The 72089-nt window shown below is 38.5% G+C and overlaps 1 protein-coding gene across 1 annotated transcript; it reads left to right on the top strand.

The window, feature by feature from the left end:
* Positions 1-37603: 37603 nt before the first annotated feature.
* Positions 37604-71881, top strand: LOC128660229 (cytokine receptor common subunit gamma-like). The gene is made up of 6 exons (XM_053713971.1): positions 37604-37852; positions 65622-65712; positions 66792-66976; positions 68694-68842; positions 69575-69737; positions 71826-71881. Exons 1-6 carry the CDS (start codon positions 37765-37767, stop codon positions 71879-71881), a joined length of 732 nt encoding a protein of 243 aa, XP_053569946.1. The 5' UTR covers positions 37604-37764.
* Positions 71882-72089: the final 208 nt, after the last annotated feature.

The raw sequence follows: 72089 nt of genomic DNA, 5'->3' as shown, positions 1-72089 counted from the left end.
ACTATGGAGAGGGAGGCAAGGCCACCCCATCGTATAGGGTTTTGTAAAATTTTATGTGCTACTCTAGGGGGTTTATTTCACCAGATGTACTTAGTGAACTCTCTTTGGAATTGTAGAAGTAGATGTTTTGGTTTATTGGGAGGCATCTAAAGAGATAAGTAATTTTGGGTAGAAATTACATTTTTAGAGCTGTTATTTGACCTGTCCAGGATATGGAGTTGTAATTCCATGTGTTTTTAAGGCTCGTAGTTCAGTTAATAATGGGAGAAAATTATCCCTAATTAATTGGGGTAAGTTGTTGGAAAGTTTTATGCCAAGGTTTGTAATGTGTGTATCAGTCCAAGTGACTTGATATTTAGTATGTAGAGCCTGTATCAACACTATCCGGTTAAAACAAACAAATGCTACAACCGTGAAGCCGTATGACGTCACTGACGTGTTTCGGGTTTCCCAGAAACGCATCAGTGACGTCAACTTTTTTTGCTGGCCGCTGTGCTATGTTGTGTGTTTTTTGTTACTGTGCTGTGGATATGTTTTAAGCCGACTTAATAAAGTTTCCTATGTTTTTAACCTACTGATTGGAGCCGGGCTGGATTTTGTGATACTGCTGAGTTTGGACTTTTCATTGATTATTTCCATAGGGCTCTCGTAGGTTTGTAGGAAGTTCCTGTTCCGCCAATGGGACGGATCTATGTCCTGGAGGAGTGGGTCTGGCGAGATTCAACCCTGGTGAGTACCTGATTACAGGAGGAATGGAAGGTGGCGGTCTTACGGGACGACATTTGAAAAACGTGAGTCTTGTATATTATTCAAATCCCCTTGCTAATATGTCATGTCTATAATGTTATGGACCCACCCTATATAATTGGATTTACTACCAGATATATCTATGATGAATGATACAATCTCCTCCACTTTAATACCACGAAAAGCTTGTGCACCTGTGTACTTTTATCTTTATAATATATTGTGTTGATCGGGTCTGCTGAAAATGCTGTCACATCATAGGCGAAGAGGAAGACCTTGTGAGTCGTACCAAATAAAGTGACTCCATCTATCAGTTTATCAGACCAAATTTGTTCTGCAAGGGGCTCGATTGCTAATGCGAACAAGAGGGGTGAAAGAGGACAGCCCTGTCTCGTACCGTTGGAAATCATGAAGGGAGGGGGATGATAACCTAGTAATTTAACCGTAGCCGTGGGTGTGGAATATAGGGCTTGAATGGCTAATATTATCTCTGTAGGGAAACCATAATTTTGGGATATATTTAACATCTAAAGGTTGAATCTTAAATATAAATTTAATTTTAATTTGAAGTTGTTTGATACTTTGGATGGAAATAAATAAGAAATAGAATGAGTTTGTAAATCCAACCTTCCAGTTGATAACCGGAAGATGGATAATGAATGCTTTGTATTTAAACAGCCTAAGTTGCAGTTAGGAACAGAGTACTTTTCACTGATTTTAAAAGCTCTTGAGAAAGATGACTGTGGGCGAGGTTACATATATGGCATAGCTGAAACGAATGTCCCCAGTAAGTTTACCTTGCACATCAGGGGAATCACATATACGGCGCCAGCAGATCATATACTGCCATAAGTCGGATAAACTGGCAAGGTAAAGAAATGTGCGGAAATAGACATTTCTGGAGTCGCTAGTAAATTAAGGCAGTATACGATCTGCTGGGAACCTAAGTAAAACACAAAAAAATGTTTAAACACCAGTAAAAATCTAATCCGCCTCCAAAAAATTTACCTGGCACGTCAAAACCCCTATATCCGTCATCCCCCCTCATCGCAACTAATAATAAAATGTATTAACCTCTAAACCGCCATCCCCCACAATGCAATCTACCTATTTAAACTATTAACACCTAATCCACCAACCCCCACATCACAAACTAGCTAATAAAAATATCAACCCCTAATCCGCCATCCCCCCACAATGCAAAGTACATAGCAACACTATTAACCCCTAAACCGCCAACCCCCACAACGCAAAGTACCTAATTACACTATTAACCCCTAATCCGCCAACCCCCACATCGCAAACTACCTAATACAACTATTAACCCCTAATCCGCCAATCCCCCACAAGGCAATCTACCTAATTAACCTATTAACCCCTAAACCACCATCCTCCCACAACCCAAAATATTAATCTAATCACTAAGCCCCCTAACCTAACATCCCCTAAATTAACCCCATTAACTACAATTACATAAAATAAAAAAGACCTTTAAAAATTAATAAAAATGACCAAAAATAAAAAATCCTATCTTTATATAAAAAAAACAAAACCTCAGTTTACATTAAAAAAAACATCCTAAGATTAACCCCATAAGGACAGGGTACGTCCTACAAAACATGTCCCTTACGGACCAAGGACGTACCCTGTATATCCTCAGGGTTTTCAAGCACTGGAAGCAATCGTTATCACTTTCAGCTGCTTTCATGTTATTGCAGTGATGCCTCGATATTGAGGCATCCTGCAATAACATTTTTTTAAGCATCCGATGCACTCTGTGGCCCTCTCTGCATCGGCCAGCGATGGTGCCAATCGTTGGTGGGTGGGAGCCATAGCAGGGAGGCAGGAGCCAATCGTGTGGGGGGTGGGAGGTGGGGCTCACACGTACACATTTACAGTGTGTAAGGAGGGAGTGGGGAGAGGGAAAGGGAGAGGGAGGGTGAATTAAACATTTGTAAAGGGATCAGGGAGGGGGAGAGGTAGTGTATTGAGGGGGGGCACTACACTACAGAAAACGGGGTGTTTTAGGGAAAAAAGGCAATTTTTTTAGTTAACTGGGTACTGGCAGGCAGCTGCCAGTACCTAAGATGGCGGCCATTAGGTCGAGGGGGGAGGCTGAGAGAGCTGTTTTGGGAGGGATCAGGGAGGTTGGGGGGGTAATGGGGGATCCTACACTTATAATATATATATATATATATATATATATATATATATATATATATATATATATATATAAATAATAATTAAAAAAAGCACCTTTATTTTTATACTGGCAGACTTTCTGCCATTACTTAAGATGGCAGTGACAATTTTGGGGTGGAGGAGGGAAGGGAGCTGTTTGAGGGGGCTCAGGGGGTGTTATGTGTCAGGTGGGAGGCTGATCTCTACACTAAAGCTAAAATTAACCCTACAAGCTACCTAATTAACCCCTTAACTGCTGGGCATAATACACGTGTGGTGCGCAGCAGCATTTTGCAGCCTTCTAATTACCAAAAAGCAATGCCAAAGTCATATATATATGCTATTTCTGAACAAAAGGGATCCTAGAGAAGAATTTACACCCACTTGTGCCATGATTGCACTAACTGTTTGCAAATTATTTCAGTGAGAAACCTAAAATTGTGAAAAGTTACCTTTTTTTTTTTTTTATTTGATCGCATTTTGCGGTGAAATGGTGGCATGAAATATACCAAAATGGGCCTAGATCAATACTTTGGGTTGTCTCCTACACTAAAGCTAAAATTAACCCTACAAGCTCCCTACAAGCTCCCTAATTAACCCCTTCACTGCTGGGCATAATACATGTGTGGTGCCCAGCTGTATTTAGCGGCCTTCTAATTACCAAAAAAGTAACGCCAAAGCCATATATGTCTGCTATTTCTGAACAAAGGGGATCCCAGAGAAGCATTTACAACTATTTGTGCCATAATTGCACAAGCTGTTTGTAAATATTTTCAGTGAGAAACCTAAAGTTTGTGAAAAAATTTGTGAAAAAGCTAACGATTTTTTTATTTAAACGCATTTGGCGGTGAAATGGTGGCATGAAATATACCAAAATGTACCTAGATCCATACTTTGGGTTGTCTACTATATATATATATATATATATATATATATATATATATATATATATATATATATATATATATATATATATATATATACATGTACAGGGATATTCAGGGATTCCTGACAGATATCAGTGTTCCAATGTAACTATCGCTAATTTAAAAAAAAAAAAATGTAAACATTGGGTATTTCTAAACTCAGGACAAAATTTAGAAACTATTTAGCATGGTTGTTTTTTTGGTGGTTGTAGATGTGCAACAGATTTTGGGGGTCAAAGACATCAGTGTTTTTGGGGGTCAAAGTGTTTTTGGGGGTCAAAGTGTTTTTGGGGGTCAAAGTTTTTGGGGGTCAAAGACATCAGTGTTCAAATGTAACTATCGCTTATTTAAAAAAAAAAAATGTGTTGAAAAAAGCAAAGTGGTACTTGTATTTATTGCCCTATAACTTGCAAAAAAAGCAAAGAACATGTAAACTTTGGGTATTTCTAAACTCAGGACAAAATTTAGAAACTATTTAGCATGGTTGTTTTTTGGTGGTTGTAGATGTGCAACAGATTTTGGGGGTCAAAGTTAAAAAAAGTGTGTTTTTTTACCCATTTTTTCCTCATATTTTATAAAAAACATTATAGTAAATTATAAGATATGATGAAAATAATGGCATCTTTAGAAAATCCATTTATTGGCGAGAAAAACTGTATATTATATGTGTGGGTACAGTAAATTAGTAAGAAGAAAATTACAGCTAAACACAAACACCACAGAATTGTAAAAATAGCCCTGTTTCCAAATGTTCAACAAATGGAAAAGTGGCCTGGTCACTAAAAGGTTAAATTAAAATAAAAAATCTTATTAAGATTACAGGAAAACATTTTTTTTTATCCAAAATAAAAAAATTAAACCTAATCTTATAGCCACCCCAAAATAAAAACACCCTCTAAGATAACACTAAACTACCAATAGCCCTTAAAACGGTCTTTTGTAAGGCATTGCCCTGAAGAAATCAGCTCTTTTACATTAACAAAATACAAATTAACCCCTAACAGTAAAACCCTCCACCCACCCAACCCCCTAAAATAATTAAAAACTAACTCTAGGGGCATTTGTATGGGCATTGCCCTTAAAAGGACAATCAGCTCTTTTGCTCCCCATTAAAAAATAAAAAAGCCCTAATCTAAAAAAAAAACAACTTACAATAACCCCAAAAAATGTACTCACCATTCCTGAAGTCCGGACACCTATCTTCTTCCAGGTGGAGCAAAGTCTTCATCCAGGCAGCAAAGATCTTCTTCTAGGCCAGCTACTTACTGTTAAAATCAGCCAATAGGATTTAAGTAGCTCTCATTCTATTGGCTGATTTGAAATTTTCAGCCAATAGGAATGCAAGGTACCCCAATATAACATGGGTAACTTGCATGAAATTTTCAGTGTGCGGCAGACGATCGCATTAAGAGGATCCTCCACACCGGATAGGATGAAGATAGAAGATGGTGCCGCCCTGGAAGAAGATCCTATCTGCCTGGATAAAAACGTTGCTCTGCCTGTAAGAAGATAGATGTCTGGACTTCAGGAATGGTGAGTGAGTACATTTTTTGGGGGTTAGTGTTAGTATTTTGGGGTGTTTTTTTTTTAGATTAAGGCTTTTTTATTTTTTTATGAGCAGCAATAGAGCTTTTTCGGAAGTGACTCCCAGTGAGTATTTTGAATTTCTGCATAGTTTGGCTTGCACATGCATGTGAAATTTTATTTCATGCCAAACAGAGGCTATTCCAAATTTGAAGATACCACTGCGAGCAGTTTGATTGAATACAACAGAAACCCAGCACCTGCGCCTCCTTTACCGATACAAACATTTGAAACATTTCTTTTGGGAGAGACTGTGGGACGGCAGCGGTTCATCAATAGAGGGGAGTATTGTTCTAACCTATTTTCATACATTTTTGAAATAACATCTATACAGAGTATTTGTGTATATTTTGATCTAAAAGTATTTATTAATGTTGTATACATACGTGACTTTGTAGGCTTTAATATTGTTTAGTTATCTTTCAGTATATTATTAAAAAAACATGAGGAAAATGAGGAAACAAAAATGAGATTTATTGTTCATTTGTCAAACTGATATTCAAGTTAAAGGTAGGAAAAACAAAAATAATTAGAAAGATGAGAAGAAACGAATAGTAGAAAAAGATGAGAATGGGAGACTCATAAAGAGGACGTGATAAAGAGATGAAGAGGACGTGATAAAGAGATGAAGAGGACGTGATAAAGAGATGAAGAGGACGTGATAAAGAGATGACGAGGAAGTGATAAAGAGATGACGAGGACGTGATAAAGAGATGAAGAGGACGTGATAAAGAGATGACAAGGAAGTGATAAAGAGATGACGAGGACGTGATAAAGAGATGAAGTGGACGTGATAAAGAGATGAAGAGGGCGTGATAAAGAGATGAAGAGGACGTGATAAAGAGATGAAGAAGACGTGATAAAGAGATGAAGAGGACGTGATAAAGAGATGACGAGGAAGTGATAAAGAGATGAAGAGGACGTGATAAAGAGATGAAGAGGACGTGATAAAGAGATGACAAGGAAGTGATAAAGAGATGACGAGGACGTGATAAAGAGATGAAGAGGACGTGATAAAGAGATGACAAGGAAGTGATAAAGAGATGAAGAGGACGTGATAAAGAAATGAAGGGGAGTTGATAAAGAGATGAAGAGGACGTGATAAAGAGATAAAGTGAACATGATAAAGAGATGACGAGGAGGTGATAAAGAGATGACGAGGACGTGATAAAGAGATGAAGAGGACGTGATAAAGAGATGAAGAGGATGTGATAAAGAGATGAAGAGGGCGTGATAAAGAGATGAAGAGGACGTGATAAAGAGATGACGAGGACGTAATAAAGAGATGAAGAGGACGTGATAAAGAGATGAAGAGGACGTGATAAAGAGATGACGAGGACGTGATAAAGAGATGAAGAGGACGTGATAAAGAGATGAAGAGGATGTGATAAAGAGATGAAGAAGACGTGATAAAGAAATGAAGGGGACGTGATAAAGAGATGAAGGGGAATGATTAATATTGGGAAAGGAATAAGAAACATGAATGTGGAGTGATCAAGTAACATAGATAAGGAGAGGGTGCAAAAGAGGACGTACTGATATTTTATCCAAGGAGCTGTGTTCTCAGTCTCACACTAAAAAACTAAAATAATTCTAATACTGTTTATTTAACATTAAAGTTTATCTCTAATGTATCCAGTTAGCATGACAAAGGCCTACAGAATGGCACAGAAGGATATGATAGTTTTGAGTTTGTAAAATATATTACTTAAAGGGACAGTCTAGTTAAAATTAAACTTTCATGATTCAGACAGGGCATGCAATTTTAAACAACTTTCCAGTTTACTTTTATCAACACATTTTCTTTGTTTTTGTTGAAAGCTAAACCTGGGTAGGCTCATATGCTAATTTCTAAGCCCTTGAAGGCTTATCTTAGTGTCTTTTGATGATTTTTCACAGCTAGAGATCGATAGTTCATGGGTGCCATATAGATAACATTGTGCTCACTCCAGTGGAGTTTTTTTTTATGAGTCAGCACTGATTGGCTAACATACAAGTCTGTCAAAAGAACTGAAATAAGGGGCAGTCTGCAGAGGCTTATATACAAGATAATGATAAAGAGATGATTTAAAACTTACGGCTAGATTTAGAGTTCTGCGGCCAAAGGGGTGCGTTAGCTACGCATGCTTTTTTTCCCCTGCACCTTTTAAATACCGCTGGTATTTAGAGTTCACAGAATGGCTGCGTTAGGCTCAAAAAAAGGGAGCGTAGAGCATATTTACCGCCACTGCAACTCTCGATACCAGCGTTGCTTACGGACGCGGCCAGCTTAAAAAACGTGCTCGTGCACGTTTCCCCCATAGAAAACAATGGGGCAGTTTGAGCTGAAAAAAACCCTAACACCTGCAAAAAAGCGCAGCCCCATTGTTTCCTATGGGGTAACACTTTCTAAGTCTGAACCTAACACCCTAACATGAACCCCGAGTCTAAACACCCCTAACCTTACACTTATTAACCCTTAATCTGCCGCCCCCACTATCGCTGACCCCTGCATATTATTATTAACCCCTAATCTGCCGCTCCGTACACCGCCGCAACCTACATTATACCTATGTACCCCTAATCTGCTGCCCCTAACACCGCCGACCCCTATATTATATTTATTAACCCCTAATCTGCCGTCCCCAACGTCGCCTCCACCTACCTACAATAATTAACCCCTAATCTGCCGACCGGATCTCACCGCTACTCTAATAAATGTATTAACCCCTAAAGCTAAGTCTAACCCTAACACTAACACCCCCCTAAGTTAAATATAATTTAAATCTAACGAAATAAATTAACTCTTATTAAATAAATTATTCCTATTTAAAGCTAAATACTTACCTGTAAAATAAACTCTAATATAGCTACAATATAAATTATAATTATATTGTAGCTATTTTAGGATTAATATTTATTTTACAGGCAACTTAATTATTTTAACCAGGTACAATAGCTATTAAATATTTAATAACTATTTAATAGCTACCTAGTTAAAATAATTACAAAATTACCTGTAAAATAAATCCTAACCTAAGTTACAATTAAACCTAACACTACACTATCAATAAATAAATTAAATAAACTACCTACAATTATCTACAATTAAACCTAACACTACACTATCAATAAATTAATTAAATACAATACCTACAAATAAATACAATGAAATAAACTAATTAAAGTACAAAAAATAAAAAAGAACTAAGTTACAAAAAATAAAAAAATATTTACAAACATTAGAAAAATATTACAACAATTTTAAACTAATTACACCTACTCTAAGCCCCCTAATAAAATAACAAAGACCCCCAAAAAAAAAAATGCCCTACCCTATTCTAAAATTAAAATATAAAAGCTCTTTAACCTTACCAGCCCTGAAAAGGGCCCTTTGCGGGGTATGCCCCAAAGAATTCAGCTGTTTTGCCTGTAAAAAAAACATACAATACCCCCCCAACATTACAACCCACCACCCACATACCCCTAATCTAACCCAAACCCCCCTTAAATAAACCTAACACTAAGCCCCTGAAGATCTCCCTACCTTGTCTTGACCACGCCGGGTTCACCGATCGATCCAGAAGAGCCTCCAATGTCTTGATCCAAGCCCAAGCGGGGGGCTGAAGATGTCCATGATTCGGCTGAAGTCTTCATCCAAGCGGGAGCTGAAGAGGTCCATGATCCGACTGAAGTCTTCTACCAAGCGGCATCTTCCATCTTCTTTCTTCCGGATCCATGTAGTTCATCCCGCCGACGCGGAACATCCATCTTCACCGACGACTTCCCGACGAATGACGGTTCCTTTAAGGGACGTCATCCAAGATGGCGTCCCTCGAATTCCGATTGGCTTATAGGATTCTATCAGCCAATCGGAATTAAGGTAGGAAAATTCTGATTGGCTGATGGAATCAGCCAATCAGATTCAAGTTCAATCCGATTGGCTGATCCGATCAGCCAATCAGATTGAGCTTGCATTCTATTGGTTGATCGTAACAGCCAATAGAATGCAATCTCAATCTGATTGGCTGATTGGATCAGCCAATCAGATTGAACTTGAATCTGATTGGCTGATTCCATCAGCCAATCAGAATTTTCCTACCTTAATTCCGATTGGCTGATAGAATCCTATCAGCCATTCGGAATTCGAGGGACGCCATCTTGGATGACGTCCCTTAAAGGAACCGTCATTCATCAGGAAGTCGTCGGTGAAGATGGATGGATTCGCGCTGGAGGTCTTGAAGATCAGCCGGTCGTCATCGGATGGAAGAACATAGAAGATGCGGCTTGGATGAAGATGTTTGCCGGTCCGGATGTCCTCTTCTGCCCGCTTGGATCAAGACTTCAGCCGGAGGATGGATGTCTTCAGCCCCCCGCTTGGGCTTGGATCAAGACATCAGAGCCTGGACAGATCGCTGATACCCAGTGTAGTGAAGATAAGGTAGGAAGATCTTCAGGGGCTTAGTGTTAGGTTTATTTAAGGGGGGTTTGGGTTAGATTAGGGGTATGTGGATGGTGGGTTGTAATGTTGGGGGGGTATTGTATGTTTTTTTTCCAGGCAAAAGAGCTGAATTCTTTGGGGCATGCCCCGAAAATGGCCCTTTTAAGGGCTGGTAAGGTAAAAGAGCTTTTCTATTTTAATTTTAGAATAGGGTAGGGCATTTTTTTATTTTGGGGGTCTTTGTTATTTTATTAGGGGGCTTAGAGTAGGTGTAATTAGTTTAAAATTGTTGTAATATTTTTCTAATGTTTGTAAATATTTTTTTATTTTTTGTAACTTAGTTCTTTTTTATTTTTTGTACTTTAGTTAGTTTATTTAATTGTATTTAATTGTAGGTATTTTATTTAATTAATTTATTGATAGTGTAGTGTTAGGTTTAATTGTAGATAATTGTAGGTATTTTATTTAATTAATTTATTGCTAGTGTAGTGTTAGGTTTAATTGTAACTTAGGTTAGGATTTATTTTACAGGTAATTTTGTAATTATTTTAACTAGGTAGCTATTAAATAGTTATTGACTATTTAATAGCTATTGTACCTGGTTAAATAATTACAAAGTTGCCTGTAAAATAAATATTAATCCTAAAATAGCTACAATATAATTATAATTTATATTGTAGCTATATTAGGGTTTATTTTACAGGTAAGTATTTAGCTTTAAATAGGATTAATTTATTTAATAAGAGTTAATTTATTTCGTTAGATTTAAATTATATTTAACTTAGGGGGGGTGTTAGTGTTAGGGTTAGAGTTAGCTTTAGGGGTTAATACATTTATTAGAGTAGCGGTCGGCAGATTAGGGGTTCATTATTGTAGGTAGGTGGAGGCGACGTTGGGGGCGGCAGATTAGGGGTTAATAAATATAATATAGGGGTCGGTGGTGTTAGGGGCAGCAGATTAGGGGTACATAGGGATAATGTAGGTTGCGGCGGTGTGCGGCCTGCAGATTAGGGGTTAATAATTGTAGGTAGGTGGCGGCGACGTTGGGGGCGGCAGATTAGGGGTTAATAAATATTATGTAGGTGTCGGCGATGTTAGGGGCAGCAGATTAGGGGTACATAGGGATAACGTAGGTGGCGGCGGTGTGCGGTCAGCAGATTAGGGGTTAAAAAATTTTAATAGAGTTGCGGCGATGTGGGGGGACCTCGGTTTAGGGGTACATAGGTAGTTTATGGGTGTTAGTGTACTTTAGAGCACAGTAGTTAAGAGCTTTATAAACCGGCGTTAGCCCAGAAAGCTCTTAACTACTGACTTTTTTCTGCGGCTGGAGTTTTGTCGTTAGATTTCTAACGCTCATTTCAGCCAAGACTCTAAATACCAGCGTTAGAAAGATCCCATTGAAAAGATAGGATACGCAAATGACGTAAGGGGATCTGCGGTATGGAAAAGTCGCGGCTGCAAAGTGAGCGTTAGAACCTTTCCTAACTGACTCTAAATACCAGCGGTAGCCCAAAACCAGCGTTAGGAGCCTCTAACGCTGGTTTTGACGGCTACCGCCAAACTCTAAATCTAGCCGTTAGTAAACAATGTAGTAATGCAGCGAGTAAGGCTAGCAGAATGTTTGGATGTCTTGGTAGAGGTATTTGCAGCAGAAATAGTAAGGTTCTTATGCCACTTTATAGATCATTAGTTAGGCCTCATCTTGAGTATTGTGTGCAGTTCTGGAGGCCATATCTTCAGAAGGATATTAACAAACTTGAATCTGTGCAAAGGAGGGCTACCAAAATGGTACATGGTCTAAAAAATAAAACTTACTGACCTAAATATGTATAGCTTAGAGGAGAGAAGGGAAAGAGGTGATATGATAGCAACTTTCAAGTACATTAAAGGGTTTAGTAAAACTGAGGCTGTGGGTATTTTACATAAAATGGAAAATTCAAGAACAAGGGGTCATGAGCTCAAGCTAAAGGGTAGTAGATTCAGGAGTAATTTGTGGAAGCACTTCTTTACAGAAAGAGTGATTGATTTATGGAATAAACTTCCTCAAGAGGTAGTAGCAACAAACACTGTGGGGGACTTTAAAAATGCATGGGACAAGCATAAGGCTATCCTACGAACTAGATAAGTTTATACTGTTAGGTAAGGTCGGGCAGACTTGCTGGGCCTATGGCTCTTATCTGCCGTCAATATCTATGTTTCTATAATCACAGAGGTAAAAAGTGTATTAATAAATCCGTGTTGGCCATGCAAAACTGGGGAATGGGTAATAAAAATTTTGGAGTAGACTGTCCCTTTAATAAAGATTGGTCACATTATTGATAGGCATTGACCGGATTGTAGGGGAAAATCCATTGGAGAGCAACTGGATCATTTTGTTTAATTTCTCTTTTACTTTACTTTTATCTTTTGCATTGAAAGGAGAAAATATGATGTGTAACATAATAATAGCATAAAAATTGTAAAAATAATATAAAAATATAGTTTTGGTGTGCATAATCAGTGAATAGCTTGTGTCTACTCACAGAGTGTAAAGGATATCATCATGTATCAACAGCGGCTCTCTGAGCAGGTACAGTAGTCAATACAAGCGCACACAGACTACTGACAGATCCTCAGTAAGTTATGTAAAAAGTAAATTCCGTGACTGGAACAGTGATAGCTTTGCCAGAAGCATTTGCTAATACACATGGAAAATGCACTGATGTGAATTTCATTTTTGGCTATAATGTATCTTTAATGCCTCACACTAATTAATGAGACAAGGGGGCTGATGATTTAAAGCTCTCTGCACTGGCGAGATGATCTAAGAATTCTCATGAATAATGTGAGGTCTCTCGAAATATTTTATAAAGGGAAATTTTACTTGAGAGCTGTTTGCCTCACTATGTACTGTTCTACATGTAAAGGAGAAATAAATACATCGCAATATAAAGTTCAAAAAAGTCCCCAAAGATTCTGTGTTTATTTCCATGCTGGTGAGTTTTTGATCATCTAGAATCTAGATATATTGTGAATTTGGAGTGCAATTAGATAGCTAGATAGACTGACAGACCAGTAGATAGGCCGCTAGATAGACAGACAGATGTTTCTATGATATGTAATAATAATATATTAAAGCATGAGCTTTTGACATTTTCCTTTTTCAGACCTGAGAAGAGAGGGGTGTCTTTAGATTCATATGCATTTCGCCTGTGTACCTCAATGATAGTGTGAAATTATTTTGAATCCTCAGGTCATATGGTTAAATCCTGGGACAGCCCCATCATATGTGTCATAGTAATACAGTGCCTCTAAAACAGATATGACATTGCAGAAAGCATTTATTTCAACGTAACTGGTGTCACAAATACCGATTGTAAGCCGTATTTTAGGCACTGTTATAACATAGATGCACTAAGCTTAGCTTTACCGCATTCCAGTTTGGGAGCAACAAACGTTTTCAAATGAGGGGTCACATTGAGAACGTTTTTCACAGGGTCATTGTTACATTTTTAAATTTATTTTAGTAGAAATAAAGAACCAAAATGCAATGCAGGGCCACATTCTGACCCCAGGAGCGCCTAGGCTAGAAAACTCTCTTCTGTTTATTAGTGTGTACATTTATCTGTAGTGACTGAATGAGGGCTTGAGTATCTAAAAGGCTACATTTTGTAAAAATCCTTTACAATGCAGCACCAGGTAGGAACTAAGAATACTGCAGAGCTGGAACATAATGTAAATGGCGCACACACATAAGTTTCTTTTCATCTCTATTTTTCCATAAGCCTCTGCTAAATCTAGTTTTATGTCACTTTTACCTACATGAGTAGACTGTTCCAACAAAGATAATGCTTTACTTCCTTTTGTGCACTGGCAAAAAAAAAAAGTGAAAATGCCTATTAATTATCATATCTAACTGTTCCTCTTTCTCAGCCCATGTTAGTGAGAAGTATCACTCTGATTGACTTTAAATTGTCAGGCAATACAACCTAGTATTAACTGTATTGTGTACAGCCCTTTTACAAAACTACTAGCAGAGGAGGCCAAAGGTTTAAATTACAGTACTGCAAACAAATGAGATACATAGGTTTTTTATAGGTGGTCTTAGCCTGCTCACACTGGAATGGAAGTGGTGCATTAAATGTATATTATAAGTCAGCAATTGTAAAAGATCTGCAGAGCTGCATACCAAATAATGGCCAGATTATGAGTGGCGTGTTAACAGTTACGCACAAGCAAAAAGGGGTTTATTGCAGGTGTTGGCGTGCGTCGGGTTTTTCACTCATATTACAAGTTGAAAGTAAACGCAATCACTTGTGCGCAATTGAAGTTAACTTTCTAGATAGCACGTCTTTGGAGCTCTGGTTAACTGTTTCGAAAAAAAATACATTACAAAGTACACTCATAATAACACCATCTAATAAAAATTACTAAAAAACATAAGTACACAAAAAGTTCTAAGGGCTCAGAGATATATCTCAGATGTTAGAAGAAAAAAAGCAGGCAAAGAGTTTTAAAATAGAGATGCATACACATAAATGTCTAATGTATAAACTGTGTGTATATATATGCAAAAGAGAAAGAGAACGAACAGCAGCTCAATAGCTTGTTCTATGGCCCGGTTGCCACCTGGGAGTAGCTTCTTTCTGGGTTGCCGTGTTCCTTGTTCAGAGAGGAATTGCCTGGTATTTTGGCGCTGCACTGACCGTAATAGGCGGGATCAGACTGATATACTACAGGAAAGTTCTAATCTGTGAAAAGCATTACTGGGCTAAGAAGCTGCACCCAGGTGGTAAATCGCCAAAGAACAGGCTACCAATGTTATTGAGCCGGTTGTTCATTCCTGAGAGTGTGCTTCTCTCTGTGTGTATTTAGTCTCCCTAAGGGAAAAAAAGGGCAACCAGACGTGGACTCCTTGCTCAGTGTGCTTAGAGGAATATGGCTACACCTCACTGACGAGGCCCAATGAAGGCTGAAACGATCGCCTGGGGTTGCAGTGTTCCTTGTCAGAGTGGTAAATCATTATAGAACAAGCTATCAATGGTATTGAGCCGGTTGTTCATGCCTGAGAATGTGCTTCTGTGTGTGTGTATATATATATATATATGTTTATTTGTGTGTACATTTATATACACATATAGACATTTATATAAGTGTATTGGAGCCCTTTGCAGTTAAGTAGATGAAAAGATGTAAAAACATATTGAGAATATGACATCAGGTTTGTGCACGAGTAGGGCGTTAGGTTTTATTTTCCACATATTTGTTCCATTAATTTCAATGGGGGAATAGGTTTTAGCGCCAGCGATATTCTACAGTTGTTTTAATGTCCCTTTAATGATTTACCTAAACTGCATTTGACTTTGAAATTTGTTATGTGCTATGCGGACAGTCTATAACATTCTGTAAGACAGTGACTGAGTTTATGCACATACAATGCATTCAGCAGCTATATTCAATAGCTTTTCCTGATTAGCCAATAAGAATCGAGGGATACCCTCCCACCACAATTTCTTGCAACCTATCGGTATGTAGATTTGATTTATCTTTTTATTTATTTATTTTTGTAGTATAAGCAGACTTTTTAATTACTCTACAGTCACACTTGCTTGGGGCAGGGGTGTCAGTATTAAAATAATTGTGACAGGACTGAGATATTGCCACTAGTTTTTAAAGGCTGTAACATAAATAATCAAATATCCCAAATAAAATGTTTTTTTAATTCCTCTGTGAAAATGAAGATTAGCAGAAGAAGTGAAACTTTCCTATGCTCAGGTTCATAAAAAAGTTTCTAATTTACAGTGTGCAGTGTCTAGAACACTACATGGCAGCAAAAAACTGCTGCCACCTAATGTTCTTACAGATATATAACATCCTTGCAAAACTGCTGCCATCTAGTGGTCTTGCAAATATATAACATCCTTGCAAAACTGCTGCCATCTAGTGGTCTTGCAAATATATAACATTCTTTCAAAACTGCTGCCATCTAGTGCTGCAGACCCGTGAGGCTCTTGAGCTTACCTCCCCGCTTTTCAACAAAGGATCCCAAGAGAAAAAAGAACATTTGATAATAGAAGTTAGTTAAATTGCATGCTTTATCCAAATCATGAAAGGAAAAATGGGGGTTTAATGTCCATTTAATTATAAAGTGTGCTATGGTTTGTGAATCTAATAGTATTTGGTCAGCCTTTTCTGCGCTGGAGATAAAAAAAAGGATTTTGTATGATCTATCTGAATCATGCGTTTAATTTTAACTTTACTGTCCCTTTAAATAGGAGTTTTACAGTCTAAGATTTCTTTTAATGCTGTAGTTGGGGTTATTCTGTTCCAGCTTAAATCAGGACTTGAATAATGTTTCTATAGGGATGGTTTGGTTTATTCTATCATCATTACACTGATGTGTATGAATCATTTTATGTCCTGAGACCCACAGCCAGTAATCTATTGTATTATTATTTCTATCCTCAGTAGAATGGGACTCAGTAGCGGCTATGAGGTATGAATGTGAAACAGGTTCATGATATCTTTTTAGACTCTTATTCTTACAGTGTTTTTAGTTGCAACATTGTGTCTATTTACACTTCTCATAAAGGGACATGAGACAATTGTTTTCTTTCATGATTCAGATAGAGTGTACAATTTCAAGAAAAAAAACTTTCCTATATTTTATCTCTCTGACTCCTTTGTTTAAAACAGGTAGGCAGACTCAGGAGCATGCACATGTCTACAGCGCTACATAGCAGCTGATTTGCAAGAATGCTTTTAACAATGTTATAGATTGTGCAAACACTGCTGCCATGTATCGATGAAAAGCATTCTTGCGAACCTGGCGTCATATTGCACTCCAGACGCGTGTAAATTACCTACCTAGGTATTCTCTTCAACAAGGAATATCATAAGAACAAAGTAGATTTGATAACAGAGGTAAATTGGAAGCTTTTTATAAACTTGTATGCTCATTCTGAATCTTGAAATAAATAAATGTGTTTAATTTCCCATTAACAGACTGTATTTTCACATGTATCTCATTGTGTTAGATTACTAGAGACCTTGCGTTGACACAGTTAAAGGGACATTATACACTCATTTTTTTCTTTGCATAAATGTTTTGTAGATGATCTATTTATATAGCCCATACATTTTTTTTTAATGTATAGTTTTGCTTATTTTTTAAATAACATTGCTCTGATTTTCAGACTCCTAACCAAGCCCCAAAGTTTTATGAGAATACCGTCAGCTACCTTCTCCATCTTGCTCCTGTTTGTGTAAAGGGTCTTTTCATATGCAAAAGAAGGGGGAGGGGCTTTCCAGCTGCATTTTCAACAGAGCTAAACTGAGAGCTTCTAAGTACGTTTTTAAACAGTTTTTTATATCAGTATCTGTGCATCTTATTCTTTAAAGTAGTGTCTATTACATGCAGTTATATGAAAATAAGTGTATACTGTCCCTTTAATGAAAAAGTGTCACAAATATACAAAACATAGTACTGGAAAGGTGTTTCATAGTTAAAAAAAGAAAAAGTTTGCAAACACTAATCTGAAGTGATTCACTTTTGCTAAACTGCTCAACCAATAAAAATATTTCACATAGTTATGGTGTATTTTAATCATGGTCTGTATCATGAACCCAACAGTAGCTTTAACTTTAAAATAATATCTAAAGTACCTTTGACACCACGCCCTTTTATATAACTAATCTACCTTTAGATAAAATAACAGGCTTATTAATACTCCTCATACTGTGTTAGCCTCATTCTGGGCACCATAGGACGAATAGTAACTTTTCTTAAAGGGACACTAAACTCAATTTTTTTTCTTTCGTGATTCAGATAGCGCATGTTATTTTAAGTAACTTTCTAATTTATTCCTATTATACATTTTTCTTCATTCTCTTGCTATCTTTATTTGAAAAAGAAGGCATCTAAGCTTTTTTTTGGTTCGGTACTCTGGACAGCAGTTTTTTATTGGTCGATAAATTTATCCAACATTCAGCAAGGACAACCCAGGTTGTTCACCAAAAATGGGCCGGCATCTAAACTTACATTCTTGCTTTTCAATTAAAGATACAAAGAGAATGAAGAAAATTTGATAATAGGAGTAAATTAGAAAGTTGCTTAAAATTACATGCTCTATTTGAATCACGAAAGAAAAAATTTGGGTTCAGTGTCCCTTTAAGCTAGTGGATATATTGTTTTACAAACACGTCTTAAACTGGCAAGAGCCATCTACAACAGTCCTGGTGGGGGTTCTGTAAATTTCTTATTCATTTCTCACTTTAATTTACTCTAGCATATCAATGCATGTGCACACACATATATCATATTCAAACATATTAGCATTTGCCCTCCTTAATTCATTTGGTCCCATAAACTTCTTACTAATAAGGATTACTGTGAGTGTAAAGAGGGATGACTCCTTGCCCACAGGTAGAATGCAGATTATAGGTGATATTTAAAAATTAAATCTTTTTATATTGATTTCTTTCATGTAATTAGCAAGAGTCCATGAGCTAGTGACTTATGGGATATACATTCCTACCAGGAGGGGCAAAGTTTCCCAAACCTCAAAATGCCTATAAATACACCCCTCACCACACCCACAAATCAGTTTTACAAACTTTGCCTCCTATGGAGGTGGTGAAGTAAGTTTGTGCTAGATTCTACGTTGATATGCGCTCCGCAGCAGGTTGGAGCCCGGTTTTCCTCTCAGCGTGCAGTGAATGTCAGAGGGATGTGAGGAGAGTATTGCCTATTTGAATGCAATGATCTCCTTCTACGGGGTCTATTTCATAGGTTCTCTGTTATCGGTCGTAGAGATTCATCTCTTACCTCCCTTTTCAGATCGACGATATACTCTTATTTATATACCATTACCTCTGCTGATTTTCGTTTCAGTACTGGTTTGGCTTTCTACAACATGTAGATGAGTGTCCTGGGGTAAGTAAATCTTATTTTCTGTGACACTCTAAGCTATGGTTGGGCACTTTTTTAATAAAGTTCTAAATATATGTATTCAAACATTTATTTGCCTTGACTCAGGATGTTCAACATTCCTTATTTTCAGACAGTCAGTTTCATATTTGGGATAATGCATTTGAATCATTCATTTTTTCTTACCTTAAAAATTTGACTTTTTCCCTGTGGGCTGTTAGGCTCGCGGGGGCTGAAAATGCTTCATTTTATTGCGTCATTCTTGGCGCAGACTTTTTTGGCGCAAAATTTTTTTCTGTTTCCGGCGTTTATTGCGTCAATGAAGTTGCGTCATTTTTTTACTTTTTTTGCGTCAAAAGTGTCGGCGTTCCGGATGTGGCGTCATTTTTGGCGCCAAAAGCATTTAGGCGCCAAATAATGTTGGCATCTTATTTGGCGCTAAAAAAATATGGGCATCACTTTTGTCTCCACATTATTTAAGTCTCATTATTTATTGCTTCTGGTTGCTAGAAGCTTGTTCACTGGCATTTTTTCCCATTCCTGAAACTGTCATTTAAGGAATTTGATCTATTTTGCTTTATATGTTGTTTTTTCTATTACATATTGCAAGATGTCCCACGTTGCAACTGAGTCAGAAGATACTTCAGGAAAATCGCTGCCTGGTGCTGGAGCTACCAAAGCTAAGTGTATCTGCTGTAAACTTTTGGTATCTGTTCCTCCAGCTGTTGTTTGTATTGAATGTCATGACAAACTTGTTAATGCAGATAAAATTTCCTTTAGTAAAGTTCCATTACCTGTTGCTGTTCCGTCAACATCTAATACTCAGAGTGTTCCTGATAACATAAGAGATTTTGTTTCTGAGTCCATTAAGAAGGCTTTGTCTGTTATTCCTCCTTCTAGTAAACATAAAAAATCTTTTAAAACTTCTCATTTTTCAGATGAATTTTTAAATGAACATCATCATTCTGATTCTGATAATGGTTCTTCTGGTTCAGAGGATTCTGTCTCAGAGGTTGATGCTGACAAATCTTCATATTTATTTAAAATGGAATTTATTCGTTCTTTACTTAAAGAAGTTCTAATTGCTTTAGAAATTGAGGATTCTGGTCCTCTTGATACTAAATCTAAACGTTTAGATAAGGTTTTTAAATCTCCTGTAGTTATTCCAGAAGTTTTTCCTGTTCCTAGTGCTATTTCTGAAGTAATTTCCAGGGAATGGAATAATTTGGGTAATTCATTTACTCCCTCTAAACGTTTTAAGCAATTATATCCTGTGCCATCTGACAGATTAGAGTTTTGGGACAAAATCCCTAAGGTTGATGGGGCTGTCTCTACTCTTGCTAAGCGTACTACGATTCCTACGGCAGATGGTACTTCCTTTAAGGATCCTTTAGATAGGAAAATTGAATCCTTTCTAAGAAAAGCCTATTTGTGTTCAGGTAATCTTCTTAGACCTGCTATATCTTTGGCGGATGTTGCTGCAGCTTCAACTTTTTGGTTGGAAGCTTTAGCGCAACAAGTAACAGATCATAATTCTCATAGAATTATTATTCTTCTTCAACATGCTAATAATTTTATTTGTGATGCCATCTTTGATATCATTAGGGTTGATGTCAGGTATATGTCTCTAGCTATTTTAGCTAGAAGAGCTTTATGGCTTAAAACTTGGAATGCTGATATGTCTTCTAAGTCTACTCTGCTTTCCCTTTCTTTCCAGGGTAATAAATTATTTGGTTCTCAGTTGGATTCTATTATTTCAACTGTTACTGGAGGGAAAGGAATTTTTTTACCACATGATAAAAAATCTAAAGGTAAATTCAGGTCTAATAATCGTTTTCGTTCCTTTCGTCACAACAAGGAACAGAAACCTGATACTTCATACTCAGGAGCGGTATCAGTTTGGAAGCCATCTCCAGTCTGGAATAAATCAAAGCCTTCTAGAAAATCAAAGCCAGCTTCTAAGTCCACATGAAGGTGCGGCCCTCATTCCAGCTCAGCTGGTAGGGGGCAGATTACATTTTTTCAAAGAAATTTGGATCAAATCCGTTCTCAATCTTTGGATTCAGAACATTGTTTCAGAAGGGTACATAATTGGCTTCAAAATAAGACCTCCTGCAAAGAGATTTTTTCTTTCCCGTGTCCCAGTAAATCCAGCGAAGGCTCAAGCATTTCTGAAATGTGTTTCAAATCTAGAGTTGGCTGGAGTAATTATGCCAGTTCCAGTTCTGGAACGGGGGCTGGGGTTTTATTCAAATCTCTTCATTGTACCAAAGAAGGAGAATTCCTTCAGACCAGTTCTGGATCTAAAGATATTGAATCGTTATGTAAGGATACCAACATTCAAAATGGTAACTGTAAGGACTATCCTGCCTTTTGTTCAGCAAGGGCATTATATGTCTACAATAGATTTACAGGATGCATATCTGCATATTCCGATTCATCCAGATCACTTTCAGTTTCTGAGATTCTCTTTCCTAGACAAGCATTACCAGTTTGTGGCTCTACCGTTTGGTCTAGCAACAGCTCCAAGAATTTTTACAAAGGTTCTCGGTGCCCTTCTGTCTGTAATCAGAGAACAGGGTATTGTGGTATTTCCTTATTTGGACGATATCTTGGTACTTGCTCAGTCTTTACATTTAGCAGAATCTCATACGAATCGACTTGTGTTGTTTCTTCAAGATCATGGTTGGAGGATCAATTTACTAAAAAGTTCATTGATTCCTCAGACAAGGGTAACCTTTTTGGGTTTCCAGATAGATTCAGTGTCCATGACTCTATCTTTGACAGACAAGAGACGTCTAAAATTGATATCAGCTTGTCGAAACCTTCAGTCACAATCATTCCTTTCGGTAGCCTTATGCATGGAAATTCTAGGTCTTATGACTGCTGCATCGGACGCGATCCCCTTTGCTCGTTTTCACATGCGACCTCTTCAGCTCTGTATGCTGAACCAATGGTGCAGGGATTACACAAATATATCTCAATTAATATCTTTAAAACCGATTGTACAACACTCTCTGACGTGGTGGACAGATCACCATCGTTTAATTCAGGGGGCTTCTTTTGTTCTTCCGACCTGGACTGTAATTTCAACAGATGCAAGTCTTACAGGTTGGGGAGCTGTGTGGGGGTCTCTGACGGCACAGGGGGTTTGGGAATCTCAGGAGGTGAGATTACCGATCAATATTTTGGAACTCCGTGCAATTTTCAGAGCTCTTCAGTCTTGGCCTCTTCTGAAGAGAGAATCGTTCATTTGTTTTCAGACAGACAATGTCACAACTGTAGCATACATCAATCATCAAGGAGGGACTCACAGTCCTCTAGCTATGAAAGAAGTATCTCGAATTCTGGTTTGGGCGGAATCCAGCTCCTGTCTAGTTTCTGCGGTTCATATCCCAGGTATAGACAATTGGGAAGCGGATTATCTCAGTCGCCAAACGTTGCATCCGGGCGAATGGTCTCTTCACCCAGAGGTATTTCTTCAGATTGTTCAAATGTGGGGGCTTCCAGAAATAGATCTGATGGCCTCTCATCTAAACAAGAAACTTCCCAGGTATCTGTCCAGATCCAGGGATCCTCAAGCGGAAGCAGTGGATGCATTGTCACTTCCTTGGAAGTATCATCCTGCCTATATCTTTCCGCCTCTAGTTCTTCTTCCAAGAGTGATCTCCAAAATTCTGAAGGAATGCTCGTTTGTTCTGCTGGTAGCTCCAGCATGGCCTCACAGGTTTTGGTATGTGGATCTTGTCCGGATGGCTTCTTGCCAACCGTGGACTCTTCCGTTAAGACCAGACCTTCTGTCTCAAGGTCCTTTTCTCCAACATAGGTGTGTCCGGTCCACGGCGTCATCCTTACTTGTGGGATATTCTCTTCCCCAACAGGAAATGGCAAAGAGCCCAGCAAAGCTGGTCACATGATCCCTCCTAGGCTCCGCCTTCCCCAGTCATTCTCTTTGCCGTTGCACAGGCAACATCTCCACGGAGATGGCTCAGAGTTTTTTGGTGTTTATATGTAGTTTTTATTCTTCTATCAAGAGTTTGTTATTTTAAAATAGTGCTGGTATGTACTATTTACTCTGAAACAGAAAAGAGATGAAGATTTCTGTTTGTAAGAGGAAAATGATTTTAGCAACCGTTACTAAAATCGATGGCTGTTTCCACTCAGGACTGTTGAGAGGAATTAACTTCAGTTGGGGGAAACAGTGAGCAGACTTTGGCTGCTTGAGGTATGACACATTTCTAACAAGACTTGGTAATGCTGGAAGCTGTCATTTTCCCTATGGGATCCGGTAAGCCATTTTCTTAATTTTCAATAAAAGAATAAAAGGGCTTCACAAGGGCTTTAAAGACTGGTAGACATTTTTCTGGGCCAAAACGATTACTTTATAAGCAGCACTTTATTGGACACCTTTTTCACTGGGGGCCTTTTCTAGTCATAGGCAGAGCCTCATTTTCGCGCCACTAATGCGCAGTTGTTTTTGAGAAGCAAGGCATGCAGATGCATGTGTGAGGAGCTCAGATCCACTGAAAAAGCTTATTGAAGGCGTCATTTGGTATCGTATTCCCCTCTGGGCTTGGTTGGGTCTCAGCAAAGCAGATACCAGGGACTGTATAGGGGTTAAATGTAAAAACGGCTCCGGTTCCGTTATTTTAAGAGTTAAAGCTTTCAAATTTGGTGTGCAATACTTTTAAGGCTTTATGACACTGTGGTGAAATTTTGGTGAATTTTGAACATTTCCTTCATACTTTTCCGTATATTTAGTAAAAAAGTGTGTTCAGTTTAAAATTTAAAGAGACAGTAACGGTTTTATTTTAAAACGTTTTTTGTGCTTTGTTATCAAGTTTATGCCTATTAACATGTCTGAACTATCAGATAGACGATGTTCTGTATGTTCGGAAGCCAAGGTTCCTCTCCATTTAAGTATATGTGATGAATGTGACAAACAAAGTAGGGACAATGATGCCACTGATAATAATGTTGCCCAAAATAATTCCTTAAGTGAGGGGAGTAAGCATGGTACTGCATCATCTCCTTCTATGTCTACACCAGTCTTGCCCACTCAGGAGGTCCCTAGTGAATCTAGTGCGCCAATCCTCCTTACTATGCAACAATTAACGGCTGTAATGGATAATTCTATTAAAAACATTTTAGCCAAAATGCCCACTTATCAGCGAAAGCGCGACTGCTCTGTTTTAGATACTGAAGAGCATGAGGACGCTGATGATAATGGTTCTGACATGCCCTTACACCAGTCTGAAGGGGCTAGGGAGGTTTTGTCTGAGGGAGAAATTTCAGATTCAGGAAAAATTTCTCAACAAGCTGAACCTGACGTTATTACATTTAAATTTAAATTGGAACATCTCCGCGCTCTGCTTAAGTAGGTGTTATCTACTCTGGATGATTGTGACAATTTGGTCATTCCAGAGAAATTATGTAAGATGGACAGGTTCCTAGAGGTCCCGGTGCCCCCCAAAGCTTTTCCTATACCCAAGCGGGTGGCGGACATTGTAAATAAATAATGGGAAAGGCCTGGCATACCTTTCGTCCCTCCCCCTATATTTAAGAAATTATTTCCTATGGTCGACCCCAGGAAGGACTTATGGCAGACAGTCCCCAAGGTCGAGGGGGCGGTTTCTACTCTAAACAAACGCACCACTATCCCTATAGAAGATAGTTGTGCTTTCAAAGATCCTATGGATAAAAAATTAGAGGGTTTGCTTAAAAAGATGTTTGTTCAGCAAGGTTACCTTCTACAACCAATTTCATGCATTGTTCCTGTCACTACAGCAGCGTGTTTCTGGTTCGAGGAACTAGAAAAGTCGCTCAATCAAGCATCCTCTTATGAGGAGGTTATGGACAGAGTTCAAGCACTTAAGTTGGCTAACTCTTTTACCTTAGACGCCACTTTGCAATTAGCTAGATTAGCGGCGAAAAATTCAGGTTTTGCTATTGTGGCGCGCAGAGCGCTTTGGCTGAAGTCTTGGTCAGCGGATGTGTCCTCCAAGAACAGATTGCTTAACATCCCTTTCAAGGGGAAAACGCTGTTTGGCCCTGACTTGAAAGAGATTATTTCAGACATCACTGGGGGAAAGGGCCACGCCCTTCCTCAGGATAGGTCTTTTAAGGCTAAAAATAAAACAAATTTTCGTCCCTTTCGCAGAAACGGACCAGCCTCGAATTATACATCCTCTAAGCAAGAGGGTAATTCTTCTCAAACCAAGCCAGCCTGGAGACCGATGCAAGGCTGGAACAAAGGTAAGCAGGCCAAGAAGCCCGCTACCGCTACCAAGACAGCATGAGACTCTCTCTCTTCGCTCAGGCTTGGGCAAGAGATGTTCAGGATCCTTGGGCGCTAGAAATAGTTTCTCAAGGTTATCTCCTGGAATTCAAGGAACTACCCCCAAGGGGAAGGTTCCACAGGTCTCAATTGTCTTCAGACCAAATAAAAAGACAGGCATTCTTACATTGTGTAGAAGACCTGTTAAAAATGGGAGTGATTCATCCTGTTCCATTAGGAGAACAAGGGATGGGGTTTTACTCCAATCTGTTCGTAGTTCCCAAAAAAGAGGGAACATTCAGGCCAATTTTGGATCTCAAGATCCTAAACAAATTTCTCAAGGTCCCATCGTTCAAGATGGAAACCATTCGGACAATTCTTCCTACCATCCAGGAAGGTCAATTCATGACCACGGTGGATTTAAAGGATGCGTATCTACATATTCCTATCCACAAGGAACATCATCGGTTCCTAAGATTCGCCTTTCTGGACAAGCATTAAAAGTTTGTGGCACTTCCATTCGGACTAGCCACTGCTCCAAGAATTTTCACAAAGGTACTAGGGTCCCTTCTAGCGGTGCTAAGGCCAAGGGGCATTGCAGTAGTACCCTACTTGGACGACATACTGATTCAAGCGTCGTCTCTACCACAAGCAAAGGCTCATACGGACATTGTCCTAGCCTTTCTCAGATCTCACGGGTGGAAAGTGAACGTAGAAAAAAGTTCTCTATTCCCGTCAACAAGAGTTCCCTTCTTGGGAACAATAATAGACTCCTTGGAAATGAAGATTTTTCTGACAGAAGCCAGAAAATCAAAACTTCTAAGCTCTTGTCAAGTACTTCATTCTGTTCTTCTTCCTTCCATAGCGCAGTGCATGGAAGTAATAGGTTTGATGGTTGCGGCAATGGACATAGTTCCTTTTGCGCGAATTCATCTAAGACCATTACAACTGTGCATGCTCAGACAGTGGAATGGGGATTATACAGATTTGTCCCCGACGATCCAAGTAGATCAGAGGACCAGAGATTCACTCCGTTGGTGGCTGACCCTGGACAACCTGTCCCAAGGGATGAGCTTCAGAAGACCAGAGTGGGTCATTGTAACGACCGACGCCAGCCTGGTGGGCTGGGGCGCGGTCTGGAAACACCTGAAGGCTCAGGGTCTATGGTCTCGGGAAGAATCTCTTCTCCCGATAAACATTCTGGAACTGAGAGCGATATTCAATGCTCTCAAGGCTTGGCCTCAACTAGCAAAGGCCAAATTCATAAGGTTTCAATCAGACAACATGACGACTGTTGCATATATCAACCATCAGGGGGGAACAAGGAGTTCCCTGGCGATGGAAGAAGTGACCAAAGTAATTCAATGGGCGGAGCTTCACTCCTGCCACTTGTCTGCAATCCACATCCCAGGAGTGGAAAATTGGGAAGCGGATTTTCTGAGTCGTCAGACATTTCATCCGGGGGAGTGGGAACTCCATCCGGAAATCTTTGCCCAAATAACTCGATTATGGGGCATTCCAGACATGGATCTGATGGCGTCTCGTCAGAACTTCAAGGTTCCTTGCTACGGGTCCAGATCCAGGGATCCCAAGGCGACTCTAGTAGATGCACTAGTAGCGCCCTGGACCTTCAACCAAGCTTATGTGTTCCCACCGTTTCCTCTCATTCCCAGGCTGGTAGCCAGGATCAATCAAGAGAGGGCTTCGGTGATCTTGATAGCTCCTGCGTGGCCACGCAGAACTTGGTATGCAGACCTGGTGAATATGTCATCGGCTCCACCATGGAAGCTACCTTTGAGACGGGACCTTCTTGTTCAACATCCGAATCTGGCATCACTCCAACTGACTGCTTGGAGATTGAACGCTTGATTTTATCAAAGCGTGGGTTCTCAGATTCTGTCATTGATACTCTTATTCAGGCTAGAAAGCCTGTAACTAGGAAAATTTACCATAAAGTATGGAAGAAATATATCTGTTGGTGCGAATCGAAAGGATTCCCATGGAACAGGGTAAAAATTCCTAAGATTCTATCCTTTCTACATGAGGGTTTGGAGAAAGGATTATCTGCAAGTTCTTTGAAGGGACAGATTTCTGCTTTATCTGTTTTACTTCACAAGAAGCTGGCGGCTGTGCCAGATGTTCAGGCTTTTGTTCAGGCTCTGGTTAGAATCAAGCCTGTTTACAAACCTTTGACTCCTCCTTGGAGTCTCAATTTAGTTCTTTCAGTTCTTCAAGGGGTTCCGTTTGAACCCTTACATTCCGTAGATATTAAGTTATTATCTTGAAAAATTTTATTTTTGGTTGCAATTTCTTCTGCTAGAAGAGTTTCAGAGTTATCTGCTCTGCAGTGTTCTCCTCCTTATCTGGTGTTCCATGCAGATAAGGTGGTTTTGCGTACTAAACCTGGTTTTCTTCCGAAAGTTGTTTCTAATAAAAATATTAACCAGGAGATAGTTGTGCCTTCTTTGTGTCCGAATCCAGTTTCAAAGAAGGAACGTTTGTTGCACAATTTGGATGTAGTTCGTGCTCTAAAATTCTATTTAGAGACTACAAAGGATTTCAGACAAACATCTTCCTTGTTTGTTGTTTATTCTGGTAAAAGGAGAGGTCAAAAAGCAACTTCTACCTCTCTCTCTTTTTGGCTTAAAAGCATCATCAGATTGGCTTATGAGACTGCCGGACGGCAGCCTCCTGAAAGAATCACAGCTCATTCCACTAGGGCTGTGGCTTCCACATGGGCCTTCAAGAACGAGGCTTCTGTTGATCAGATATGTAAGGCAGCGACTTGGTCTTCACTGCACACTTTTACCAAATTTTACAAATTTGATACTTTTGCTTCTTCTGAGGCTATTTTTGGGAGAAAGGTTTTGCAAGCCGTGGTGCCTTCCATCTAGGTGACCTGATTTGCTCCCTCCCATCATCCGTGTCCTAAAGCTTTGGTATTGGTTCCCACAAGTAAGGATGACGCCGTGGACCGGACACACCTATGTTGGAGAAAACAGAATTTATGTTTACCTGATAAATTACTTTCTCCAACGGTGTGTCCGGTCCACGGCCCGCCCTGGTTTTTTAATCAGGTCTGATGATTTAATTTCTCTAACTACAGTCACCACGGTATCATATGATTTCTCCTATGCAAATATTCCTCCTTTACGTCGGTCGAATGACTGGGGAAGGCGGAGCCTAGGAGGGATCATGTGACCAGCTTTGCTGGGCTCTTTGCTATTTCCTGTTGGGGAAGAGAATATCCCACAAGTAAGGATGACGCCGTGGACCGGACACAACGTTGGAGAAAGTAATTTATCAGGTAAACATAAATTCTGTTTTTTCCATCAGGATCTCAAATCCTTAAATTTAAAGGTATGGAGATTGAACGCTTGATTCTTAGTCAAAGAGGTTTCTCTGACTCTGTGATTAATACTATGTTACAGGCTCGTAAATCTGTATCTAGGGAGATATATTATAGAGTCTGGAAGACTTATATTTCTTGGTGTCTTTCTCATCATTTTTCCTGGCATTCTTTTAGAATTCCAAGAATTTTAGTTTCTTCAGGATGGTTTGGATAAAGGTTTGTCTGCAAGTTCCTTGAAAGGACAAATCTCTGCTCTTTCTGTTCTTTTTCAAAGAAAGATTGCTAATCTTCCTGATATTCATTGTTTTATACAAGCTTTGGTGCGTATAAAACCTGTTATTAAGTCAATTTCTCCTCCTTGGAGTTTGAATTTGGTTCTGGGGGCTCTTCAAGCTCCTCCGTTTGAACCTATGCATTCATTGGACATTAAATTACTTTCTTGGAAAGTTTTGTTCCTTTTGGCCATCTCTTCTGCCAGAAGAGTTTCTGAATTATCTGCTCTTTCTTGTGAGTCTCCTTTTTTGATTTTTCATCAGGATAAGGCGGTGTTGCGAACTTCTTTTGAATTTTTACCTAAGGTAATGAATTCCAACAACATTAGTAGAGAGATTGTGGTTCCTTCATTATGTCCTACTCCTAAGAATTCTAAGGAGAAATCATTGCATTCTTTGGATGTGGTTAGAGCTTTGAAATATTATGTTGAAGATACTAAGACTTTCCGAAAGACTTCTAGTCTATTTGTTATCTTTTCCGGTTCTAGGAAAGGTCAGAAGGCCTCTGCCATTTCTTTGGCATCTTGGTTGAAATCTTTAATTCATCATGCTTATGTCGAGTCGGGTAAAACTCCGCCTCAAAGGATTACAGCTCATTCTACTAGGTCAGTTTCTACTTCCTGGGTGTTTAGGAATGAAGCTTCGGTTGATCAGATTTGCAAAGCAGCAACTTGGTCCTCTTTGCATACTTTTACTAAATTCTACCATTTTGATGAGTTTTCTTCTTCTGAAGCAGTTTTTGGTAGAAAAGTACTTCAGGCAGCTGTTTCAGTTTGAATCTTCTGCTTATGTTTTCATTTAAACTTTATTTTGGGTGTGGATTATTTTCAGCAGGAATTGGCTGTCTTTATTTTATCCCTCCCTCTCTAGTGACTCTTGCGTGGAAAGATCCACATCTTGGGTAGTCATTATCCCATACGTCACTAGCTCATGGACTCTTGCTAATTACATGAAAGAAAACATAATTTATGTAAGAACTTACCTGATAAATTCATTTCTTTCATATTAGCAAGAGTCCATGAGGCCCACCCCTTTTTTTGTGGTGGTTATGATTTTTTTGTATAAAGCACAAGTATTTCCAATTCCTTATTTTTTATGCTTTCGCACTTTTTTCTTATCACCCCACTTCTTGGCTATTCGTTAAACTGATTTGTGGGTGTGGTGAGGGGTGTATTTATAGGCATTTTGAGGTTTGGGAAACTTTGCCCCTCCTGGTAGGAATGTATATCCCATACGTCACTAGCTCATGGACTCTTGCTAATATGAAAGAAATGAATTTATCAGGTAAGTTCTTACATAAATTATGTTTTTTCTCAAATTTAACGGAATACTGAACCCAAATTTTTTTCTTTCGCGATTCAGATAGAGCAGCAATTTTAAGTAACTTTCTAATTTACTCCTAATATCAATTTCTCTTCGTTCTCTTGGTATATTTATTTTAAAAAGGAATGTACATTTTGGAGTCAGACTATTTTTGGATCAGAAACAATGAGTAGCGCTTGCTAATTGGTGGCTACATTTTAGCTACCAATCAGCAGCGCTACCCAGGTGCTAAACCAAAGATGGGCCAGCTCATAAGCTTACATTCCTGCCTTTTCAACTAAATATACCTAGAGAACAAAGTGAAATTGATGATAGGAGTAAATTAGAAATGTACTTAAAATTGCTGCTCTAGCTGATTCACGAAAGAAAAAAATTGGGTTCAGTGTCCTTTTAAGTAAAGTATTTTAAAATGCATATTATTTTGCTGTATTATCTGTATTAAATTATCTGCTAAAATAACTGACATAGCCTCTTCCATCAGGTGAGTGTTACAATTTCACTACCTAAATCAGCTGCCTATAGTAACATGTATGTGTTGCTACTTAAAGGGACAGTCTAGTTAAAATTAAACTTTCATGATTCAGACAGGGCATGCAATTTTAAACAACTTTCCAGTTTACTTTTATCAACACATTTTATTTGTTCTTTGTTGAAAGCTAAACCTAGGTAGGCTCTTATGCTAATTTCTAAGCCCTTGAAGGCTGCTTCTTATCTTAGTGTATTTTGATGATTTTTCACAGCTAGAGAGCGCTAGTTCATGGGTGCCATATAGATAACATTGTGCTCACTCCAGTGGAGTTTTTTTTATGAGTCAGCACTGATTGGCTAACATACAAGTCTGTCAAAAGAACTGAAATAAGGGGCAGTCTGCAGAGGCTTATATACAAGATAATCACAGAGGTAAAAAGTATATTAATAAATCCGTGTTGGCCATGCAAAACTGGGAATGGGTAATAAAAAGATTATCTTATTTAAATAATAAAAATGCTGGAGTAGACTGTCCCTTTAATAAAGATTGGTCACATTATTGATAGGCATTGGCCGGATTGTAGGGGAAAATCCATTGGAGAGCAACTGGATCATTTTGTTTAATTTCTCTTTTACTTTACTTTTGCATAGAAAGGAGAAAATATGATGTGTAACATAATAATAGCATAAAAATTGTAAAAATAATATAAATAATATAACATAATAATATAAAAATATAGTTTTGATGTGCATAATCAGTGAATAGCTTGTGTCTACTCACAGAGTGTAAAGGATATCATCATGTATCAACAGCGGCTCTCTGAGCAGGTACAGTAGTCAATACAAGCGCACACAGACTACTGACAGATCCTCAGTAAGTTATGTAAAAAGTAAATTCCGTGACTGGAACAGTGATAGCTTTGCCAGAAGCATTTGCTAATAGACATGGACAATGCACTGATGTGAATTTCATTTTTGGCTATAATGTATCTTTAATGCCTCACACTAATTAATCAGACAAGGGGGCTGATGATTTAAAGCTCTCTGCACTGGCGAGATGATCTAAGAATTCTCATGAATAATGTGAGGTCCCTCGAAATATTTTATAAAGGGAAATTTTACTTGAGAGCTGTTTGCCTCACTATGTACTGTCCTACATGTAAAGGAGAAATAAATACATCGCAATATAAAGTTCAAAAAAGTCCCCAAAGATTCTGTTTATTTCCATGCTGGTGAGTTTTTGATCATCTAGATATATTGTGAATTTGGAGTGCAATTAGATAGCTAGATAGACTGACAGACCAGTAGATAGGCCGCTAGATAGACAGACAGATGTTTCTATGATATGTAATAATAATATATTAAAGCATGAGCTTTTGACATTTTCCTTTTTCAGACCTGAGAAGAGAGGGGTGTCTTTAGATTCATATGCATTTCGCCTGTGTACCTCAATGATAGTGTGAAATTATTATGAATCCTCAGGTCATATGGTTAAATCCTGGGACAGCCCCATCATATGTGTCATAGTAATACAGTGCCTCTAAAACAGATATGACATTGTAGAAAGCATTTATTTCAACGTCACTGGTGTCACAAATACCGATTGTAAGCCGTATTTTAGGCACTGTTATAACATAGATGCACTAAGCTTAGCTTTACCGCATTCCAGTTTGGGAGCGACAAACGTTTTCAAATGAGGGGTCACATTGAGAACGTTTTTCACAGGGTCATTGTTACATTTTTTTATTTATTTTAGTAGAAATAAAGAACCAAAATGCAATGCAGGGCCACATTCTGACCCCAGGAGCGCCTAGGCTAGAAAACTCTCTTCTGTTTATTAGTGTGTACATTTATCTGTAGTGACTGAATGAGGGCTTGAGTATCTAAAAGGCTACATTTTGTAAAAATCCTTTACAATGCAGCACCAGGTAGGAACTAAGAATACTGCAGAGCTGGAACATAATGTAAATGGCGCACACACATAAGTTTCTTTTCATCTCTATTTTTCCATAAGCCTCTGCTAAATCTAGTTTTATGTCACTTTTACCTACATGAGTAGACTGTTCCAACAAAGATAATGCTTTACTTCCTTTTGTGCACTGGCAAAAAAAAAAAAAGTGAAAATGCCTATTAATTATCATATCTAACTGTTCCTCTTTCTCAGCCCATGTTAGTGAGAAGTATCACTCTGATTGACTTTAAATTGTCAGGCAATACAACCTAGTATTAACTGTATTGTGTACAGCCCCTTTACAAAACTACTAGCAGAGGACTCCAAAAGTTTAAATTACAGTACTGCAAACAAATGAGATACATAGGTTTTTTATAGGTGGTCTTAGCCTGCTCACACTGGAATGGAAGTGGTGCATTAAATGTATATTATAAGTCAGCAATTGTAAAAGATCTGCAGAGCTGCATACCAAATAATGGCCAGATTATGAGTGGCGTGTTAACAGTTACGCACAAGCAAAAAGGGGTTTATTGCAGGTGTTGGCGTGCATCTGGTTTTTCACTCATATTACAAGTTGAAAGTAAACGCAATCACTTGTGCGCAATTGAAGTTAACGTTCTAGATAGCACGTCTTTGGAGCTCTGGTTAACTGTTTCGAAAAAAAATACATTACAAAGTACACTCATAATAACACCATCTAATAAAAATTACTAAAAAACATAAGTACACAAAACGTTCTAAGGGCTCAGAGATATATCTCAGATGTTAGAAGAAAAAAAGCAGGCAAAGAGTTTTAAAATAGAGATGCATACACATAAATGTCTAATGTATAAACTGTGTGTATATATATGCAAAAGAGAAAGAGAACGAACAGAAGCTCAATAGCTTGTTCTATGGCCCGGTTGCCACCTGGGAGTAGCTTCTTTCTGGGTTGCCGTGTTCCTTGTTCAGAGAGGAATTGCCTGGTATTTTGGCGCTGCACTGACCGTAATAGGCGGGATCAGACTGATATACTACAGGAAAGTTCTACTCTGTGAAAAGCATTACTGGGCTAAGAAGCTGCACCCAGGTGGTAAATCGCCAAAGAACAGGCTACCAATGTTATTGAGCCGGTTGTTCATTCCTGAGAGTGTGCTTCTCTCTGTGTGTATTTAGTCTCCCTAAGGGAAAAAAAGGGCAACCAGACGTGGACTCCTTGCTCAGTGTGCTTAGAGGAATATGGCTACACCTCACTGACGAGGCCCAATGAAGGCTGAAACGATCGCCTGGGGTTGCAGTGTTCCTTGTCAGAGTGGTAAATCATTATAGAACAAGCTATCAATGGTATTGAGCCGGTTGTTCATGCCTGAGAATGTGCTTCTGTGTGTGTGTATATATATATATGTTTATTTGTGTGTACATTTATATACACATATAGACATTTATATAAGTGTATTGGAGCCCTTTGCAGTTAAGTAGATGAAAAGATGTAAAAACATATTGAGAATATGACATCAGGTTTGTGCACGAGTAGGGCGTTAGGTTTTATTTTCCACATATTTGTTCCATTCATTTCTATGGGGGAATAGGTTTTAGCGCCAGCGATATTCTACATTTGTTTTAATGTCCCTTTAATGATTTACCTAAACTGCATTTGACTTTCAAATTTGTAATGTGCTATGCGGACAGTCTATAACATTCTGTAAGACAGTGACTGAGTTTATGCACATACAATGCATTCAGCAGCTATATTCAATAGCTTTTACTGATTAGCCAATAAGAATCGAGGGATACCCACCCACCACAATTTCTTGCAACCTATTGGTATGTAGATTTGATTTATCTTTTTATTTATTTATTTTTGGAGTATCAGCAGACTTTTTAATTACTCTACAGTCACACTTGCTTGGGGCAGGGGTGTCAGTATTAAAATAATTGTGACAGGACTGAGATCTTGCCACTAGTTTTTAAAGGCTGTAACATAAATAATCAAATATCCCAAATAAAAAGTTTTTTTTTATTCCTCTGTGAAAATGAAAATTAACAGAAGAAGTGAAACTTTCCTATGCTCAGGTTCATAAAAAGGTTTCTAATTTACAGTGTGCAGTGTCTAGAACACTACATGGCAGCAAAAAACTGCTGCCATCCAATGTTCTTGCAGATATATAACATCCTTGCAAAACTGCTGCCATCTAGTGGTCTTGCAAATATATAACATTCTTTCAAAACTGCTGCCATCTAGTGGTCTTGCAAATATATAACATTCTTTCAAAACTGCTGCCATCTAGTGGTCTTGCAAATATATAACATTCTTTCAAAACTGCTGCCATCTAGTGGTCTTGCAAATATATAACATTCTTTCAAAACTGCTGCCATATAGTGGTCTTGCAAATATATAACATTCTTTCAAAACTGCTGCCATATAGTGCTGCAGACCCGTGAGGCTCCTGAGCTTACCTCCCACTTTTCAACAAAGGAGCCCAAGAGAAAAAAGAACATTTGATAATAGAAGTTAGTTAAATTGCATGCTTTATCCAAATCATGAAAGGAAAAATGGGGGTTTAATGTCCATTTAATTATAAAGTGTGCTATGGTTTGTGAATCTAATAGTATTTGGTCAGCCTTTTCTGCGCTGGAGATAAAAAAAAAAAGGATTTTGTATGCCCTATCTGAATCATGAGTTTAATTTTAACTTTACTGTCCCTTTAAATAGGAGTTTTACAGTTCAAGATTTCTTTTAATGCTGTAGTTGGGGTTATTCTGTTCCAGCTTAAATCAGGACTTGAATAATGTTTCTATAGGGATGGTTTGGTTTATTCTATCATCATTACACTGATGTGTATGAATCATTTTATGTCCTGAGACCCACAGCCAGTAATCTATTGTATTATTATTTCTATCCTCAGTAGAATGGGACTCAGTAGCGGCTATGAGGTATGAATGTGAAACAGGTTCATGATATCTTTTTAGACTCTTATTCTTACAGTGTTTTTAGTTGCAACATTGTGTCTATTTACACTTCTCATAAAGGGACATGAGACAATTGTTTTCTTTCATGATTCAGATAGAGTGTACAATTTCAAGAAAAAAAACTTTCCTATATTTTATCTCTCTGTATCCTTTGTGTAAAACAGGTAGGCAGACTCAGGAGCATGCACATGTCTACAGCGCTACATAGCAGCTGATTTGCAAGAATGCTTTTAACAATGTTATAGATTGTGCAAACACTGCTGCCATGTATCGCTGAAAAGCATTCTTGCAAACCTGGCGTCATATTGCACTCCAGACGCGTGTAAATTACCTACCTAGGTATTCTCTTCAACAAGGAATATCATAAGAACAAAGTAGATTTGATAACAGAGGTAAATTGGAAGCTTTTTTATAAACTTGTATGCTCATTCTGAATTTTGAAATAAATAAATGTGTTTAATTTCCCATTAACAGACTGTATTTTCACATGTATCTCATTGTGTTAGATTACTAGAGACCTTGCGGTGACACAGTTAAAGGGACATTATACACTCATTTTTTTCTTTGCATAAATGTTTTGTAGATGATCTATTTATATAGCCCATACTTTTTTTTTTTTATGTATAGTTTTGCTTATTTTTTAAATAACATTGCTCTGATTTTCAGACTCCTAACCAAGCCCCAAAGTTTTATGAGAATACCGTCAGCTACCTTCTCCATCTTGCTCCTGTTTGTGTAAAGGGTCTTTTCATATGCAAAAGAAGGGGGAGGGTCTAATTTCCCACTTGCAGTGGGCTTTCCAGCTGCAAGTGGAAACCGAGAGCTTCTAAGTAAGTTTTTAAACAGTTTTATACTGGATTTTTATATCAGTATCTGTGCATATTATTCTTTAAAGTAGTGTCTATTACATGCAGTTATATGAAAATAAGTGTATACTGTCCCTTTAATGAAAAAGTGTCACAAATATACAAAACATAGTACTGGAAAGGTGTTTCATAGTTAAAAAAAGAAAAAGTTTGCAAACACTAATCTGAAGTGATTCACTTTTGCTAAACTGCTCAACCAATAAAAATATTTCACATAGTTATGGTGTATTTTAATCATGGTCTGTATCATGAACCCAACAGTAGCTTTAACTTTAAAATAATATCTAAAGTACCTTTGACACCACGCCCCTTGATATAACTAATCTACCTTTAGATAAAATAACAGGCTTATTAATACTCCTCATACTGTGTTAGCCTCATTCTGGGCACCATAGGACAAATAGTAACTTTTCTTAAGCTAGTGGATATATTAACACGTCTTAAACTGGCAAGAGCCATCTACAACAGTCCTGGTGGTGGTTCTGCAAATTTCCTATTCATTTCTCACTTTAATTTACTCTAGCATATCAATGCATGTGCACACACACATATCATATTCAAACATATTAGCACTTGCCATCCTTAATTGGTTCATTTGGTCCTATAAACTTGTTACTAATAAGGATTACTGTGAGTGTAAAATAGGGATGACTCCTTGCCCACAGGTAGAATGCAGATTATAGGTGATATTTAAGTCTTTTTATATTGATTTTTCTCAAATTTAACGGAGTATTCAACCCCAATTTTTTTCTTTTGCGATTCAGATAGAGCAGCAATTTTAAGTAACTTTCTACTTTACTCCTAATATCAATTTGTCTTCGTTCTCTTGGTATATTTATTTGAAAAAGGAATGTACATTTTGGAGCCAGACTATTTTTGGTTCAGAAACCCTGAGTGGCGCTTGCTAATTGGTAACTACATTTTAGTCACCAATCAGCAGCGCTACCCAGGTGCTAAACCAAAGATGGGCCAGCTCATAAGCTTACATTCCTGCTTTTTCAAATAAATATACCTAGAGAACTAAGGGAAATTGATGATAGGAGTAAATTAGAAATGTACTTAAAATTGCTGCTCTATAGCTGATTCACGAAAGAAAAAAATTGGGTTCAGTGTCCTTTTAAGTAAAGTATTTTAAAAATGCATATTATTTTGCTGTATTATCTGTATTAAATTATCCGCTAAAATAACTGACATAGCCTCTTCCATCAGGTGAGTGTTACACTTTCACAACCTAAATCAGCTGCCTATAGCAACATGTGTGTGTGCATTTGTATAGACGCAAATAGAGAAGATGTTTTGTAGGTGGATTGACAGGAACAGAAACACATAAATACAGGAAATAAGACTCAGAGCTGGGGGTGAGTGAGACAGGAAGAAATCGAAAGAGATGTAGAGATAGGTTTACAGAAAGAGCTATAATACAGAGAGACACGCTTGAGAGAGTGACCCAGAGTGCTAATACTGGGGGAAGGTTGGAGAAATGTAAAATTAGATCATAAGTAAGGTAGAAAAGAGAGGACAGACATCCAGTTTGCTTGTGATGGAGACGTCAGAAGAAATGGGACCTTCAGTTTTCATGATCATTTTATTGCTCCTTAGTCAAAGTGTTCATTGCCAGGAAGAATCAGGTAAACTTTTCTTTGTAATTCACACTGTTACGTGATATCATCTTCTACAAGGTACCATACCTGGTCATACCATATATGTGAGCTACTCAAAAATATACAAGGCAGCACTGTATTACACCCACACGATTCTGTATCACACACTCAGCATCAAATGTCGTTGTCTGACTCGCATAAGCACACAAGTACATATCACACAATTCTGTATCACACACTCAGCCTTATGTCGTTGTCTGACTCACATAAGCCTAAGCACACAAGTACATATCACACAATTCTGTATCACACACTCAGCCTTATGTCGTTGTCTGACACACATAAGCCTAAGCACACAAGTACATATCACACAATTCTGTATCACACACTCAGCCTTATGTCGTTGTCTGACACACATAAGCCTAAGCACACAAGTACATATCACACAATTCTGTATCACACACTCAGCCTTATGTCGTTGTCTGACTCACATAAGCCTAAGCACACAAGTACATATCACACAATTCTATATCACACACTCAGCCTTATGTCATTGTCTGACTCACATAAGCCTAAGCACACAAGTACATATCACACAATACTGTATCACACACTCAGCCTTATGTCATTGTCTGACTCAAATAAGCCTAATCACACAAGTACATATCACACAATACTGTATCACACACTCAGCCTTATGTCGTTGTCTGACTCAAATAAGCCTAATCACACAAGTACATATCACACAATTCTGTATCACATACTCAGCCTTATGTCGTTGTCTGACTCACATAAGCCTAAGCACACAAGTACATATCACACAATTCTATATCACACACTCAGCCTTATGTCATTGTCTGACTCACATAAGCCTAAGCACACAAGTACATATCACACAATACTGTATCACACACTCAGCCTTATGTCATTGTCTGACTCAAATAAGCCTAATCACACAAGTACATATCACACAATTCTGTATCACACACTCAGCCTTATGTCGTTGTCTGACTCACATAAGCATAATCACACAAGTACATATCACACAATTCTGTATCACACACTCAGCCTTATGTCATTGTCTGACTCACATAAGCCTAAGCACACAAGTACATATCACACAATTCTGTATCACACACTCAGCCTTATGTCATTGTTTGACTCAAATAAGCCTAAGCACACAAGTACATATCACACAATTCTGTATCACACACTCAGCCTTATGTCGTTGTCTGACTCACATAAGCATAAGCACACAAGTACATATCACACAATTCTGTATCACACACTCAGCCTTATGTCATTGTCTGACTCACATAAGCCCAAGCACACAAGTACATATCACACAATTCTGTATCACACACTCAGCCTAATGTCGTTGTCTGACTCACATAAGCCTAAGCACACAAGTACATATCACACAATTCTGTATCACACACTCAGCCTTATGTCGTTGTCTGACACACATAAGCCTAAGCAGCACACAAGTACATATCACACAATACTGTATCACACACTCAGCCTTATGTCGTTGTCTGACTCACATAAGCCTAAGCAGCAAACAAGTACATATCACACAATACTGTATCACACGCTCAGCCTTATGTCGTTGTCTGACTCACATAAGCCTAAGCAGCACACAAGTACATATCACACAATACTGTATCACACACTCAGCCTTATGTTGTTGTCTGACTCACATAAGCCTAAGCACACAAGTACATATCACACAATACTGTATCACACACTCAGCCTTATGTCGTTGTCTGACTCACATAAGCCTAAGCAGCACACAAGTACATATCACACAATTCTGTATCACACACTCAGCCTTATGTCGTTGTCTGACTCACATAAGCCTAAGCAGCACACAAGTACATATCACACAATACTGTATCACATACTCAGCCTTATGTTGTTGTCTGACTCACATAAGCTTAAGCACACAAGTACATATCACACAATTCTGTATCACACACTCAGCCTTATGTCGTTGTCTGACTCACATAAGCCTAAGCAGCACACAAGTACATATCACACAATACTGTATCACACACTCAGCCTTATGTTGTTGTCTGACTCACATAAGCCTAAGCACACAAGTACATATCACACAATACTGTATCACATACTCAGCCTTATGTTGTTGTCTGACTCACATAAGCCTAAGCACACAAGTACATATCACACAATTCTGTATCACATACTCAGCCTTATGTCATTTTCTGACTCACATAAGCCTAAGCACACAAGTACATATCACACAATTCTGTATCACACACTCAGCATCATATGTTGTTGTCTGACTCACATAAGCATACAGCACACAAGTATATATCACACAAATCTGTATCACACACTCAGCATCTTATGTTGTTGTCTGACTCACATAAGCATACAGCACACATTTCCATAACACACAATTCTGTATCACACACTCAGCATCACATGTCGTTGTCTGGCTCTCATAAGCACACAAGTACATATGACACAATTCTGTATCACACACTCAGCACTATGGCATTGTCTGACTCACATAAGCATAAACACACAAGTACATATGACACAATTCTTTATCACACACTAAGCACTATGTCATTGTCTGACTCACATAAGCATATAGCACACAAGTACATATGACACAATTCTTTATCACACATTCAGCACTATGTCATTGTCTGACTAACAGAAGCATACAGCGCACAAGTACATATCACAGGGGAGGAACTATAAGCATATATTTGTCATATAATAGCCTTCATTTTAGCCACCAATCAGCAAGCGCTACCCAAATGCTGAACCAAAGATGGGCCGGCTTATAAGCTTACATTCATGTTTTTTCAAATAAAAATGCCAAGAGAACAAAGAGAATTTGATAATAGGAGTAAATTAGAAAGTTGATTAAAATTGCATGCTCTATCTGAATCATGAAAGAAAAAAATTTGGGTTCAGTATCCCTTTAATAAGCGCATTGTGTATTTTGAGACAAATCGCCAGCTTACATTTGGTGAGATAAAACAGCGAGACCTACAGGCATAACATGCTTAAAGAATTCTGATGACAGCTGCATGAAAAATTCATACACACCAACAAACACCCCTGTTTGGGCTACTGGACTCATTAAGAATAAAAATATAAGTAACCCATTTCATTTTGACTTAAGCAACTTTCCAATTCACTACTATTATTAGATTTTCCTCATCCTCTTGGTATCGTTTGTTGAAGGAGCAGCAATGCACTAATGGGAGTTAGTTGAACATATCGACTGAGCCAAAGACTAGAGGCATATATGTGCAGCCACCAATCAGCAGCTAGCTCTCAGTAGTACGTTGACTTTCCTGAGCCTTCCTAGGTATGCTTTTCAACAAAGGCAAATTAGATAATAGAAATAAATTGGAAAGTTGTTTAAAATTGTATGTTCTATCTTAATCATGAGTTTTATTTTAACTTTATTGTCTCTTTAAAAAGGAGTTTTACAGTTTTACATTAAATACAATTTTTTCCACATGAAACTTAAGAAAGAATTTTACATCTTAAAGGGACATGAAATCCCAAAATTTTCTTGAAATGATTCAGATAGAGCATACAATTTTAAACAACTTTCCTATTTACTTCTATTGTCTCATTTGTTTCATTCTCTTGATAACCTTTGTTGATAAGCATATCTAGATAGACTCAGTAGATGCTGATTGGTGGCTGCACATAGATGCCTCGTGTGATTGGCTCACACATGTGCATTGCTATTTCTTTAACAAAGGATATCTAAAGAATGAAGCAAGTTAGATAATAGAAGTAAATTGGAATGTTGTTTAAAATTGTATTCTCTATCTTAATCATGAGAGAAAATTATTGTGTTTCATGTCCCTTTAAGGTAAATTAGTACATTTGTATTTTGCTGCAGGCTTCAAATACAAATCTTAATTCGTACTATTAACAGAAGATTTTATCTGTAATTCCACTACAATTTTAATAGCATTCATTCAAAACACTTTTGAAATACTTATTTTACTGATGACTATATTGTATGTAAAGCACACAATGCAGTTATGACACGCTGTAAATCCAATCACTGTCTGTGTAAAAGAGTCACTGTGTAAAGACAGGCTGTTAACGTGTACGAAACAGTACCAAGCAGGTTATAACATGTATTCAGTGAATGTAGTAAGTCCTTACTTCCTAAAGATGGAGTATAGCAGCAATCAAGTGCTGGTGATGCTGGTGTTCGGCAATTTAATGATACAAGTGTATAAATTGCGGCTGTAAAGTAAGCCAAGTAATTTCTCATCGCTCTTGCCGCTTTCGAAACTCCACCTTGGGACGTCCTATTAGCAGGTAGAGGAAGCGCTCCTCTGATTCCCGGATGCACAGGCAATGAATATAGAACAAGATCACCTGTAGTAGGACTAAACACAACCGCAGGGCTTTGGTGCAGGTAAAAAAATAGACTTTATTGTAAGTCATACAACAATTACAGGGTGTAAATAAGCTCAGAAGTAAACTGAGAACAACTGAAACGTCCAACGCGTTTCCTGCCCGTAGGCACTTCGTCAGGGACTTAACATGTCAATGCACATACAGCTTAAAAAGGCTCACCTAACTACGTCACAATACAAACACCTGCTCTTTAGTGTTAAAGGAACAGCGTATGCTACCGGAAAGTAATCATTATTAGAGAACATGAAAAAAAAACAAATGAACACCCAGATGTCGATACAAGATTTATACACAGGGATTACATTGGATACAATTTTGACTTGTATTGAAAGTTCATTTGTTTTTTTTTCATGTTCTCTAATAATGATTACTTTCCGGTAGCATTCGCTGTTCCTTTAACACTAAAGAGCAGGTGTTTGTATTGTGACGTAGTTAGGTGAGCCTTTTTAAGCTGTATGTGCATTGACATGTTAAGTCCCTGACGAAGTGCCTACGGGCAGGAAACGCGTCGGACGTTTCAGTTGTTCTCAGTTTACTTCTGAGCTTATTTACACCCTGTAATTGTTGTATGACTTACAATAAAGTCTATTTTTTTACTTGCACCAAAGCCCTGTGGTTGTGTTTAGTCCTACTACAGGTGATCTTGTTCTATATATATTGTATGTATGTGTCTGGCTTTTGCATAAGGTAATTTAGGATACGGCCTTTGACGAGAAACACAGCAATAAACATAACATTTGCATTTACAGAATCCTGTGAGGCTCACATAGCACTAATAAATCTTTTTAAACAGTTTTACCCAAGCGGTGACCTTTAGATAATCAGGCCACTAGTCATATAGCTGACGTACATGTGATCTAAGGCTGCTGGTTTTGGTATATAACTGGCTAAATGTTGTAGCTTTCTTTGTTAAATATATAAATATTCCCAAATATCCAGAATTATTATTAAATACCACAGAATTTTACATATGGTGGCTAAAAAAGGTTTGATTCACTGGGGCCCAAAGATCATTAGTTTTTCCAATGATGACACATCAGCAGCAAATCCTACACCCAGTCATATAACTCAGGCTATTATATGACACACAAGATACAGTATCACACAGCAGTACAACATACACAGCAGTTTCCAGTTAATGGTGTTGTGTTAACAATATATCGGCCAGGATGTGGGTCATATTAAAAAAATGTAATTGGTCATAAAATTACACTGGTGAAAAATATAAAGTTACTGTACTGAGTCATAATATCTAATTGTGTTTCTATTAGACATAGCTTGTTATTGCCCGTTAAATACCTCTGTTTATTTGGTAAATACCTTACACCAGATTTGAGCTGGTGTAAAGAAAAGCAGGGTGGCTTAATAACAGCACTCAAATTATAGTGACAGGACACTGTCTCTATTGTTGCTTTGGGGATTTCCTAGACATGAAAAGCTGTCACTATTAATTTCAGACTATTGATATGAGCCTTTCAGCTAATTAACTGCAGAAAAGATTTAATGTGACAACTGCAATTAGTAGCAAATGGGTTGTTGCTATGAAGCAACCTATAATGTGCAGCTCAGTTGAGGTCTAGCTTATGTCAAATAATTACTATCCCTTATCATACACAAAAGACTAATAATTTAGTCTCAATTATTAAGACATTTGCCTCAATCAAATACACATACTGTACTACCCAGGGATTGAGTAATAACTTTTTGAATGAATGTCCAGCAGTTCTTTCTATTTGTGGAGGTAAGATGCTGGTTCCTTGCATACTTAAATAACTATAACATATATTTAACAAAGGAATTCAATCTTAATAAAGAGGGATCTAAAAGGCTATAATAGATGAGAGAGAGATTTATATAACTATATAAGCCTAAATTAATAATATGCACCTTCCATGGAGACTGTAACCGGGATCAAGCCCAAAGGGACTGACGGCTTGGTTGCAGACAAATAGTTAATATGCAGCTCCATTCACTGCTCCACAAACACCCCAGAGCATGCTGGGGTTATTAGTTCTAAGGACAGTATGATGGTTCCCTAGAACTTGCGTAGCCACAGATTTGTTGAGCAATGAGAGTACAATATAAAATTGGGGTTGTTTTGCACCTCATAGAATTGCCCAATATGCACATTACCACAAAAGTGCTGTAAATGTAAACTACATATGCTGCACCATATTAAATAAATGCTACCTCTTGTAATAAACACAATACAAACTGGGTAATAATTAATTCCCACGATATTTAGCTTGGAGCAAGTAGCTCTCATTTAGTACAGTTTTGTGGCTAGCTAGGCCCCCTATATCATATTCTGCCTTGTCCCATTATCTGTTGAATGTAACCTTTACATAGGACTTAAATATATATCTGCATAATTTAATAAATAATAAAAATGATCACTCACCGCAGTGCAACATAATAGCATAAATGTTCTCATAGAAGAAACAATAAAGCACCACATATTCAATCACACAATTAAAATAGCACAATTCCATATTTTACAGGATAATAAGTGATCTGAAGTATAGACTATGTAAATAAAATGGCTTTTGAGATCTATTCAAATGGGTATAAAACCAGGTTTCACACTTCAGGACCCACTAAATGTCCAGATTTGCAGGATTACACTGGATGAGAACACTTAGGGCCTGATGAACCAAAACTCACCAGCATGGAGATAAATAACCCAAAATAATTTTTTGAGTACTGTATTATATTGTAATATAAGTATCTCTCCTTCACATCAAGAACTCTGCATAGCGAGATAAATTACTCTCAAGGTAAAATTTGCCTTCCTAAAATGATTTGATGCACCTTGCAGCTCTGACAAGATGTCCTAGTCTCACTAGAACAGAGAGCCTTAGATCATCAATCCCTTAGGCCTAGATTTGGAGTTTGGCGGTAGATGGGCTGTTAACGCTACGCTGGCTTTTTTCTGGCCGCACCATAAAATTAACTCTGGTATCGAGAGTCCCAAAAAATGCTGCGTTAGGCTCCAAAAATGGAGCGTAGAGCATTTTTACCGCAAATGCAACTCTCGATACCAGAGTTGCTTACGGACGCGGCCAGCCTCAAAAACGTGCTCGTGCACGATTCTCCCATAGGAAATAATGGGGCTGTTTGAGCTGAAAAAAAAACTAACACCTGCAAAAAAGCAGCGTTCAGCTCCTAACGCAGCCCCATTGTTTCCTACGGGCAAACACTTCCTACGTCTGCACCTAACACTCTAACATGTACCCCGAGTCTAAACACCCCTAACCTTACACTTATTAACCCCTAATCTGCCGCCCCCGCTATCGCTGACCCCTGCATATTATTATTAACCCCTAATCTGCCGCTCCGTAAACCGCCGCAACTTACATTATCCCTATGTACCCCTAATCTGCTGCCCCTAACACCGCCGACCCCTATATTATATTTATTAACCCCTAACCTGCCCCCCACAACGTCGCCGCCAGCTACTTACAATAATTAACCCCTAATCTGCCGACCGCAAAGCGCCGCCACCTACGTTATCCTTATGTACCCCTAATCTGCTGCCCCTAACACCGCCGACCCCTATATTATATTTATTAACCCCTAATCTGCCCCCCTCAACGTCGCCGACACCTGCCTACACTTATTAACCCCTAATCTGCCGAGCGGACCTGAGCGCTACTATAATAAAGTTATTAACCCCTAATCCGCCTCACTAACCCTATCATAAATAGTATTAACCCCTAATCTGCCCTCCCTAACATCGCCGACACCTAACTTCAATTATTAACCCCTAATCTGACGACCGGAGCTCACCGCTATTCTAATAAATGTATTAACCCCTAAAGCTAAGTCTAACCCTAACACTAACACCCCCCTAAGTTAAATATAATTTTAATCTAACGAAATTAATTAACTCTTATTAAATAAATTATTCCTATTTAAAGCTAAATACTTACCTGTAAAAAAAAATCCTAATATAGCTACAATATAAATAATAATTACATTGTAGCTATTTTAGGATTAATATTTATTTTACAGGCAACTTGGTAATTATTTTAACTAGGTACAATAGCTATTAAATAGTTAAGAACTATTTAATAGTTACCTAGTTAAAATAATAACAAAATTACCTGTAAAATAAGTCCTAACCTAAGTTATAATTAAACCTAACACTACCCTATCAATAAATTAATTAAATAAAATACCTACAATTACCTACAATAAAACCTAACACTACACTATCAATAAATAAATTAAATACAATTTCTACAAATAACTACAATTACATTAACTAACTAAAGTACAAAAAATAAAAAAGAACTGTTACAAAAAATAAAAAAATATTTACAAACATAAGAAAAATATTACAACAATTTTAAACTAATTACACCTACTCTAAGCCCCCTAATAAAATAACAAAGACCCCCAAAATAAAAAAATGCCCTACCCTATTCTAAATTAATAAATTTAAAAGCTCTTTTACCTTACCAGCCCTGAACAGGGCCCTTTGCGGGGCATGCCCCAAGAAAATCAGCTCTTTTGCCTGTAAAAAAAAAAACATACAATACCCCCCCCCCAACATTACAACCCACCACCCACATACCCCTAATCTAACCCAAACCCCCCTTAAATAAACCTAACACTAAGCCCCTGAAGATCTTCCTACCTTGTCTTCACCTCACCGGGTATCACCGATCGGTCCTGGCTCCGATATCTTCATCCAACCTAAGCAGGGGGCTAGACATCCACTGAAGAAGTCCAGAAGAGGGTCCAAAGTCTTCCTCCTATCCGGCAAGAAGAGGACATCAGGACCGGCAAACATCTTCATCCAAGCGGCATCTTCGATCTTCTTCCATCTGGTGCGGAGCGGGTCCATGTTGAAGCAGCCGACGCGGATCCATCCTCTTCTTCCGGCGTCTCCCGACGAATGACGGTTCCTTTAAGGGACGTCATCCAAGATGGCGTCCCTCGAATTCCGATTGGCTGATAGTATTCTATCAGCCAATCGGAATTAAGGTAGGAATATTCTGATTGGCTGAATCAAGTTCAATCCGATTGGCTGATCCAATCAGCCAATCAGATTGAGCTCGCATTCTATTGGCTGATCGGAACAGCCAATAGAATGCGAGCTCAATCTGATTGGCTGATTGGATCAGCCAATCGGATTGAACTTGATTCTGATTGGCTGATTCCATCAGCCAATCAGAATATTCCTACCTTAATTCCGATTGGCTGATAGAATCCTATCAGCCAATCGGAATTCGAGGGACGCCATCTTGGATGACGTCCCTTAAAGGAACCGTCATTCGTTGGGAGACGCCGGAAGAAGAGGATGGATCCGCGTCGGCTGCTTCAACATGGACCCGCTCCGCACCAGATGGAAGAAGATCGAAGATGCCGCTTGGATGAAGATGTTTGCCGGTCCGGATGTCCTCTTCTTGCCGGATAGGAGGAAGACTTTGGACCCTCTTCTGGACTTCTTCAGTGGATGTCTAGCCCCCGCTTGGGTTGGATGAAGATATCGGAGCCAGGACCGATCGGTGATACCCGGTGAGGTGAAGACAAGGTAGGAAGATCTTCAGGGGCTTAGTGTTAGGTTTATTTAAGGGGGGTTTGGGTTAGATTAGGGGTATGTGGGTGGTGGGTTGTAATGTTGGGGGGGGGTATTGTATGTTTTTTTTTACAGGCAAAAGAGCTTATTTTCTTGGGGCATGCCCCGCAAAGGGCCCTGTTCAGGGCTGGTAAGGTAAAAGAGCTTTTAAATTTATTAATTTAGAATAGGGTAGGGCATTTTTTTATTTTGGGGGTCTGTTATTTTATTAGGGGGCTTAGAGTAGGTGTAATTAGTTTAAAATTGTTGTAATATTTTTCTTATGTTTGTAAATATTTTTTTATTTTTTGTAACTTAGTTCTTTTTTATTTTTTGTACTTTAGTTAGTTTATGTAATTGTAGTTATTTGTAGAAATTGTATTTAATTTATTTATTGATAGTGTAGTGTTAGGTTTTATTGTAGGTAATTGTAGGTATTTTATTTAATTAATTTATTGATAGGGTAGTGTTAGGTTTAATTATAACTTAGGTTAGGACTTATTTTACAGGTAATTTTGTTATTATTTTAACTAGGTAACTATTAAATAGTTCTTAACTATTTAATAGCTATTGTACCTAGTTAAAATAATTACCAAGTTGCCTGTAAAATAAATATTAATCCTAAAATAGCTACAATGTAATTATTATTTATATTGTAGCTATATTAGGATTTATTTTACAGGTAAGTATTTAGCTTTAAATAGGAATAATTTATTTAATAAGAGTTAATTAATTTCGTTAGATTAAAATTATATTTAATTTAGGGGGGTGTTAGTGTTAGGGTTAGACTTAGCTTTAGGGGTTAATACATTTATTAGAATAGCGGTGAGCTCCGGTCGTCAGATAAGGGGTTAATAATTGAAGTTAGGTGTCGGCGATGTTAGGGAGGGCAGATTAGGGGTTAATACTATTTATGATAGGGTTAGTGAGGCGGATTAGGGGTTAATAACTTTATTATAGTAGCGCTCAGGTCCGCTCGGCAGATTAGGGGTTAATAAGTGTAGGCAGGTGTCGGCGACGTTGTGGGGGGCAGGTTAGGGGTTAATAAATATAATATAGGGGTCGGCGGTGTTAGGGGCAGCAGATTAGGGGTACATAAGGATAACGTAGGTGGCGGCGCTTTGCGGTCGGCAGATTAGGGGTTAATTATTGTAAGTAGCTGGCGGCGACGTTGAGGGGGGCAGGTTAGGGGTTAATAAATATAATACAGGGGTCGGCGGTGTTAGGGGCAGCATATTAGGGGTACATAAGTATAACGTAGGTGGCGGTCGGCAGATTAGGGGTTAAAAAAATGTAATCGAGTTGCGGCGATGTGGGAGGACCTCGGTTTAGGGGTACATAGGTAGTTTATGGGTGTTAGTGTACTTTAGGGTACAGTAGTTAAGAGCTTTATGAACCGGCGTTAGCCCAGAAAGCTCTTAACTCCTGCTATTTTTCTGCGGCTGGAGTTTTGTCGTTAGAGCCCTAACGCTCACTTCAGAAACGACTCTAAATACCGGCGTTAGGAAGATCCCATTGAAAAGATAGGATACGCAATTGACGTAAGGGGATCTGCGGTATGGAAAAGTCGCGGCTGAAAAGTGAGCGTTAGACCCTTTAATCACTGACTCCAAATACCGGCGGTAGCCTAAAACCAGCGTTAGGAGCCTCTAACGCTGGTTTTCACGGCTAACGCCAAACTCCAAATCTAGGCCTTAGTGAGCAGCTGAATATATCACCTGAGCTATACTTCAGACATACCTCTCATGTGGCCTGAATATTGTAGTCCGTGGCAGCTATGAGAGAGTAGTTACATAGTCCCTTTCCTTAATGTCCTTTGTTGTACCCAGGTCTAAGGCCCAGATATTCAAAACCTCTTAAATGACCCTGCAGCACTGCGAGATCCCCAGTGAAAATTTCAAAAGTCAGATTTTGCTTTACTTCTCCAAGGGATATTCCCTTCATTTCTGTATATGAAGGAGAGACAAGGCCAGTGTAATATAGCACTGCATGACATGACAGTTCTGCTGCATTTACACTTTCTATTTTATATTACTTTACACTTCAGATTAAATTGTATTACATTGAAACTTTGCACTTTCTATTTTGTATTTTATTTTGGGCACAGTAGTGCATTTAAGATTGTGATTTTACAAATTCTGATTATAGAGCAGACTTTACAGAGGCAGAACTCACTGAATTTTCTAAGAAAGGGGGAGGAACCTGGAAATCCCAGAGAGATGAGAGATGCCTTCCATAGAAAGATATCCTAAAAAACAAAGCATAGAGGGCGCCACATGGTACAGATCAGGCAATCAAGATGCAAAATAGCCAAATAGCTACTCACGTGACTGTGTTACTGTGGCATAACACACCAGAGGAGCTGCCGTTTAATTGTCTACAACATCCATTGTAGCACTTTATGGGATTGTAATCACACACTGGACAATTCTATTGTTGTTATTTGGACACTTAAATAATTATTTTTTTAGTTTTTATTATTATTTTTTATTATCATTTACCTTTGCATTTGTATTTGATGTTGTTGTTTTTGCTCATATCACCATTTTTTTTTAAAAAAAATTTAATTTTTGTTTATTATATTTTTGATATCAATTGCATACACATACATTTATAGTGAAACATTTTTTTTTGTTTTAAATCTTTTTTATTGATTTTCGAATTTACAAAAACATATGAGTAGCAAGTATTCTACATCAGATGGATACCAAGAGATTAATAACAATAATAACAATAATAACAATAGTAACAATAACAATAGGACTTCATAGATGACACAACCCCTTCTGTAGGGGTAAAGTTGTAGTGCTAAAGTCTTTTGATATGGGTGAAGTCCATGAACACTAGGGTAGAAAAAAGTTAACCATCTGATATACACATTACTATTTGTTGAGTAGGGCGAAATACTCTCAGTGCAGCAGGCATTTATGACTATCTAATAAAGAAAATGAATATGAACAAGAACAGCGGAGGGGAGAGGGGAGAAAAGGGGAGGAAAACTGTGGTTGGGACCTGTCAGAGAATGCTAGAGATTGTGTTAGGTTAGTCTATGGGGTTATCCCCTTAGGGGGGAGGTGGAGAGGCCGAAGGCTCCTTCAGATCCGCCTGATCCCATATGAATATGACATTCGAGATATCATCAGCCTTACCATGAAAACTGTAATGTATTTTCTCTAATGAGAGGACATGGCCAACTTCGCGGATCCACATTTGTGGAGAGGGTACCTGTGTTTTTTTCCAGAACCTAGGAATTAGGCGCTTAGCGCAATTTAGCATGCATTGCAATAGTCTCTTTCGGTATTGGCAGTTAAGATTTGGTAGATCGTTAAGCAGAACCAAAGTGGGATTTAGGGTAATGTTTGAGCTGAGGGTGTGATTGATATGTATATTCACTGTGTGCCAGTAATGCTTAAGCTGAGGGCAGTGCCAGAAAATATGAGTGAGGGATCCAATCTCCCCACAATGCCTCCAGCATTGGGACGAAGCCCCTGGAAAGATGTTGTGAAGCCTAACGGGGGAGAGGTACCAGCGCATTAGAATTTTATAGTTAAGTTCGGCTAGCACTGGTGATATGGAAGATTTTTTTGTCGATAAAAATATATTCAGTAGCTGTTTTTGAGTAAATGTCACATTAAGTTCTCTCTCCCATTTTGTCATGTATGAGGGCGAGGGTACAGGGGGGGTGTTCTGCAGAATTTTATGAATCAGGGATACATGGGATTCAGGAGGGAGGGGGTTGTACACAGTACTTCGAATGGTGTCAATGAGCTTGTTAGAATTGACTTATGTGGTGAGGTCAGTAAGGCATGTCTGATCTGAAAATAGGAGAACCATCTGTGGAAAGGAGGGCCAAGTTCAGAATTCAGGTCTGCCTGTGATCGAAATTGTCCATTTTGAAAGAGGCGAGATACTGGAGAGGGTGTATGGTGGGCCGATAGATGTGAGCTGTGTATAAGATCTGGAGTAATGAAAGTGGTGTTGTTGAGTAGAGGGGTTAAAGGGGAAACTGCACGGAAGGTGTTTGAAGTAGTTTTAACGGTCTTATCCCAGACCCCCAGAGTAGATGTAATGTAATAGTTGGGTTGGTGTTGTTTCGGTCTGTGTCTCTCTGGGATCCAGCAAATTTCTGCTAGATTATGTTCTGGTAGAAGTGATGCCTCTAGCTGGACCCAAGGCTTAGCGGGAGAAGAATGGTTCCAAGCTACAATTCTGGCCAAATGTGCTGCCTTATAATAGGCTGTTAAGTTGGGGATCCCTAGGCCTCCCCTCTCTTTGCTGAGGTATAGATTCTTTTTTGCAACCCTCGGTCGTTGATGCGACCACACGAAGGATTCGATTAGTTTCTGCTGTGAGTCTAGATATTTGGGCGGTAATTCTAAGGGGAGAACCTGAAACAGGTATAGATATTTAGGGAGTATAGTCATTGATACCGCGCTCACCCGGCCAAGCCAGGATAGATGGTTCTGTCTGTGCCAATTATTGAGTAGGGTGTGGATTTCTTTTGAAAGGACCCCGTAGTTGTATTCGAAAAGGGCTGGGATGGAGGAGGAGATCTTAATACCGAGGTATTTTAACGACTTGTCTATCAAAAAATCAGTATGGTGGGAGAGGAAAATAAGTTCCTCTTCAGGTAGATTTATCGGTAGAAGGACCGATTTGTCCATGTTAATTGAAAAATTTGATACTGCCTTAAAGGCCTTGAATTCTGACAAAAGGTGAGGTATGGAGACAATTGGGGTACGTAAAGTGAAGATAATATCGTCCGCATATAGCAGACATTTTTGGTGTATAGAGCCAAAGTCTAGTCCTTTGATATTTGCATTATTTCTAATATGGGCAGCCAGGGTCTCAACTGTGAGGGCAAACAGGAGAGGGGAGAGGGGGCATCCCTGACGGGTGCCGTTATGTATTTGAAAGCTATGGGACGTGGTGTCGTTCGCTCTTACTGTTGCTGTAGGATTGGTGTATAAAGCTTTGATTCTATTAATAAACACATCAGAAAAACCAAATTTCGACAGGGCCGACCAGAGGAAATCCCAGTCAACCCTGTCGAAAGCCTTCTCTGCATCTGTAGAAAGCACTATCATTGATGTGTTACTGGTACAAGCTGTGTGTAGTGATTGGAGAACGCGGATGGAGTTGTCCTTAGCTTCCCTCCCAGGTATAAAGCCAACCTGGTCCGTGTGGATCAGGTTTGGAAGATATTTCTTGAGACGCATAGCCAGAACCTTAGCATATAGCTTGATGTCTACATTTATGAGAGATATAGGTCGATAGTGTTTAACTTGGTCAGGGGATTTACCAGGCTTGGGGATAACTGTGATAGCTGCCTCCAGAAGGTTTTTGGTGAATGAGCCTTGCTTACCTATAGATTGGAAGAGCTCTAGGAGGTGAGGGCTAAGTAAGGGGGCAAATAAATGATAGAATTTTGGTGTAAATCCGTCAGGGCCTGGGGCTTTCCCCGCTGGTAAGGATTTAATTGCAGCCAATATTTCAGTGATATGGAAAGGTCGGTCTATGGAAGAAATGTCTTCTGTTGAGAGTGTCGGAAGGTCAATTGTCTCAAGGTATTTGTTGATTAGGTTAGCTTTTGCTTCGTGGTCATTGGAGCCTAAGTTGTAGAGAGAAGTGTAGTAGGAAGCAAAACTATTCACAATAGAGGAACTATCACAGGACGTTTGTCCAGAGAGGCCTGTTATCTGTTTTATAAAGGTTTTGAATCTCTTTTTTTTGAGGGATCTGGCTAGCATTCTACCAGATTTGTTCTTTTCAATGAAAAATTTAGATTTTTGGTTTAAGGACCGTAGGTGTGCGCATTTTATAAGGTAGTTATTCAGGTCTTCCCTAGCTTGTTGTAAAGTGTCATAGTGTTGATTAGATTGCGGATTAGTTTTATGAGCTCTTTCAGCTTGCACGAGTCTGTCAGTCAAAGAGTTGTAAAATGCTGCTCTCTGCATGCGCTGTCTTTTAGTATATTTGATAAGTTCACCCCTGATGAAGCATTTGTATGCCTCCCAGTTGTTGGTGGTAGATGTATCAATGGGTTTGTTTATGGAAAAGAATTCTGTAGTTTTTTTTGTGATTTCTACTGTTAGTTGAGGGTCTGAGAAGACAAGATCATCAAGTTTCCATGTTGTGCGGTTAAAAGGTCTAGCTGACCAGGTGAAAGAATCGATCACTGCACTGTGATCAGACCATGTTGTGTGGCTAATTTTGGAATATAATAAAGAGGTTAGCATCGCCTGGTCACAGAGAAGGTAGTCCAGTCTTGTATATGTTTTTTGTGAGTGTGAGAAAAAGGTGAAGTCCTTGGTTCGTGTATGTGAAATTCGCCAGGTGTCGTATAGAGGGAGAGATTGGATTGCAGACCAGTTGGCTTTAATTTTTCTATGGTTGAGGTATGACTTACCCGTGGAGGTATCTAAGATTGGGTTAATGGGAAAGTTTAAATCTCCCCCTAATATGATCGGTCCTTTAGCAATATCTATTAGCTCATTAATGGTTTTACGGAAGAAGGAGGGGGTTGGGCGGATGGGAGCATAAATATTGGCTACTGTAAGGGGTCTGCCAAACAGCAAGCCCACAATAATCAATACCCTACCCTCCGAGTCAGCATATTTCTGAAGAAGTTCAAAGGGGGTCCCCCTTCTGAAGGAGATACAAACACCATTTTTCCTGCCAGGGCCAGAACTCATAAAATGCTGGTCATAGAGGAAAGTTGATAGTTTAGGTTCTTTAAGTGTGGTAAAGTGGGTCTCCTGCAAGAGAAGAATGTCAATTTGTTTTTTATATAAATCGTGGAAAGCTATGGACCGTTTCTCTGCTGAGAGAAAGCCCTTGACATTCTGTGTAGCTATGGTAAAAGAGTTGGTGGAGGGATTTAATGGCATGTTGATAGGATGAGGTAGGTTTAGATTTTAACTAGTGATATCTCTGCACTCTCTGTATGAGGGAAGGGGGGTATGAAGGGAGGGGATTTAGGTACAGGGGGGGTATATGCTGCTGTTCGCAAAGTACTGCAATGAGGTACCAACAATATCTGATGGATGTAAGAAGACAGGGAAGGAGCTAGGGAGGGGAGTAGAGGTGGTAGCGGCAGAAAAAGAAAGGGAGAAAGGAGAGGGCAGTGAAGAGAAAAAGGAGGAAGAGAATTGAGACTGCTAAGAGTCAGTTTGCTATAGCAGCATAAGAGGAGGTGGAAGAGCGAAAGGAGAAAAGGTAGGGGCTTAGCACGGAATGAGAAAGCCCGCCATCATGTCTTGAAACTAACATAATGGAACAGCTATGAGGAAGAGAAAAGGAGAAAGAGTCTTAAAAGATAACAGAAAAAGAAAATTACTAAACATTTCCTGTTTCTTAACTGTAACACCTGTCTAGAAAAAACTTGGAGTAAATACTAAACACTAAACAGGTAATCTGGACAAATACAATTTGTAAACAGTTGACATACTGATATATTGACTTACTGAGAACTCAGTGCACGTAGGTTTACACACTAGAATTTGATTAACAACTAACAGTCTGATTGACTATAATGTGTATGAACTCTATTGAGGCAATTAGCCCTCACTAAGGAGTTCAAAGCGAAAAAAAAGGGTCAAAGAAGATTGAAGAACTCACGTGAATGAAAAGGGTCTTAAAATATAACAACAACAAAAAAAAAAAAAAAAAAAATTACTAAACATTTCCTGTTTCTTAACTGCAACACCTGTCTAGAAAAAACTTGGAGTAAATACTAAACACTAAACAGGTAGTCTGAGCGAATACAATTTGTAAACAGTTGACATACTGATATATTGACATACTGAGAACTCAGTGCACGTAGGTTTACACACTAGAATTTGTTTAACAACTAACAGTCTGATTGACTATAATGTGTATGAACTCTGTTGAGGCAATTAGCCCTCCCTGAGGAGTTCAAAGCGAGAAAAAAAAAGTCAGAGAATATTGAGGAACTCACGTGGATGACTTAATGTGACAGTTCAAGTGTCAGAGGGAGAGCTTCTGTGTACCGGTTTCTTCTTGGGTTGCTTGTTCACCACTTCAGACCATGTATTTTTTTGGACTTGAGAAGTGCTCAGTATGGTCTGTTTCTGTTGTGGGGGTGTACTTGTAGGAATCTCCGGAACAGGGATAGCAAGAAGGTTGTAGAATGAGGCAGCTTCATTTATAGTGAAACATTTTATAGTAGAATTGCTCACACCTCACTTATCATTGAATATATTTTTTAAATACTTTATTAACATTTATTCTACACCTGATTTTTTTAGCAATTTTTTAGCAATTTTTGGCGCCTCTTACTCATCACCGGCTACATATATTGTTTACTGGCTGTGTGTGTGGTTTTATTATCTCTTCCATAGAAAGCAATGAAGCTCTCTGGGATACAAAATTTCACATGGGAGAGAGAAGATAACTGGAGAACCCCTGGGGCTAATATAAAGGCTCCATTTGCATAAATTCCACTACAATTTAACTTGCCTTTGTCTATATATATTTTTTTTTTTAAACTTTATTTATAAACAAGAATCCAAGACATACATGGTGAGCATGGTCACAATGACATGAATATAACAAAGTGATCATTTATGGAATAAAACAATTTTACAGAGCATATTGTAAAAGGTAGAGGAGAAATGAAATCTCCATGCATGTCCCAAGATTCAGCTTTTTCCAATAACATTTTGCAAACAAACAAATAAGAAAAAGAAAGACAGTAACATATAAGGGGAGAAAGAAAGGAGGAAAAGATAAAAGAAAGACATACAACATTTATACTCCAGGTCCCCCCCCTCCGACAGGCAGATCATTCATGGGCACGATCTGAGGACTGACACCACTTGCCCCTAAGATTTTCACTGAGGACATACTGACTATTTTTAAAGGGAAAGAGAACCCTATCTCTTACTGAATCCGGCAAATGCAACAGATAAACTTCCCACTTAAGGATAAATCTCTTTATCCTTTTCTCAGGATCACCTCTAGTATCTGCCTGTTCAATCAACATCTGATTATGTATGGTTTTAAGCAGTTGCCGGAAAGGCAGGGTTTGACTCCCCACCCATTCTGTCAAGATGGTCTGCTTAGCTAGCATAAGAATTGTGGTTAAGAAGATGTCATGTTTATATGTCTGGTCTCTGGGTATCAAAAAGATCACATGCTGTGCCGAGAGGGTCACGGTTTGTTTAGTTAATTTAGTTAGCCAATACGAGATTTTCTGCCAGAATTTTTGTATTTTGGGGCAACCCCAAAGTAAGTGGATCCAATCAGGAGATTCAAGGCAACATTTGTTACATGAATTAGAAGCCCCCTGAACCCATTTAGCCCATAAACCAGGAGTGATGTAGGCTTGATGTAGAAATTTCAGATGTGATTCCCGTAATTTCGCGGATATAGTACTTTGATATGCCCTCTCGAAGCTCATAGCGATCACTGATGAGTCTACCTCTAACTCCCTAAATTGAGACCACTTTGATGCTAGTCTCTGAAGCATGGAGTCTTCAAAGTGACGAACCAGTAAAGTGTATGTGTGTGATAACCTAAAAGAACCCAATTTCGCTAGAGCACAGAGCCTATCCAGGTTAGAAGACTCTGTGGGTAACAATCCCTTAGAGATTAAGGTGGATATGTAGTGTCTGTATTGGAAGTATGCGAACGTATGCGTGTGTGGTATGTTGTAGCGTGATTGTAGGTCCTGGAAAGGCAATATCTCTAAAGTCAGGGGGCGAAAAAATTGGTGAAGTCGTGTAAGTCGCAGTTGCTGCCATGTCTGGAATGTCTGCGTGGTATACCCCGGGAGAAAGTCCAGGTTGCCTTGTATTGGGAGATATTTACTAGTCAATCGGTGTAGACCCCAGAGTCTACAAATCTTGGCCCAGGCTCTCAATGGATCCCTGAACAGTATATGGTTTTGTATAAACGGGGATAAGGATTTCAGGTTGCCATGGGGCAGAAAGGCTAAATGGAGAGGTTTAATAATGTTGGATTCTAGGTCAGGGACAGTGTAGCAGTTCTTCTCCACCAGCCAGTCCAAAATAAATCTAGAGAGGGCCGCCCAGTTGTACCACGTTATATTGGGAAGACGGAGCCCCCCCCCCCCCCCCCCCACCGTCATTGACAAGGGAGTCCTACCTATTCTATGTTTTTTGCCCTGCCAAACGAAGGTTCCAATAGCGGATTGTAAGGATGCCACATCCTTCTGCGTAAGGAGAAGGGGCAACATCTGTAACGGATAAAGAAGCTTAGGCAAGGCAACCATTTTAAAGAGATGTACCCTACCCGAGAGAGAGAGGGGAAGCTTCGCCCAACCCACCAACATCTGCCTGATTCCATTAATAAGCCCACTAAAATTGAGGGAGTATAACATATGAGGGTTAACATGTATCCATATGCCTAAATATTTGAAACTACCTTGAGTGGTTTTAAGATCAAAGTCCGCTAAGTTCAGATTGCGGGAGTTTTGCAACCAAGTGGCCTCCGACTTATCAAAGTTGATCTTGTACCCCGAGAACTTGCCAAAGTCATTAATTACATCTAAAAGAGGTCGCAAATTAGTGCGAGGGTCACCTACAAAGAGCAGCAGATCATCTGCATACAGTGACAGATGTTGCTTTTGACCCCATATGTCCAGACCGGCACAATGTTGCCTGATATAAGACGCCAGGGGTTCGATAGCTAAATCGAAAAGGAGAGGGGAGAGGGGGCATCCCTGTCTCGTTCCCTGTTGTAATGTGAAAGAGGGGGAAAGTTCTCCATTGATTAAGAGGGAAGCCTTAGGGGCTGTGTATAATCTCTGCAGAAAATTAGAGAAGTCACCCAGCACACCAAAGCGCGACAGCGATGTGTGTAGATGATCCCACTCGATTCGATCAAATGCCTTTTCGGCGTCCAGCGCCAAAAGACAGGCATCTGGTAGCTGAGAAGGGGATTGTGCGTGTGCATTGTACCAATAGTGGGACATGATGCCAAGTGTCTTTCTAATGTTTATGCCTTTGTCTATATTTAGTATATATTACTTTTCTGTTAGTTAGTTAGTTAGTTAAAATAAGTGTATTGTGAATTTTGAGGAAACTTCACCTGTATACAGCTGGCAAGACAAATCAGTGAGACCAGCTTATTTAAAATACTTAAAAAATGTTCACAAGACTGGTAAGAGAGTTTCAGACACCCTGGGAACTCTCCTGTTCAGCACAGGGAACTGCCCTGTCCCTCCCACTTTCTGAAGCTGTCAGTTTTAGTTTGCAATGAAGCAAATTCAAGGTGCAATGTAATTTGTATATATAAACATAAATATACAAAGTATGGTCCTAATTTTTTAAAGTAACAAAGATGTGTAACAAAATTCGCTACCATGCAGTGCTATATTCAGTGGAGGCTCCTCGATATGTTTACAGCCGCACGTGAACCTCCAGCCCAAATGAAGGGAAAAAAAACTTTGAATAAAATATATATTTTCCAATAGCCCCCCTATTGGAAAAATTATATTAAATGTATAGCCCCCAAAAAATAAAAGCCAAAGTCTTTTTAAAAAAAATAAAAAATGTTTGTATTTTTTTTTATTTAACTGCACGTGCGGTTAGCCTGATGGCTGTCCTAATAGTGCTCTCACTAGATTTGCCTGCAGCCTGCTCCACCTCCCAACCCATCCCTATACTGTCTTAATCGCACAGTTCAGCCTGTGCGATAGACAGTGTGAGTGAGCAGAGAGGTGGTTCTAACAGTCATCACTACAGTCACGTGATAATGCTGTGGCTTGATGAGGCTCCTCCCGCGCTACACTTAGAACCCCCCCCAAATACCCCCACTATTTGCAGCATCCAGCTGCACAGAACATTTTGTCAGGAAGGGTTCTTCACATGCTGCACGGCAGGCACTGGAAACTACAAGTTCCACAATGCTGTGCAGCAAATGTCTCCTTCAAATCAGAGTGGGAGGGAGTAGTTCCCTCCAGGACTACAAGCAAAACAGTGAGTGAGGAGGAAGAGCGCTCCTGTCACAGCTGAAGCAGCTGAGGTTGCCACCAGGTTAGATCCACTGTCTGTGCCTGCCTTGTTATGTTTAATTGAGGTTTGTAGTGGCGTGGGACACTTGCTTTGATCTGCTATGCTGCCGGCTGACCCTTCCCTGTGTCAGACACAAAAAGTTCTGTGCAGGGCTTCTGCCGGCTCTAACTTTTGGCTAGATTACGAGTCTTGCGTTATCCTTAAAAAGCAGTGTTTAGAGGTCCCAATGCTGCTTTTTAATGGTTTAGGGGTTTAAACCGAGCCCCCCCCCCCCATCAGAAACACTAAAATAAAATTATTAACCCCTAATCTGCTGACCTGACCACCACTTAAATAAATATATTAACCCCTAAACCGCTGCACTCCCGCCTCGCAAACACTAGTTAAATTTTATTAACCCCTAATCTGCCGTCCCTAACATCGCCGACACCTACCTACATTTATGCCGCCCCCAACGTTGCGGCTATTATATTAAATTTATTAACCCCTAAACCTAAGTCTAACCCTAAGTCTAACCCCCCCTAACTTAAATATAATTTAATTAAAACGAAATAAAATTACTACAATTAAATAAATTAATCCTATTTAAAACTAAATACTTATTTATAAAATAAACCCTAAGCTAGCTACAATATAAATAATAGTTACATTGTAGCTAGTTTAGGATTTGTTTTTATTTTACAGGCAACTTTGTATTTATTTTAACTAGGTAGAATAGTTATTAAATAGTTATTAACTATTTAATAGCTATCTACTTAAAATAAGTACAAGTTTACCTGTAAAATAAATCCTAACCTAAATTACAATTACACCTAACACTACACTATCACTAAATAAATTACCTAAACTAACTACAATTAACTACAATTAAATTAAATAAACTAAAGTACAAAAAAAAACACTAAATTACAGAAAATAAAAAAATAATTACAATTTTTTAAAACTAATTACACCTAATCTCATCCCCCTAATAAAATAAAAAAGCCCCCCAAAATAATAAAATTCCCTACCTTGTACTAAATTACAAATAGCCCTTAAAAGGGCCTTTTGCGGGGCATTGCCCCAAAGTAATCAGCTATTTTACCTGTAAAAAAAATACAATACCCCCCCAACATTAAAACTCACCACCCACACTCCCAACCCTACTCTAAAACCAACCCAACCCCCCCTTAAAAAAACCTAACACTACCCCCTTGAAGATCTCCCTACCTTGAGACGTCTTCACCCAGCCGGGCACAAGTGGACCTCCAGAGAGGCAGAAGTCTTCATCCGATCCGGGCAGAAGAGGTTCTCCAAGCGGCAGAAGTCTTCATCCAGGCGGCATCTTCTATCTTCAACCATCCGGAGCGGAGCAGGTCCATCTTCAATCCAGCCGACGCGGAGCATCCTCTTCAAATGAAGTCCAAGCGAAGAATGAAGGTTCCTTTAAATGACGTCATCCAAGATGGCGTCCCTTGAATTCCGATTGGCTGATAGGTTTCTATCAGCCAATAGGAATTAAGGTAGGAAAAATACTATTGGCTGATGCAATCAGCCAATAGGATTGAGGTTGCATTCTATTGGCTGATTGGAACAGCCAATAGAATTTTCACATTGGGAGTAAGGTGGGCATTTTTTTTTTAACAAACTGTTCTTGTTCCCTGCTTTGTGATTACAAGTGGTCTTTCCAGGTGGTCCACCATGGCATTGGGGGAGGGGGGGGTCCCGGTCCCAAGTTTAGTCAGGGGCCCCAAAATTTCTAGTGGCAGCCCTGCCTGTCACTGTGTCTCAATACAACACCCTGTAATGTACTGTAACAGTAACTCATTGTCTCTGTGCTCATATTGGTTAGTAATATGTACCGGTCTGAATAACAGTTAATTTGTGTGCATCATACGTTATCATGCCTGCATAATGTGCTAACGTGTCCATTCTACTGTATATACCATATATGTACCATGTCTGCATGATGTGCTAACGTGCCCATTCTACTGTATGTACCATATATGTACCATGTCTGCATGATGTGCTAACGTGCCCATTCTACTGTATGTACCATATATGTACCATGTCTGCATGATGTGCTAACGTGTCCATCCTACCGTATTTACCATATATGTACCATGTCTGCATGATGTGCTAACGTGTCCATTCTACTACATGTACCATATATGTACCATGTCTGCATTATGTGCTAACTTGTCCATTCTACTGTATGTACCATATAGGTACCATGTCTGCATGATGTGCTAACGTGTCCATTCTACTGTATGTACCATATATGTACCATGTCTGCATGATGTGCTAACATGTCCATTCTACTGTATGTACCATATATGTACCATGTCTGCATGATGTGCTAACGTGCCCATTCTACTGTATGTACCATATATGTACCATGTCTGCATGATGTGCTAACGTGTCCATTCTACTACATGTACCATATATGTACCATGTCTGCATTATGTGCTAACTTGTCCATTCTACTGTATGTACCATATAGGTACCATGTCTGTATGATGTGCTAACGTGTCCATTTTACTGTATATACCATATATGTACCATGTCTGCATGATGTGCTAACATGTCCATCCTACTGTATTTACCATATATGTACCATGTCTGCATGATGTGCTAACATGTCCATCCTACTGTATGTACCATATATGTACCATGTCTGCATGATGTGCTAACGTGTCCATTCTACTGTATGTACCATCTCTCTCTTTCTCTCCCTCTCTTTCTCTCTCTCTCTCTCTCTCCCTCTCTTTCTCTCTCCCTCTCTTTCTCTCTCTCTCCCTCTCTTTTTCTCTCTTTCTCTCTCCCTCTCTTTTTCTCTCTCTCTCCCTCTCTCTCTCCCTCTCCGTGTGTATGTGTAGAGAGAGAGCCATCTGAGGGGAGGGGCTTTTTAAAAGGGTGTGGTCAGGGGTGGGGCCAAGTGCACCTCCATCTTCATAATTCACCAGCCGCCACTGGCTATATTGCACTGGTCTTGTCTCTCCTTCATATATAGAAATGAGAGATCTCTCGCAGTGCTGGAGAGCTCCATCCTTTTTCTTTTGAATATTCAGTGAGTTCAGCCCCTGTGAAGTCTGAAATGAAATTTCTCTCCAGAAATTGTTGATTGACCTCATTTGCGTGACTTATCTGTGTTTTTGTTGCAGTGTGTCTTGTTTTCTTCCAAAATTACCTAAGAAATGTTAAATCATCAATTTGTAAAGAAGCATTGCATAACACGTGGTATCATAAAACAAGAGAAAAATAACTGTTTTGACCGAGTTCTGAATGTAAAGAACGTGACAGTCTATACATTGGTGGCCTTGTCACTAAACTACCATTATTGTTTATTGTTATTGAGAATTATGTGTTACAGGGACGTGCATCTCTTTTGTCATGCATTTAACATTCATAAAATTTAAATTACTATATTGGCTGCCCAAGTTGTTAAGTTCTTATTGCACCAGGGACACTGAACCCAATTTTTTTCTTTCATTATTCAGAGAGAGCATGCAATTTTAAGCAACTTTCTAATTTACTCATATTATCAAATTTTCTTCATTCTCTTGCTATCTTTATTTGAAAAGCAAGAATGTAAGTTTAGAAGCCGGCCCATTTGTGGTTCACAACCTGGGTTGTGCTTGCTGATTGGTGGCTAAATGTGCTTACCAATAAGCAAGTGCTGTCCAGAGTCCTAAACCAAAAAATGTCTCCTTAGCTTAGATGCCTTCTTTTTCAAATAAAGATAGCAAGAGATCGAAGAAAAATTGATAATAGGAGTAAATTAGAAAGTTGCTTAAAATTGCATGCTCTATCTGAATCATTAAAGGAAAAAAAAAAGGGTTTTCCCATGCACAATATAATCATTTACAATGTGGAATTTGGATTAGTATCTAGCACAGTAATTAATAATAAACATTAATGATAACAACGGAACCAAAGTAACGGTGATCTTTTTTTTTTTATAAACACACATAGTGGACCACAACGTACCCCACAAAGTATGGCACAAACCTGCAGAGCAAGGCTATAAGGTGTTACTTATATGGGGCCATGATTTTCTACTACCCATTTCTGCTTTTTAGATGTAAATACTCCTTTATCCAACCAAATGATCTCTTTCCTTCATGTGTTAGATCAAAAGACATAAAAAGATTTAAGACTATTGATGCCTTTGGTAAATTGGAGTGATACAGCAATAACTAAGCACTTCCAGTTATGACTGCCCCAACCCCCTAATCAACACAGGAGCATTTTATTCCATGTTACATATTTACACTGTAAGTCAACCCCCCCCCACACACATACATATACACACACTCACGTACACACACACACACATACATATATACACACTCATATACACACACACTCACTCACATACATATACACACACACATATATACACACACACACACACATATATACACACACACACACATTCACGTACACACACACACATATGTATATACACACTCATATACACACACACTCACTCACATACATATACACATACACACATATATACACACACACATACATATGTATATACACACTCATATACACACACACACACACTCACATACATATACACACACTCGCACACATATAGACACACATATATATATATATATATATATATATATATATATATATATATATATATATATATATATATATATATATATATTTATACACACACACACCCAAAAACACACACTCACACACACACATATATATATATATATATATATATATATATATATATATATATATATATATATATATATATATATATATACACACACATGTATACACACACACATACTGTACATATTTACACATACACACACTCAAATACGCACACTCACATACAGGGCCGGATTTATATCTCAGGTCCCTGTAGACACAAAAACCTGAAGCTCCCACCCTCACAAAAAAAGTGACAAAAATAAAAATAAAATAATACTAAAATATTTTTACCCTTTTTTTTATTTATTGTATTATTTTCTGTATCATAGTGTGTGTGTCCCCTCCCCCCTCCCTTAATCATTAGTTAGGGCACCCCAAATCCCCAATTTCTAGGCATAAGTTTTTGGCACCCGTGAGCCCAAGGGGTGCAGCAGGTAGTGGGGCACCCCTGAGCCCAGGGGATGCAGCAGGGAGTGGGTTAGCTAATAGTATTATCCAGCACCTTTTAGTATTGCTGATCTTTCTCATTAGGAACATTAATATATATTTCTTGCAGGGGGAGTTTTGGATCACAAACTTTAGCGCTAGTATATTCTTTTCTTATTTTTCTTATAAACAGTATATATATATATATATATATATATATATATATATATATATATATATATATATAAAGCAACTTCATGTTAGCATACCTTCAGGTCAGAGTTTAAGCAAAAGCCAGGACCTGAGTTTTGTTGCGTACCCCATAGTTGATTATGTGAGGGATTTAGAACAGCCGCACTATTTGACCTCAAGAGGTTAGCATGCCTGAGGCTTTCAATTGAGCGCTACCATTTTACTTTCAACTTGTAATATGAGTGCAAGAATAATATGCTCTGATTCATGAGAGAAAATGTGGGTTTCATGTCCTTTTAACTACATCCCAACTGCAGTAGATCATACACAAACCTACATTACAATATCCATATGAAACTTTGTTGTCTGTTGCTTTACGTTTAAAGTATCATGTGTATTGTTTCAACAGGCTTTTGCATCCCGCATAGATTTCACAGTAATTCCCCTTGATGTAAATGCATAAAACTCTTTTGAAAAGCATGTGCTTACCTTTTGTCTTGTGTTTCAGTGCTGCAGTGTATTGCAGATAAAAATAAATGCATAACTTGTATGTGGAATCAGCAGGGGACACCGAAGGAGAACTACACACTGTACTACAGGTATGTCATATCAGAGTTTAACACTCAAGTGAAATTCATTTAAAGAACAAATGCTGTTCGCAGTGGGGGTTCTATAGGGGAGTTTAGGGGTGCTATTTCCCTCGAAACGCATGTGTAGCACCCTCATTGAGCTGCAAAGGGCTCTATATATTATGTGTAATGTGTCTACACCATCTTTGTTAGCCTCCCAAATAGCCCCCCATCCTCAAATATTAAGTTCTACAACCGTCACTGGCTGTTAGAAAATTATATTAGTGTTTCAGGAGCATATGTAAATATGATGGGCATGCCCATTACACCCTCATTAAAACATTGTCCTTGCTCAATGATCCATTAGTGGTTTATATCAGGGATGGCCAACTGGTGGCCCAAGGGCCTCATGTGGCCCATTGCACTAGTATTTCCGGCCCCAGGGAAAAAGTAGAAATAAGAATGTGTGCCATAGATTTTGTGGACCCACGAAAAGGCAAAAATAAAAATGTGTGCTTTGGGTAACCAAAACTTGAAAGAACTCTCTAAATGGGAAAAGGATGATGAGCGTACTCTGCAACATTACCTAAATCCCCCATGCCACTCAACACTTTAGGAAACAAATTATTATTTGTGTGTTTAATAAATATAAATTTTATACGCAGCACTTAAAGTTTCTAAAATATTGACCTGGGGCCCCATGTGTTAGAAAGTTGGTTATCTCTGTTTTTATGATACAAACTGAATCATCACAATACCCTTAACCACCAGCTTTCAGTGCAGGCGCAGTGTTTGACTGATGGTGCACTTGACAAACGCTGATAAGCCGATCTCTGAATAACTATATATTGTACATCTGGATTGATGTTGGAGGGCAGATTCTTCAGAAGCACTGCCTTCTATAATGGGTAATAGATAAGCGGGGTAGCTATCCTGCAGAACTGATAAGGATGATATAAGCCAAATAATTTACAAATGTTTTAAAATGTGTAAGGCTATTGTATCACAAGGCGACATCTTTAAAGTAAAGTTTTCATATTGAACTGTCTTTTTTTGCTTCAAAGCTTTTAGAAACTTATTTCCGTTTATATCTCTTACATGTTTTTCAGGATCTTAAACTTTGAATCCCAACCTGCTCTTCCTTGTCGTAACTATCTTCAGGATGGTCAGATTAATATTGGCTGCTGGATCAATGCCCCTACAGTCAATCTTTTCTCACCTTTTGTTGTGCAGCTGAATTCTACTAATAGAGACAAACCAATAATTCGGGAGTATGAAAGAATGCAAACGATGGGTATGTATGAGTGTGTATATATATATATATATACTAATGTTTCAATAAACAGAAGCACAGGGGATAAAAAGTGAACAGATCACTTCAATCAACTAAACATAATTTTACCAGCTCACAATAGGCTTTATACTGGCTCAATAAAATAGTAATAAACTTAAGTTTAAGGAGAAAAAAAATATATAATGCTTCAACACCATTCCATAGGAAGGGTTAATATGCAAGGGCAGTTTTCAGACTTTAGGGGTTAATATAAATGAGGGCTTGGTAAGGTTATACAGTGGGGGAGGATACAGTGATGGTTAATAGACAACTAGATCTGGGTTTAGAAAGTTAATAAATAACAGAAAGGGTCCCAGTAAAGGTTAAAGAAGTTATTTGTGGTAAGGGTTAATTTGCTAGGGGTCTGGGGTGGGGCTGCAACAACTAATCGGTAAGTTTGATCATAAAAATAGTTGTCAACAAATCTCATTATCAATTAGGTGGTCAGCGATTAGTTGGTCAGTTGCACAGCACCAGCTGCTTTAATCTGATGATCTACTGCAACTAAGATTGTGTGCAAAAAAAATTGAATTTATTTATTTTTTTAATCTTTTCTCTATCCGATTAATCGGACAATAATCATCCGATTAATCAGATAGAAAAAAATAAAAAAAATTAAAATGTTTGCACAATACCATGTGCAGGAGTTCATCAGATTGAAGCAGCTGGTGCTGTGCAATTAACAAATCGCAGACCACCTAATTGATAATGAGATTCTTTGACAACTATTTTTATGATCAATCTTACTGATTAGTTGTTGCAGCCCTAGTCTGGGGGTTTAGGATTATACAGTAGTTGTGTCACAGTCAGGGATACTAGGGCAGTGAGAGGTCTAGGGATCCCTAATATTTAGAAATTACATTTGTATCTTTGTTATATACTGAGCCTAAGGAAACAAATATTAAGCTGTCACAAAAACAATTGTGAGTAGACTGTGATACACTTATAGAAAAAAAAAATCTTATTTTTTAATTATCTGCAACTAAAAAATCAAATCTGTAACTAGCCTCAGCAGAATAGTAGCCAGGGTATTATACCAACAAGCTTGAGACGCAATGCTAAAATGCCTTAGTGACTCTCATTGAAGGTTAATAGTTGTCCCTACTAACCCCCAACTGCCATAAAGGGGTTATCTCTCTTTCGGACGCCTATTTTTTGGGTTGCTTGAGAACCACTATAGATAGAGACATGATTGTTGCTATTGTCAGTGGCTGTTTTTTTGATCTACATAAATTCAGTGACCTTGAGGAATAGACATATGCGCTTTTGTGTCCTATTGCTATTGTATTTTACATTAAGCTTCCATATACTTTCCAAGCATTTAGGCTGGTGGTGTCACATAAGAGTACACTATTGTTTAGATAAAAACAGGACCACAAACTGGCATTAGAATTAAATCTAATTTTTCTATATCTGATTTGTGGATATACGTATCTGAGATTAAACTAACTGCTAAGCTACTAAGTGTGATATGTGTGCGCATTCTTGCTAATGACTACAGGAAATATTCCATGAGATAAATTATAGCAGCTGATTGATATGCACCACAGGGTTGTCAGTATATAAAATAGTGCTACTGTCTACATATTATGTACATATTCTAACATCCAGATAGAGAAAAGCAGTCGGATACGCAGTCATGAACACACTCTCAGTAATATAACGTGACATTTTGCAGTCAAGTTGGACCCTCCATATAACCTGACAATAAAGGCAACAAATCACTCTGAGTTGCTTCTACAATGGCAGTTTGACCATGGACATTTTCCTGTCCTCTGCATTTGCTTCCAGGTGGAACATCAGAATATGGCCAGCAAGGAGGGGAAGGTAATGTATACTAACAGCTATATACTGTATGTATAAATATGTATTTATGAATAAATAGAACATTTTCTGCTATGTGAAGAACATTGGAATGTGAAATATTAAAATTTCATGTTGGTATAGTGCACTGCGATTGGGTTTGTGCGTGAGTAGGGTGTTAGTTTTTTCCCCACTTTTTGTGGTACATAAGTCTGTGGGAGAACATGTAAACATGATCACGATATTGTAGTAAAATGCAGAAGATAAGCGCAGTTAGCACGCTAGGTGAGCGATAATTAGCCCATTATTTGCTCTCACCTTACATCAGGGACTGCCAACTGGCAGTACATGGGCTACACGGGGTCTACTGCACTAGTTTGTGCAGCCCCTAAGAGGAAACCAAAACTAAAAATCAGTGCCATAGTTTTTAGCCCCAAGAAAAAGGTAAACTAAAAATATGTGTTGTGGGGAATTCTAGTGATGGGCAAACAAAGTGGCTTCAACTTAAAAAGAACAGGAGATAGAGGGAACCCTGCTACAAAATACCACTGGAAATTTGTAGGAAATATTTTATTATTTCTGTGTAGTCATACATTTATTTGCGGCCTTTTAGGCTTTTAAAATATAGATCTGGGGTTCTTATAGCTTTCAAAATACCGAGCCGAGCCATCCTCCCCCCATTGGAAGTTGTCGATCACTATCTTAAATCATCCTGATTTCTCTAACCGTTTACCTCTTCCCACCTCTCCACTACAGGTAAAGGAAGTTAGATCAGCGCTATTTTCTTTGCCCAGTTATGACCCTAAGCAGATCTACACTTTTCGAGTCAGAAACAAATTATGCGAGATTTGTGCAGACGCTAAAATGTGGAGTGAGTGGAGCGAGGAAATCACCTGGGGGAAAAATGAAACGCTTATCGGTAAGTATGCAGATTGGTAGTGCAAGCGAAAGAGTGATAGCACAACTATTAGCAAATCTGTTTCCTAATAAGGCATTTGTGATTGAATGCATAAACTCATCCTTGTGGAAAGGGTTCATTTCTCTACACGGAAATATATAAACTTGAAAGAAGCAAAATGCTTTAAGGTTTGTCAGGTCAGTGCTGAACACCTTTATACTATGTAGTAGGCAGGACATTAGTGGCTGATTAGCAACAGCTGAGAACAGTTTGAGGGCTATATAAGGCAGCTCTTGTAAGCAGGGTTAGATTCATTTGGATCTCAGACAGGAAAGTAACAGGATACTGTGAGAGTTGTCTTTGGTAACCTATCTAAAGTTTATTGTAAAAACTTGTAGGATTATATAAGTTGTGTTTTTTCTTCTAAAGCATATGACTTTGTATGTTTACTATTTATTTTATGTTTGATTACCTAAGGAAGTGTGGCTTTTTAATCCTTGAAGTTCTGAGTGGAATTAAAGACATTTCTTTAAAAGAAGTGAACATTTATTTTTGCGTTATTTTGTTTGTGCTTAACAACTCCTTACAGGTCCACTCCATTACAGCAATCATTTTCTTTGTTTCAATACTTCAATATACAATCATTGTCTTTCTTGCATATAAAATGTATTTAGTTACTAGCAATAACAAGTGGACATGTGAAGAGCGGATTTTTTCACATCCATAGGCTTTAGCCTTCGAGCGCTATGAAAATGTATAATCTATCTAAATAATGGAAGAACATTTTTGAGTTTCATGTCCCTTTAATTTGCTTCATACAAGCTAGTGCTGAATCTCTGCAAATGCACAGGGCATGCTGATGAAATTGTAATATTTTACAGTATAAGCATTTTTGCTGAAGAAATATATTCCAAAGAAGCTTATTTTCAAAACTAAAATGCACTTGTGCATATTGTTGTTTTGAGCATTATGTCCCTTTAACCCCTTCAGAACGCAGGCAAATGTCCATAAACAAAACGTAAACATCCGTGCAAACAGGATGTCACATGATTGTCACTGCAATCATGTGACTCCAAACAGCGATGATTGGGTCCTGGGAGACTGCCTGCGTTGCTAGGCATGTCCCCTAGTTGGATCCGCCAGAGTTTTTACATAGAGGGGAACAAGATGCTGTAAAAGTTTGGACGTTCCATGCCGTCCTAAAGGTCTTAAAGCCAATGACATCTAGAGGTTAACCTAAGGGAGAATCTATTCAAGTACATAAAGCTATGTGAAGTGCTTTGGACAGCTTTTCATGGGATTTCCAAATGCTAAGCCGCTCTAATATATTAGAGAACCAGGTTACCACCATATGACGTGTGAGTGGTTTTACACAATTCACTGCAAGAAGAGTTATTCCAGTCTATCAGAAATCACTTGTTGGTAATAGTTTCCCGGGGTTTTCTGTGCTTTTTTATGTAACAGACTTGCACCTTTATAAAAAAAAGGCCTATTTTAATTTTTTTGTAAATGCTCAGTTTACATATTAATAAATAATAGTTTAATGGTTTAAGAAAAAAGATGGAAATACTATGTTCCTATGATTTGTTGAAGAGATACCTAGGTAAGTGTCTGGATCACTTCGTATCAGGAAATAGTGCTGCCATCTACTGATCTTGCAAAGGAATAACAACATTCTTGCAAAACGGCTTCCATACAGTGCTCCAGACATGTGCACGCTCCTGAGTTTTGAATTATATGTCACGCAAATTACACGTTACAAATGGAAAATGTTGATCAAACCGTCCCACCTATGAAAACCCAGACTCAACCCTACTTGAAAAGAAAGAGAAAAGCATATTTCTAATACTTCGAGAAACGAGAATTTAATCATTTTAGATTTCCTATTGTTTATATAGCCACATAGTTAAACATTTTAAATTTGTATTCCTTAATGTTAAAATAACAAGGAACAAGCATAACAAGAATCCCTGGGTATGCTCAAATTTTCGTGCAGCTATTGGCAGATTCAAAAAGCCTTTAGTCGTCACTAATCTGTTTTGCAATTATTGCAAAACATTATTCAAACAGAATGTACAGTTTAAATCTATTATCATATTTACGTCTTAGTATTCTTTGCTGAAACTGCTCCTTTCCGTGAAACGCTCTGGAATGTGCATGTGTAAAGACTGTGACACACTACAAGCAATGCGGCGCAAGGTGAAGCAGCTGCTTCGCACAGCGTCACATCGCTTCTGAAGTTGAAATATTTCATCTCTGAGTGCTCAGCTACGCGACCTGAAGCAGCAGAGTGCTCAGAGAAGAAAAGGCAGGACACACTGAGCGAGCACAGCCGCATCTACACGCTGTGCGACGTGGGATATTCCTCTATCA

Source organism: Bombina bombina, chromosome 1 (assembly GCF_027579735.1).
Source record: "Bombina bombina isolate aBomBom1 chromosome 1, aBomBom1.pri, whole genome shotgun sequence".
Lineage (NCBI taxonomy): Eukaryota > Metazoa > Chordata > Amphibia > Anura > Bombinatoridae > Bombina > Bombina bombina.
This window is presented reverse-complemented; position numbering and strand designations above follow the sequence as displayed.

What these genes read in the sequence shown, in the direction of transcription:
- LOC128660229 (XM_053713971.1), top strand. Translation starts at nt 37,765, where the DNA reads ATGGAGACGTCAGAAGAAATGGGACCTTCAGTTTTCATGATCATTTTA. An exon ending in TGAAAGAATGCAAACGATGG is followed by an intron (nt 66,977 to 68,693) that starts GTATGTATGAGT and finishes GACATTTTGCAG; the next exon opens with TCAAGTTGGACCCTCCATAT. An exon ending in GAAAAATGAAACGCTTATCG is followed by an intron (nt 69,738 to 71,825) that starts GTAAGTATGCAG and finishes TTTACGTCTTAG; the next exon opens with TATTCTTTGCTGAAACTGCT.